The sequence below is a fragment of the Pinus tabuliformis genome, chromosome 2_2 (assembly GCF_031772625.1).
Source record: "Pinus tabuliformis cultivar Carrire ecotype Pingquan chromosome 2_2, CPIR1, whole genome shotgun sequence".
Classification (NCBI taxonomy): domain Eukaryota; kingdom Viridiplantae; phylum Streptophyta; class Pinopsida; order Pinales; family Pinaceae; genus Pinus; species Pinus tabuliformis.
Window position 1 is genome coordinate 785,975,447 of NC_142300.1, and position 72,089 is coordinate 786,047,535.

General features: G+C 37.8%; 2 protein-coding genes across 2 annotated transcripts; both read right to left on the bottom strand.

Annotated features, from left to right (window-relative positions):
- Positions 1-35,536: 35,536 nt before the first annotated feature.
- LOC149195044 (inorganic pyrophosphatase TTM2-like) lies at positions 35,537-53,809 on the bottom strand. The gene is made up of 12 exons (XM_089405234.1): positions 53,767-53,809; positions 43,304-43,418; positions 42,900-43,095; positions 40,024-40,137; positions 39,731-39,904; positions 39,290-39,484; positions 39,048-39,170; positions 38,844-38,962; positions 36,709-36,744; positions 36,451-36,583; positions 36,066-36,329; positions 35,537-35,936 (listed from the first exon to the last, which is right to left on the bottom strand). The coding sequence occupies exons 1-12, from the start codon at positions 53,792-53,794 to the stop codon at positions 35,694-35,696; spliced, it is 1,740 nt and encodes a 579-aa protein (XP_089261360.1). The 5' UTR covers positions 53,795-53,809; the 3' UTR covers positions 35,537-35,693.
- Positions 53,810-57,016: 3,207 nt separating this feature from the next.
- Positions 57,017-59,506, bottom strand: LOC149195045 (uncharacterized). Its single transcript, XM_089407874.1, has 2 exons — positions 58,201-59,506; positions 57,017-57,786 (listed from the first exon to the last, which is right to left on the bottom strand). The coding sequence occupies exons 1-2, from the start codon at positions 59,504-59,506 to the stop codon at positions 57,017-57,019; spliced, it is 2,076 nt and encodes a 691-aa protein (XP_089264000.1).
- Between the last annotated feature and the right edge of the window lie 12,583 nt (positions 59,507-72,089).

Genomic DNA, 72,089 nt, shown 5'->3' on the forward strand with positions numbered 1-72,089 from the left:
ATTTGTGAGAACGGTCGGTTGAGATGGCGCAGGATTTTGAGGTGATTGTTGCATGGGCGGTTGACCTCTAAAAGCTGCTTGGGCTTCCCACATTTGGTGCATCTGGGGTAAGAGGGGACACTCATGAGTATAATGGCCATGTACACCACAACATGCACAAGGCTTGTTCATACGAATATCCTTGTTCTGCTTGGGTTGGTCGCCATGTTGTTGGTTGTTTGATCCGAATTGGATCCTCAAACAATTCCATGATTGGTAAGAATGAATGACAGACTTCAAGAAATCTTATAGCTATCAGAAATAACCTCTGAATAATGGCAATTTGCAGCCAGCACGGAGCAACGAGGACCTTCGGTCAAAGCGCGTTGACCGTTGGCCCATGGAGACCGCGCATGGCGCAAAAATGGAAATTGGGAAGCTCAAATCCAGAAATGTAGGTTGTTTCGTTGGGAAAAACCCCTAAAGAAGGAAAGACCCCGAGTGCTCGGTCACAAGGGAAACCAGAAAACCGTGGAAAAGCGCTAAAACCGACAAGGCAGGTCCCGCGCTCAAAACCGACGGAATATCGGAGGCATTTTGGGCGGTAAGAAGATTTGGCCGAGGACCCAGCGATTCCATACACCGAGTGATGCATGTTCGGCGGGGAGAGAGAAAAACCGCTTACATCACGGAGTAACGGTCGAGCAACTCAACCGTGCAATAGGAGCGAAGACTGTAGGATCTGGGGGCTCCAAATCAACGGCGGAGGTTCAAACCGATGGATGAACGAACTCGAGGGAGAAATAAATCGTGGCGCATAAGATTTGAAGTTCAATTTCACCAATGAATCGACAGAAGGAGCCGTTTCACAGGCATTTGGGAAATAAGAGAAAAAATGACCGTTCAGGAAGAACTGACACTCAGTTCGCAAAGAGACAGGAGGCCACCTCTCTGCAAAGCGTTACATAGCGATGATGATGCAGGGCAGAGGAGTCCCAGTGGACAGAGGCGGGCAATCTAGAGAGCCGGAAGCAGAAACGAACAGTCGAAGGAATGAACTGGCTTTAAAGCCACGAGCTGACAGGAAGCAGGGGGACAGTGAGGTAGAGAAGCAGTGAAGAAGCCGAAGGCCGAGAGACATAGAAAGAGAGGAAAAGTTGCAAAGGGCAGAGAAGCCGAACTGACCATCAGAGTAAGGGTAGCATCGAGCAGATAGAGACCAATTGAGGTCGAAATTCGGTAAGGGGAGTCTGTGAACTCTAAGGACTTGGGAATTCCAAGTGTCATCCTACTGATCATCCTCTGTCAAGTGAGACTCAGATTGAGCTCCTTATTGTAAGACTCTACTTTAAAAACATAATAAAAAGGCCACCACTGAAGGCTGGACCAGGAGGCGTAGCCCAGGAGGATTAGGTGAACTCATTATTAAATTTTGTTGTGTTTATGTTTGCTTACTGTGATCTCTTACTGTTTCAAGTGTCTGTGTATTTCGCAATCTTATCAATCCGTTGCACAAGATAACATAGACACGCACACCAGCACATGAGTCTGTAATACCTTCATTAATTTCCTGAGGTCACCTAGGGGTGATTTCAGATCAGGTGGTATCAGAGCTATAGGTTGTTAAGGTTAGACAAGCTTGCGTTGGATTTAGTTGTTGAATTCTAACTAGATCGAAGCTCAAATTAGGAGAAGGAGAGTTGGTCGAAACTAATCCTAAAATTGGAAGAGTCTACCCTCAGAAGACAATGTTGGAGGAAGGTTCCGTGAGCCCAGACCCTCAATTTATAGATAGTTTCCTGGGCATGAGATCCATGGTAGAGGAAATGTATAAGGAATTTAGAAAACGTAAAGATAAGGAATCATTAAGCTCCAAACAAGATAAAGGAGAAGAAGAGTCTCTCCTCCATGACCACTCAAAAGGCAAAGGGAAAGAAGAAAATTTTCTCACACCTCCTAATAGCCCTAAACATAAAAAGAAGACATCTTTGATTAAACTAGATGTTAAATTTGATTTACTAAGATATGATGGAGAGTTGAATGCAGAAAAGCTAGACAATTGGATCAGACAAATTGATGTTTATTGCAGAGTGCAGAGTATCGACTCAGACAAGAGCAAGATTCAGCTGGCCAGCCTACGCCTTAGGGGCACTGCCTTGGTTTGGTGGGAAGGCAGGACCTAATCTGACATTAAGAGACATGGTAAGACTCTTTCTGTCTGGAGTGAATTTGTTTCTGCAATCAAAAAGTAGACCTATCCATTGGCCTACATGCAACAAGCCATGATGAGTTGGCAAACTCTTCGCCAATTGAAAGGGCAAAGTGTACAAGGTTACACCCAAGAATTTAGGAAGATAGCTTTGATTCTAGGAATCTCATTAGACTCACCTGAGACTCTGTTGAAGTACATCGGTGGTCTACACAGCTACATGAAGCACACTATCCTCATGTTTAATCCCACTAGTATAGATGAGGTATCTATTCAAGCTACGCATCTAGAAGCTAGAGGAAAGAATGGGAACCCAGAGGTTGGAGGATGATCCAAGCCCATTGCAAGCAAGAATAAGGAGAAAAGAAAATAGAAATGGAAAGAGAGGAAGGCCAACACTGCACAGAAAAGCAAGTCTTCATGCACTCACTGTAAGAAGGATGGGCATGATGATGAGCACTGTTGGATTCTGCATCCGAAGCTAAGACCTAAGAAGTTCGAGGGCAAGAAGAAGAAGACTGTTGTAGCTATTCAGAAAGATTTGGGATCAAACTCAGGAGATGAAACAACCATTGCAGCCACAGGTATAAAAGGTAAGAATTCTAAATCATCTACTAGTAATTCTGCACAATCTACTATTGATGAAGAAAATGAGAGAAAAAGACATGAGCTTTTCCATATTCGAGTTATTTCCAAACATCAAAAGATTGATACTTTGTTTGATGGTGGCTCACAAGTAAATTTAATTTCTGAAGCAATTGTAAAGAAGTTGGGATTACTGACTACACCTCACAAGGAACCATACCCATTAGGTTGCTTAAGTGATAAATCACAACTACAAGTGACTAGAAAATGCAAACTCAAGTTTTCTTTTGGGTCAGCATTTGTAGATGAGATTGAGTTAGATATAATTCCTTTGGATATATGTGGAATTGTTTTAGGAAGTCCTTACTTGTATGACTGAAAATCTATTTTGCATAGAGCTGAGAACAAGTATCTACTCGTTAAAGATGGAATCGAATACTTTGTAAGAGCTCATAAGCTCAAGAATAATTATACTCTCATAAACTGAGGGCAGATGAAACGAATTGTAAATTCATGCAAACAATTTTTATTGATGGTTGTAAAGGAAAAGAAACCTGATAAAACCAATGTATTTGAGGGTTGTGATGCTAAACAGCAAGCTAATTCAGAAAAAGTTGTTTCAGAGTATGATATCTTGTTTCAAGAACCTAAAGGTCTTCCACCCAAAAAGGAAATAGTGCATGATATTAATTTCCAGCAAGATGCTCCATTGCCTAACATTGGGATGTATAGGTTGTCTGCTTTAGAGAATGCAGAAATCAAGAAGCAGGTGTAGGAGTTTCTCAAGAAGGGGTTCATCAGACCTAGCACATCACCATGTGGGTCACCAATCATTTTAATGAGAAAGAATGATGGCTCGTGGAGAATGTGCATTGATTACCGAGCACTAAATAAAATAACAATAAAAAATTGTTATCCCCTTCCTCGCATAGATGATCTATTAGATCAGTTAAAGGAAGTTGTTTATTTTTCCAAGTTAGACTTGCATAGTGGATATCATCAGGTTAGAGTTGCAGAACAAGATGCATGGAAGACTGCTTTCAAAACAAAGCAGGGATTGTATGAGTGGCTGGTTATGCCTTTTGGCTTAACTAATGCTCCTGCTACTTTCATGAGAATAATAAATGATGTTCTCAGACCTTTTCTTGATGATTTTTTTATTGTATATCTGGATGACATTCTTATATTTAGCAAAACATGGGAAGAACATTTAAAGCATGTTAAGCAGACACTAGATGTTTTGAAAAGAGAAAAACTTTATGTTAAACTCTCAAAATGTGAATTTGGCAAAATATATTTGAATTATTTGGGACATATAGTAGGGGGTGGTGAATTGAAGATAGATCCCTCTAAGGTGGCAGTCATTGTAAACTGGCCTAAACCCAAATCTGCTACAGAAGTTAGAAGCTTCTTAGGAGTAGCACAATATTGGAGAAATTTCATTTCTAACTTTTCCTTAATTGCAGCTCCCTTACATGCTTTAATAGGATTGAACAAGGTGTTTCAGTGGGGAGGCAAACAGCAAAAAGCCTTCGACACCTTGAAAGAAAAGATTAGTACAGCACCAGTACTAGCACTGCCAGATCTTCAAAGACCGTTTGAGATCCAAACAGATGCCAGTGACTATGCCATGGGAGCAGTGTTGATACAGCACGGTAAACCCATATGTTATCATTCTGAGACGTTTAACTCTGCAGTAGTTAACTATCCCACATATGATAAGGAATTGTATGCATTAGTACAGAGTGTGAAAAAGTGGAAACATTACTTAATGGGCAAAGAAACAGTTATCCATACTGATCATCAACCACTTCAATATCTACACTCCCAAACTAAGTTGCAGCAATCAAGACACTACAGGTGGATGGGGTTCCTACAACAGTTTCATTTAGTCATCAGATATAAAAAGGGCATACATAATAAAGTTGCAGATATGTTATCTAGACCCATTATAAATGCATCTACTATACTTAAGCATAATTCTGTATTACATGAAAGTTACATTGAACAATATGCTCAAGATATAGACTTTAAATATGTATATGCAACTTTAAGTCAAGGCAAATGAGTAGAAGAATTGGATTATCATATTAAGGACCAACTCTTGTATCATTGTGGGAAGCTATGCATTCCACAAACTGAAAGAGTAAAGATAATTCGAGAAGCACACACTTCTCTAATATCATGTCACTTTGGGGTAAGCAAAACAGTTGCACAGCTGCAAAGATTTTGTTATTGGCCAAAAATGAACGAGACAGTTTCTAGATATGTAAGAGGGTGTACTATGTGTGCTAAAAGCAAGCCCAACAATAGGAAATTAGGCTTGTACACTCCATTGCGAGTTCCTTCTCATCCTTGGGAAAGTGTTTCCATGGGCTTTGTTGGAGGACTGCCTAAATCTAGGAAGGGTCATGTTTATCTGTATGTTTTTGTGGATAGGTTCAGTAAAATGTGTATTTTGATACCTTGTAATAAACAGATTACAGCTTAACAAACTGCAAAATTATTCTTTCAACATGTATGGGTTCATTTTGGATTACCCACTTCCATTATATCTTATCGAGACACCAGATTTGTGGGGAATTTTTGGTCAAGTCTGTGGGAACTGATGGACACCAAACTGAAGAAAAGCACAACTTTCCATCCACAAACCGATGGCCAGACAGAAGTAGTCAACAGGACAGTGATCCAGTTGCTCAGGGGATATTGCAGCAAACATCCCAAGCTTTGGGATGAACATTTGTGTTATGTGCAGCATGCTTACAACCGAGCCAAACATTCTTCCACACAGAGATCTCCTTTTGAGACCTATTTTGGTTTCACACCAAGGTCTCCCTTGGATTTTGTCTTTGGTAAGGACACAACAGTTGAGGGACACAATGATGTGGACAAGGCAACTAGGTTCATTGAAAAAATTCAAGGTATCCATCAGGCAGTACAGGAACATCTGGAAAAGATCCAGGCCAAATACAAGGCAAGGCATGACAAGCATCGGATGGAGCATAGTTTTCAAGTTGGTGATCAAGTCTGGCTGTATATCAGCAAGGACATGATGCAAGGTGAAGGTAAAAAGCTAAAACCAATAAGGTATGGACCTTTTAGGATCCTTGAGAAAATTGGTGAGAATGCTTTTCACCTTGATTTGCCAGCTTATATGCACATCTACTCAGTCGTCAATGCAGACAGCTTGAGACTATTTGAATCTTTGTTGATTGAAGATCCTGAAGAGCAAAGTTAGTTGCCTTTTATTGATGACCTGTTACCTGAATATCTTAATCAATTGTAGGAAGACACAGTTCTGCACAGGAAGGTGAGAACGACGCGCAGGGGAGATGTTGAATACCTCCGAATTGGGCTCAGGGGTTCAAAGCCAAGCTGTGCAAAATGGATAGAGATTGGGAAAGTGAGAAAGTTGTATCCTCACTTAATCGATGCTTGAAAACCAACTTTTGGTGGTCCAAAATCTTTTTCAGTGAGAAGGCCGTGATCCAAATTGAATCCTCAAACAATTCCATGATTGGTAAGAATGAATGACAGACTTCAAGAAATCTTATAGCTATCAGAAATAACCTCTGCATAATGGCAATTTGTAGCCAGCATGGAGCAACAAGGACCTTCGATCAAAGCACGCTAACTGTTGGCCCATGGAGACCGCGCATGGCGCAAAAATGGTAATTGGGAAGCTCAGATCCGGAAATGGAGGTTGTTTCGCTGGGTAAAACCCCTCGAGAAGGAAAGACCCCGAGCGCTTGGTCACAAGGGAAACCAGAAAACCGTGGAAAAGCGCTAAAACCAACAAGGCAGGTCCCGCGCTCAAAACCGGCGGAATATTGGAGGCATTTCGGGTGGTAAGCGGATTTGGCCGAGGACCCAGCGATTCCATACACCGAGTGATGTGTGTCTAGCGGGGAGAGAGAAAAACCACTTACATCGCGAAGTAACGGTCGAGCAACTCAACCGTGCGATAGGAGCGAAGACCGTAGGATCTGGGGGCTCTAGATCAACGGCAGAGGTTCAACCCGATGGATGACTGGACTTGAGGGAGAAATAAATTGTGGCGCATAAGATTTGAAGTCTGATTTGACTAATGAATCGATAGAAGGATCTGTTTCACAGGCATCTGGGAAATAACGGAAAAAAAAATCGTTTAGGAAGAACTGACACTCAGTTCGCAAAGAGACAAGCGGCCACCTCTCTGCGAAGCGTTACACAAAGATGATGACGCAAGGCAAAGGAGTCCTAGCAGATAGAGGTAGGCGATCCAGAGAGCCAGAAGTAGAAACGAATAGTCGGAGGAACGAACTGGATTTAAAGCCACGAGCTGACAGGAAGCAGGGGGACAGTGAGGCAGAGAAGTAGTGAAGGAGCCGAAGGCCAAGAGACACAGAAAGAGAGGCAAAGTTGCAAAGGGTAGAGAAGCCAAGCTGACCATCAGAGTAAGGGCAGCATCAAGCAGACAGAGACCAATTGAGGTCGAAATTCGGTAAGGGGAGTCTGTGAACTCTAAGGACTTTGGAATTCCAAGTGCCATCCTATTGATCATCCTCTGTCAAGTGAGACTCAGATTGAGCTCCTTTTGTAAGACTTTGCTTTAAAAACATAATAAAAATGCCACCACTGAAGGTTGGACCAAGAGACGTAGCCTAGGAGGATTGGGTGAACTCCTTATTAAATTTTGTTATGTTTCTGTTTGCTTACTGTGATCTCTTATTGTTTCAAGTGTCTGTGTATTTCGCAATCTTATCGATCCATTGCACAAGATAACATAGACACACACACCAGCACATGAGTTTGTAATACCTTCATTAGTTTCCTGAGGTCACCTAGGGGTGATTTCAGACCATTGTTGGTGTTAGGTTGGTTCCCATGGGGTTCATTACCTTGGTTACCCTTGTTACCCTTCCCCTTATTCTTTTTCTTCTAATTTTGGGGATTTGTCGCACTCTGTTGTGCATACACTTGACCCTGAGGGGGCGGTGGTTGTTGGGGCTGAGGATGCATGGGAGGCTACGGAGCTAATGCCTGAGGGGCTAGAGTGCTCGGCAGTGCATAGGTGTAATATGGTGACGGGGCAACGATTTGGTAAACAATTTGAGTGCTAGTCGGCCCTGACATCTGAGGATTTGGTTGGGTGAATGCATAAGATGTGCTTTGTCCGAATACACGTTGTTGGCGGGGGGGATAAGTGTTGGAGGAACTAGTGCCCCCTGCGGATAGCCATAACTCTATTAAGTATATGGTGAAGGATGTGAAATAGCTCCAATTATATCGTCGGCAGCGTGAGATGCCCCCGGTGCATTGGAACTACGAGGACGAGGGAGGTATAGTATAACGGTATAGACATAAGCGGATTGATCATAAATCAAGTCATATCTCAGAGCAGTCTGGAAAGCCTCTTCCTCTATCTGAGGAAAGTGAGACGTGACATCTTTGGAAATAGGCACTAAAAGAGTCCTAAGAAACCAATCGAGGTAGACATGGTCTTTGAAGGGCGCAGCATGGCACATGCTCCTCCTTCTCCACCATTCCTGAACATGATCGGAAATATGGGTGGCAGAGAGCCGACAAAATTCGGTCAAGAGCTCCGTACCAGTGTCGTATCGGAGAGTAACTGAAAATATGAAAGGAATGCTTTAGTAAGCGTCGCGAAAGTGGAATGAGAAGTGGCGAGTTAGTCAACATACCACTTCACAGCATCTCCAGTGAGCATGTGTTGGAACAACCGAAGATGAATGGAATCATCAGTGATGGAATTGGATGAACACCACATATGGAAGGAGCGGATGTGATTGGTGGGGTCCTCTCCAGAATTACCCTAAAACTTGGGAATGTCAGAGGGAAGCTTAGTCGACATAGCTTGCCAACTATCATTGTGGTGTATAGGGCCATTAATCAACTGGCTAAAATTTGGGAGGATTAACCCAGCCATGAAAGGTAGGATTGGAGTTGCCGAAATGATTCCTGTAACGGTTCTGCTAGATGTGACTACTGGGGTAGAACCGGAGCCAACACCAGGTTGGTTTCCTGCACCTGCAGTGGGTCCTGACATGATGACGGTATGCAGTGAAGGAGGCTCAAAATCAGATGAGGAATCAGATGAACCAGAAGAAGAGTCAGTATGGGGACTTGAGGGACGATTAACTGGAACCCTACGGGGAGGAGTAATACGTCCAAGCGGAAACTGGGGATGAAGGCCTAATAGTCTTCGCGACAAACGCCTTGGTGGCGCAATGGTTGTAAGACAAGTGACACGGAAATGTTGAAGGGAGATAAACAAAATGTATTTGTCTCTGTGTGGGGAGACAAATTAATTAAGTCTTGGCTTGGCAATGTAAAACAAGCGCCCTTCGCTTAAGGTGTGCTTGTGTGTGCAAGTGTGTTTATTAATTAAGCCCATATCGTGTTTGAAAAAAGAAAAATATTGTTGAAATAAACTGAAATTAAAAATAGAAAATGAACAACAAATCAACTATCTAAAACCCCACCCAAACTGGGTTTGCAAACACTGTGTTGGTTGGTGGAGAAATCAAATCAAAACACACACAAAAAAGGCCAAGAGATCTAAATGTCGATGTGATTAGGATCAAATGACACTATGCGACTGGAAAGTGGTGCAGCAACAACAAACAACCAGTGAGGAAAATTGTTGCAAAAGATAGGGAGATGGGTGTGAAGCCTAGGGAAAATAGTGGCAGCCTAAGGCAAATGACCAAACAAGGTTCAAGAGGGAACTTTGGATGGAAACAACCTATCTGTGAAGATCTGAAAAAGGAAGGTATAGATCTGGAAAATATGGTTGAAAGCTCTGCAGAAACTCAGACTTCTTACTCAGCTAAACTCCTTCTATAAAGATGGAAGCGTACAAGAAGTCCTAAGGGGCTAAAATCCACTTCGACGAGTGAAACAGAGTAGATCAAGGCCTAAGCGGGCTAAGACAGTGGTCAACCAACCCAACAGATTTCTCTCAGCAAAACCCAGAAAATATCAGGAAAAAAATAAATAAATAAATTTAAAAATAATAATAATAATAATAAATAAATAATTAAAAAAAATCCTAAAAACCCTAAAATCACACGTATTGACCTGTTTAAGGGGATGTCACACTTTTTGGGCCAGAAAGTGTGCTCTGGACCTCGAGAATGCAAGTTTGGGGCAGAAAAGTGTGATTTCTTCTCCTTAGTTCTCGGGCAGCAAGTCTCGGAAAAATTTGTCGTCTCTGTCGCGGCTGGTTCCCGTGACCTACGGAAATAACCAGAAAACTTGCGGAAGTTAGAAATTTGACTGATCTAGGGTTAGAATGATAGTAAACAAAAAAACAAAAAACAAAAACAAAAACAAAAAACAAAAACAAAAACAAAAACAAAACAAACAAAAAACAACAAAAACAAAAAAACAAAAAACAAAAGCCAAAAACCAAAACAAAAACAAAATCAAAAAACAAAAAAGCAAAAGCAAAAACAAAAACAAAAAACAAAACAAAACCCTAAGTTGAAAACTGAAGGTCACCCAGGTTTTTGGATCAAAATTAAAAACATAGTGGAGTCGCCAGTTTGTTAATAAGTATTCTTCTCGGATGTGTACGAAAAGAAACCACTGTAAGTTGTGGATGACAAACAGCCCAAACAATAAAAATGGCTATTAAACAGTGTGGATCTGCAGCATATGATAGAAAAAAAACCTTACAAAGCCCTTAACTATGCAACATAACTAGTTAAACAATAAAATAGAATAAGCGCAAGTAACTCCAATGATCCAATGGAAACCAGATATATAAATAATATATTTTATTAAATGACACCTATGAAGAGAACAAATAATGTTACTAGTCCCCTTCTATGGGATGGGTTCTTGGTTATCCTCAATGCTTTTAGAATTTGTAGAGTCTCTCTCCTCTATAATGTGTAAAACCCAGCAAAACAAAATGTTTGAGCTCAATGAGAACTCAAATGGAAAAGAAAAATGGTGTGCGACAGTGATAATAAACATAGCTGCAACAGTGAGTACAACAATAAAAATAATCGAAAGTGAAGAATGAATGCAAAACCCTTCCATTTATAACAAAATATTAGGTTATTCTTGAATAATGGAAAATATTAAAATATTATTAACCAAATTCTAGAATTAACCATTTGGAATATTTTATTATATTTGGTTGGAGGGAAAAAGTATTTAAACTTTTATTTAGAAATAAATAAATGATTTATTTATCATCTCAAGAAATATGGTTAAGGAATAATAAGCAAATAACAATTTATTTAAGTATTCCTAGGGGATTTAGTCAAACTTGACAAGGAATAATAACTAATTAGTGATTAATTAATCATTCCTATAGAAAAGTAAGATAATTAATGATTTATCTATTTATTTCTCATAAGTGCGTCAAATATGACAAAGAATATTAGTTAAACAATGATTTAATTAATTATTCCTAGAAGATAATTAAATAAATAGTGATTTATTTAATTATTCTCCATAAGTTTAATTATAAATGAAATAACAAATGTGGTTTATTAAATAATTTCTCATAGTGAAAGCAATTTTACTATGGTAAAATTGGCCCTACATGGTGTACTTCAATTCATCTAGTAAATTATGGCTAGATGATCAATTTTTGGTAATAACAAATACCACTTTTCGACTGTGCACAACCTTCCTTGTTTCTGGATTCCAAAGCTTGTAACATTTTAAATCGTCCCTTATACCCAATAAAGATGAACCTTTCAGATTTACTATCCAACAAGGTTCTTTTCTCCTTTGGAACATGTACATATGCATCACATCCAGTACCCTGAGATGTGAAAGAGAGGTTTTCTTCCCAGTCCATACCTCATGTAAAGTCTTATCCTTCAACATCGATGAAGGTGATCTGTTAAATAGGTAACATGCAGTATCCACCACCTTTGTCTAGAATTATTTCCCTAATCTAGCACCATTGAGCATGCTCCTTGCATTTTCCATCAACGGCATGTTCATTCTTTCTGCAACTCCATTTTGTTGAGGTGGGTATGGAGTAGTATTTTGTCTTTCCATACCATACTTCTTACAGAACTCTTTGAATTCCTCCTTGCAGAACTTCCTACCATTATCTGTCCTCAACACCTGAATCTTCTTCTTTGTCTAATTTTCCACCAAAGCCTTAAATTCTTTAAACCTGTCAAGACTTCAAATTTCTTCCTGATGAAATATATACATGTGTTCCTCAAGAATTCATCTATAACTGAAACATAGTACACAGACTTACACATTGATGGAACCAACGTAGGTCCAAACACATCATTGTGCACAAGCTCTAATATCTCTTCCCCCTCTTAACACTAGAGGGGAAACTCACCTGATTATGTTTTCCACATACACAATGCTCACAGAAATCAAAATCTAGAGAGCAATTAGAATTACCTTCTACAATACCATTACCATGTAATATTTGAATGTCCTTCTCTCCAATATGTCCAAGTCTTTGATGCCACAAAATAGTTTTTTCTCCAAAGACCACTATATTTTCTTATTCGCTTTCAGGAGCCACATAAATGTTTCACCATCAATAATAGTGCTATCCAAAAGCTTGTACAGATTTCCAATCCGAACTCCCAACATCAATATCAGTGTTCCCTGGACCATCTTGCAGGTATCTTTCTCAAACACTGTTTTTACATTTGCATCATCCATCTTGCTTGCAGAAATTCATTTGAAGAAATTTCAGCCTAAAAGTGGCCTCCTATGGAAAAATCAAGAAATTAATAAAATATGTAATGTAAACAATTTTTTAATATTATTTTACTTTTATCTATGTTCCACAATATTTACGAGCATGATATTTAACAATTTTTTTAATATATTTTTTTACTTTTATCAAAATCCCTCAATATATGGCGCGCATATATATATATATATATATATATATATATTTAACTGTGTATCTATATTTTATATTTAACTATTCTTTTTTGTGTTTTTTTAACGACATTGTCTACTGAAGCCACAATTTCACCCGAAATATAATTTCCAGTGATTTGTCATTTCCAAAATACGTTTTTATATATTTTATATTTAACTATTTTTTTGTGTTTTCTTAATGACATTGTCTACTAAAGCCACAATTTCACCCGAAATATATTTTTTTCCAAAATACGTTTTTTTAACTATTTAACTATTTTATATTTAACTTTTTCTAACTATTTAATTATTTTATATTTAATTATATATTCTATTTATTTTGCCGGAATCCAGCAATTTGTTCTTTTTGGAATACATTTTCTAACTATTTTATAGTTAACTATATTTAACTATATATTGTATATTTTTTGCCGGAATTTGGTAAACTGTCCTTTCTAGAATACGTTTTTTAACTATTTAAATATGACTATATTTTATTTTTAACTATTTGACATTTTTATATTTTATATTTAACAACTTTATAATTGTTTAACTATTTTATATTTAACTATAATTATATTTTATTTTTAACTATTTTATATTTAATTATAATTATCTATATATATTTTATATTTAACTATTTTTTGTGTTTTTTTGCCATGGTTATTAATGTCAAACTGGCCTACATTTTTAATTTATATGTTTTCACTAATATCAATATTTAAATTGCATTAATAAATTTTTTGATATTCTAATTCATATGGGTAAGGTAAGTAAATAACATTAATAAAATATTTCACGAATTCCCAAATTAATAATAAAATATTTCACCGATACCCAAATTTATACTAAAATATTCGAATTTAAGTTTTTGTGATCCGTATTCTGAATAATAGAAACATTTTCAGAAGAAATCACATCAGAAGAATTAGGTCAATGCGTTTCGAACCAACCTATGTGGTTCATCATCCAGACAAGATGAAGAATCAGATCATAGATTCAAGTTAAATAGGGATATGGGCCTTCTAACAGCTAAAATGAAACGGCTATAAAAATGGCTATAATTGACTGGTGAGGAAAACAGAGAAAAAATATATTATTAAATTGAGAAACCATTTTTAATTAATTTAAAATATTTAAATTAGTTTGATTTAATTTTTTATTATTTATATTTATATTTTTAAATTATATGTTTAATTAAGAATATAAGTAAACTAAGAGTCAAATACATAGTAGATATTATTTTAAGGGAATTCAAACTAATGGTCAAAGGGTAAAAAAATAAATACTAATAGGTATATTATCAATTAAATAGATTATAACTAACTAAAAACTAACATAGTCGTGGAAGAGAATTGATGCTTGTTCTGTGTTGAAATCTATGCGCATGGAGGAATTTTGGACATAAACAGCGCGCTAAATTGAACAAAATTTATTCCCAAGGAGGTTCTTCATGCTCATTTGACTTCTCATCAAACAACAGGATTTCTAGCAACCAGGTCTTTTCTCTCAGCTCTTGGGTTAACAGCATTTCATCTCGGGAACAAGGGTTAGCAGCTTCAGAAATCAGCAGCGTTATAGCTCAGGCTTTCTCCGTTTTTCTTCTCCTTCTGACACTTGTCCCATTGACAATTGTGCTCCTCATAATCTGGTCCAGTCGAATTCTGCTCTTAATTTACCGATTAAGCTTGATCGCTCCTCCCTATCGCATTCTGACCCTCATTCCCCCCCATTCTTCAGTCGCATCCTGATTCGGTTCCCCAGACCTGCGCAATGATTATTCCCCTCACCTCGTGCATTGCCTCTGATACTTATTCACACCCCCTCGATCTCTCTTCTCGTAATGAAGGCCCCTCACCCAATTTTGTCCTCAGCCATCCCTTTACCACGATAGTGTCTTCGCTGAATCCTTGTTCTGAATTCTTAAACACCTCTGCTTTCTCCATCCAGCGTTCATGCCAATATGTTCCACATGATATGTAGAAATTCCCACTGTAGATCAACAGATTATTCAATGTACTAAAGCAAAATACAAGATCTACTTCTGCAACAAACTTTGCGGAAGCTTAATCGAATATGAGCAAGATCAATGAGAGCACATATAACTAAGAATGAGAAATAAATCACACATAACACAGAAGAAATAACATGGGGAAAGCCTCAGCCTAAAACCCCACTCTCTGTATTATCATACAAGTAGAAATATGTTCAAGTTACAAAAAGAATCAGCTCTCAAGTTATCCTGCTCTCTCTGCAATCAAACAATACAGCTCACAGATTGAGTAGACACAAGATATGTCTTCCCTCAACCCTCCAAGCCTCCTATTTCCTTGCGCAGTTTTTCTTGGGGTCCAATGATGCCACCTGTGTGAATTGGCCTCATCACACTCGCTAAACTGAAGAAGTAATTGTGCAATCTCCAAGGAATGAATTCCTTCTGCATGCAAGAGATATTCACAATGGGATATTCCTGCAACTGATAGTACATTGTTCCTCCATCTGATCTCAACTGGGTCTCTGTCTGAACTGACATGCATGAGTTATTTATGAGAAAATATTCAGTTATCTGAAGTGCAACAGTTACATGCATGCATGCATTAACTAACTGAACTCACAATTAATTCAACAAACTGTTTGAATTAATCTAACTGGACTTGACTCAGTTAACTGAGCCAACTAATTACAACTCATCCTTATCTCTTTAACTGATGGATAAATTCCTCAATTAATGGAGAAATTGTTGCATGTCCCCACATAGACTTCATGTTTGATTTTCTACAACTAATTAACTCAAGATGAATTAATTAATTATTTTACAAACAACTGCTAAGATCAAATTCGAATTTTTACTTCTCTATTTTAGTTCAGGGACTAACTAAAATAGGAAGGTATCCCGAAATGCTATTTATAGTAGTGCTAAATTTAACACTTCTATATTTAGCATTTCTTTTTGCTATTTTCAACACTCCCTCTCAACAAGATAGGGATTATCAGTAACCCCAATCCTGTCTTTGTGGAACTCGAACTTGCATTTTGACAATACCTTAGTCAAAATATCTACATCCTGTTCCTCGGTCGAAACATACAACAACAACATGATCCTCTTGACCACACACTCTCGAAGATGGTGATACCGGATATCAATGTGCTTGGACTTGTCACGAAAAACTGGATTCTCAGAGAGTTTGATACAACTTTGATTATCGCAGTAGATCACAGTTCGATCCATCCTCTGACCAAACAATCCCAATAGAATCTTCCACATCCAAATGGCCTCACATGCAGCCTGACTAGCAGCCATGTATTCAGCCTCTGCTGAGCTAAGTGCAACTAACCTCTATTTCCTGTTGTACCAGGAAACTGTAGTTGAACCAAGGTTGAAGATTCCTCCAGAAGTGCTCTTCCGGTCTGATGGACTCCCTGCCCAATCCGCATCTGTGAAGCCTTGAAGCTTCACTCCCTCTGTTTGTCTATACCACAATCCAAACTAAGATGTGCCTCTGAGGTATCTCAGCACATGCTTCGTTTCCTTCCAAAACAACTTGGTAGGTTGAATCATAGCTTGACTCAGTTGGTTCACCGCAAAGCATAAGTCGGGTCGTGTGTTCACCATATACATAAGTGAACCCACCAGCTGCCAATAAACAGTAGCAGCTACTACCTCACCTGAAGTAACATCTTCCTTCCTCCAGTTCCCAGCTAGAGGAGTCTGCATGGGCTTGTACTTCTCCATGTGAAAGCGCCTGAGTATCTCATTGGCATACTTTCCTTGAGACACAAATACTTCACCATCTTTCTGCCACACCTCCATGCCTAGAAAGTAGTGCATAAGACCCATGTCTTTCATTTCGAACTCTCTTGCAAGGTCCTCCTTGCAAGAATTTATCAGTTGATCATCACCTGTCAAAATCAGATCATTGACATAAAGAACAATGATCGATGGTTTACCTTCTACCATGATGTGGTAAAGGTTCGCATCTGCTTCACTCTTGGTGAAGCCCAACCCGGTGAAATAGTTGTCAATCCTGGTGTACCAAGCACGAGGTGCTTGCTTCAGTGCATACAAAGCCCTCTTGAGTCGGCACACATGCGACTCACGATCGAAGGTCTCGAAACCCTCTGGCTGCTCAATGTACACCTCCTCCTCAATATTCCCATTGAGGAATGTTGTCTTCACGTCCATCTGATGGATCTTCCAACCCATCTAAGCTTATAGTGCCAACATCGATCTAATACATGAGTACCTTGCTACAGGAGAAAAGGTCTCATCGTAGTCGATCCCCTCGACCTGTGAGAAACCTCGGGCAACAAACCTTGCCTTATGTTTCTCAACACTGCCATCAGCTACCTGCTTTACCTTGTAAAGCCATCTGGAACTCACCACTGACTTGCCCTGAGGTCTTGGGACAACATCCCACACACTGTTCCGAATGATAGAGTCGTACTCCTCTACCATTGCATCAACCCAGACTGGTTGTTGCACTGCCTCCTCGAATGAAGAAGGTTCGGTATCTACACACTCCCTAACCAGGGCCATGTACCTAGTGTACCGCTCGAGCAACCTCCTCTGTCTGTGTTGAGAAGATGGTTGTCCCACATTCTCCCGCGCATCCAGCATCAACCTGTCAGCTTCCCTTGAGCGTTTCTGCCCATCTCTAGAAGTCTCAGCATGAGTGGATGTATCCACTCCCAGATCCTCTGCATGCGGCTGCTCAGCATCAATCTGAGGCTCCTTCTTCTTAGGAACTAAAATTTCCTCCTCTGCATGCAACTTGAGCTCCCTCTCAAGTGATAATCACATGGCTTTCTGCTCGTCGAACTTTAGATCCTTGTGTACCCTTGTCCTCTTACTAGTAGGCAGGTACACCTGATAGTTATGGGGTGTATCTGTGTACCCCACAAGTATTCCCAACTCAGCTGTTGGATCTAACTTCTTCTGGGCATCTTTGGTCACATGAAAGTAAACTGATGATCCAAAGATTTGGAAGTGACTCACATCTGGTTGCTTCCCGGAAAAGGCCTCCATAGGTGTCTTCATTCCCTGTATACGGTGTGGGCTTCTATTCTGCAAGTATACTGCTGTATTGCATGCCTCAGCCCACAAATGCAGTGGTAGGCTTTGGTCATGTATCGTCGCTCGAGTTGCTCCCACAATCGATCTGTTATTCCTTTCAACCACCCCATTCTGCTATGGGTTATGGGGTGCCATCAATTCCCGTTTAATTCCTTCTGCAACGCAAAAGTCTTTAAACTGTTGGGAGACATACTCTCCACCATTGTCACTATGCAAGGCTTTTATTTTCTTTCCAGATTCTTTCTCTGCCAAGGCTTTAAACTCACAAAACCTCAAGAAGGTCTGATCCTTCTTTTGCATAAAGTAGATCCAGCATCTACGAGAAAAATAATCAATAAAAATAACATAGTACCTTTGTTTAGCAGTGGAGGCTGTAGAGAAAGGTCCACAAACATCTGAGTGAACTCACTCCAGGATTGCTCCAGCTCTATTGTCTTGATCCGGAAAGGAAGATTTCGCATACTTACCCAAGGTACAACCTTTTCATGTATTCATCTGCTCCAGTTTTCCCTTGAGAAGTCCGGTATAAATCTGTTGCATGATCTTCAAGGCTCCATGGTGCAAGTGGCCCAATATTCTATGCCATAGCTCGCCAACATCTTGGCTCTGCACCATCTCAGCTTTGGAACTCAATGCAGCACAGTCGTTTACCTCCAGCTTGTAGATATTCTTTACTCGAATCCCAATTCTCTTGGTCTGTCCAGTGCCGATATGCCTCAAGAATACCTTTCCTTTACTAAAGAATACATCATAGCCTTTATATTCTAGCATAGCGACAGACACAAGATTTTTCTTCAAACTTAGTACATACTTTACATCAGTCAAGGTGAGGGGAGCTCCATGCTCCCTTTGAAACACAACCGTACCTTCACCTGAAACACGGTACTTTCCATCATCGCCCATCACGATCCGCATCTGGAGATCCTTCTCCTCCAAGGTACTGAAAATATTCTTGTCACCTGACATGTGGAATGAAGCCCCACTGTCCAAGTACCACACACATCCCACCATGGATGAAACCATGCATGCGATAAGAGAGAAATCCAACTCAAACTGTGAGGCTAGTGCCTCACCATCAGAACCCTTCGAGGATCCCTTCTTGGATTTCTTCTATGGACAATTTGTAGCATAATGGCCCACTTCATGACAATGGAAGCATCACACTTTCGATTTGTCAAACTTCTTCCCACCATGGGAAGTACCGGATTTGGGATGGGACGCCTTCCCTTTCCCTTTCCTCACCTTACTCGCTAATGATAGATTTTCCTCATCATATTGCTTTGATGAGGATCCATCTCTGGTGCTTCTTCTTATCTCCTCCTGCATCAAATCCGACCAAAGTCGTTCCCAATCTGGCAGTTTTTATCTTCCATTAACCAAGTCTTGGTAGTTATGCCAACTCTTAGGAAGACCGAGGAGTGCATGACTCACCATGTCATCATCGGCTGTCATGATCCCTGCACTTCCAAGCTCAACCCTGTAGGTGGTGAGCTTGTTCAGATATGTAGAGATCGTGTCGCCCTTTTCACACTTGATTTTCTGAAGCTTGTCTTTTAGCGCCAACTTCCTCTGATCATGGTTTTTCTGATATAGATCTTTCAATGTTTTCCACATCGAAAACGGTGTCTCCTTCCCATGGAGACTCGGGACTATGTGGTCTCGAACACCCTCCAGAAGGATTCTCCTTGCTTTAGCCACACATTTCTTCCATTCCACCAATTTTGTAGCATCAGGCGGCTTGGGGACTTCTTGATCAATGAATTCCTTTAGACCGTTATCCTCTAATACGGCTTCCATGCGATCCTTCTAGGCTATATAACTCGAGCTGCCATCAAGGGCATACTCGAGCCTTAAACCGTTGAACGCCATTGGTGAAATTGAGATGTGATAAGAACTCGATTTCTATATTCAGGAACTTCAAACTTCGAACTTCTCCCTTCTTGTATATTGTTCTTCGCTTTCATCACCTTTGCTCTGATACCATGTAGAAATTCCCACTGTAGATCAACAGATTATGCAATGTACTAAAGCAAAATACAAGATCTACTTCTACAACAAACTTTGTGGAAGCTTAATCGAATATGAGCAAGATCAATGAGAACACATATAACTGAGAATGAGAAATCAATCACACATAACACAGAAGAAATAACCCGAGGAAAGCCTTAGCCTAAAACCCCAATCTCTGTATTATCATACAAGTGGAAATATGTTCAAGTTACAAAAAGAATCAGCTCTCAAGCTATCATACCCTCTCTGCAATCAAACAATACATCTCACAGACTGAGTAGACACAAGATATGCCTTTCCTCAACCCTCCAAGCCTCCTATTTCCTTGTGCAGTTTTTCTTGGGGTCCAATGATGCCACCTGTGTGAATTGGCCTCATCACACTCACTAAACTGAAGAAGTAACTGCGCAATCTCCAAGGAATGAATTCCTTCTGCATGCAAGAGATATTCACAATGGAATATTCCTGCAACTGATAGTACATTGTCCCTCCATCTGATCTCAACTAGGTCTCTATCTGAACTGAAATGCATGAAGTATTTATGAGAGAATATTCAGTTATCTGAAGTGCAGCAGTTACATGCATGCATGCATTAACTAGTTGAACTTACAATTAATTCAACAAACTGTTTGAATTAATCTAACTGGACTTGACTCGGTTAACTGAGCCAACTAATTACAACTCATCCTTATCTCTTTAACTGATGGACAAATTCCTCAATTAATGGAGAAACTGTTGCATGTCCCACATAGACTTCATGTTTGATTTTCTACAACTAATTAACTCAAGATGAATTAATTAATTATTTTACAAACAGCTGCTAAGATCAAATTCGAATTTTTACTTCTCTATTTTAGTTCAGGGACTAACTAAAATAGGAAGGTATCCCGAAATGTTATTTATAGCAGTGCTAAATTTAGCACTTCTATATTTAGCATTTCTTGTTGTTATTTTCAACATGATATTGTCAATCCTTTACCTAATAATGTTTCTTCCTTATCTCCTTGTCCAGATAGTGATTTATCTCTAGCTCTTCTACCTGTTATCGATCCCTCCTTAATTGGCTCTTCTAATTCTCCTTCTATTCCTCTTAAGCAAACCTCGTTTTCTTTTGATGACGGTGTTAATAATAATAATAATAATGATAATAGTAATAAGATTAATAATTTAGAAGTAGATAAAAATAATAAAATAGTTAATAATAATACATAATGCATAATTACTTAATATTAGTAATGATAACAACATAGAAGTTATTAATAATAATAATAATAAGAGTAATAACAATAATAATATAAAAGTAGATAACAACGAAATTATGAATAATAATAATAATAGGATTATTCTTATGGATAGTAAAAGGAATAATATTACTAATAATAATTTTGAAGAAGATTATAATAATAATAATATCAAAGGTAATTATAGTAATAGTAATAATATTAATATCAATAATAATAATATTGGTGGTAATATTGTGGATGATCTAGTAAATATTAATGCTAATGATTTTCATCCTCATTTTAATAATAAAGTTGTTAACTTGTCTAGTTTCTCCTTTCCCCCTCCAGTCTTTAAGCTTTTGGAGAAGGGATTAAATTTTGCCCTTGCTCCTAGGAAAATTTTGGTAAACGATATTATGTGCGATATTGAATTCGGGATAAGAGACTTATCAGATAATGCTAAAGAAATTATTAGGCAAGACTGCGCTGTTATTCTTAGGAAAGCTAAACCCCCTAAGAATAACATTAGCAAGGAAGAGTTTGATGCCCTCAAGTCTTTGAACAGGAACCAAGACATTGTTGTCTTGAAGGCTGATAAACGTGGGGTCGTTATTATCCTTGACAAGGTTGATTATCGTAAGATGTTGGATCACCTAGAGAATAGTGGTTGCTACAGAAAACTTGGCAAGAATCCTTTGAAAATGATCTGTAGAGTAGTTGCTCTTGCCATAAAATCCAGTAGCTTGGTTGGTTCTTTTGGCCACAAGCTTATTAAGAGAAGCCCCATCTCTCCTAGGATCTATGGACTTCCAAAAATCCATAAGGAGGGAATCCCCCTTAGACCCATTAGAAACACCATAGGTGGGCCAACATATCTTCTAGCTAAATATTTAGCCTCGAAGCTTAAACCCCTTGTTCGCCTCACAGAGTCTTTTGTCAAAGACTCCTCGTCATTTTTCAAGGAGTTGAGGGATATGAAATTTGAACCCGGAGATAGTCTGGTTAGCTTTAATGTAGTCTCCCTATACACCAACATCCATATCAAGGAAGCCATGGATGTCATCTTCCGCCTCACTGATCCCGACACTGCAAGATTAGTTGAGATTTTCCTCACTTCGACTCTTTTTTGTTTCGAACGTGAGTTCTATGAACAAGCTTGTGGTGTGGCCATGGGGTCCCCCCTATCCCCCATTGTTGCTAACCTGTTTATGGAAGACTTTGAATCTAGATCTTTAGCCTCAGCTATTTTTAAACCTAAGATTTGGAAAAGATTTGTAAATGACACCTGCGTCATTTGGCAGCACGGTCAAGATAATTTAGATATCTTCTTTGAGCATCTTAATAATCAATATAACTCCATAAAGTTCACCATGGAGAAGGAAGTTAATGGATGCCTTCCTTTGATGTCCTCATTTCTAAGAAAGATGATGGCTCGTTCTCCCATCAGGTATTTCGGAGGAAAACTCACACTGAGCAGTATCTTCATGCCAGTTCCCATCATTTCCCTGCTCAGAAGTTAGGTGTTCTCTGCACTTTAGCTACTCGTACTCAGAGGGTTTCTGATGGAGACCATTTTCCCAAGGAGAAATCCCATCTCCTGAAGGTTTTCGCCAATAATGGTTATAGTAGGCAGCAGGGTCTTAAAGCTTTTCTTAAAGCTAGCATGAGTCCCAAAGTTAAAAAAGACCCTAGTGATCGTATTTCTGGAGTTCACTTCCCCTTCATCCAAGGGACGACTGACATGATTGCGAGAATCCTTAAGAAGCATAATATTCCCTCAACCTTTAGACCCCTTAACACCATCAGGAGTTCCTTAAAATCGGTAAAAGACATGGTGGACCTAAAGGATATGAAAGGTGTTTATATCATCCTATGTTCTTGTGGAACATCTTACATTGGTGAAACAGGGAGGTCCATTAATCAAAGGATTAAGGAGCACGTAGCTGATATTAAGCATAGTAGGACTCGCTCTTTAGCCTTAGCAAAGCACGCAGAGAAGACAAAACATCATATTTGCATTAAGGAGGATAAGGTCATTGCAAAGGTTTCTCATTTCCATCACCGTAAATTTAGGGAAGCCATAGAAATTGAGAAGAGGCCTAGTAATCTTAATAGGGATGATGGCTGGAAGATTAGTAGTTGTTGGGTTCCTGCCCTTTCCTCCTAGTTTCTTTTCCTTTTCTTGTCTGATTCCCCATGGATCCTCTGTTATCCCTCTTGTTTCTATTTCTCTCTTTTCATTCCCCTTTCTGCTTTTATGGTCTCTTAGTTTCCTTCCCCTTAGGTTAATGTTTTTCTCGTATTCCGTGTGTGTGTGTGTGTATATATATATATATATATATATATATATATATATATATATATATATATATATATATATATATAATTTTTATATTGTTTAGTTAGATATATTTATGTTTATTATTTTTATGGTTTTAGTTAGATATACATTTTTTTTTTCATGGCTAATCTCCATTCTTCCCAAATTAAATAATAAAAAAATATAAATAATAAAAAATGTTTATTTTACAACTATGTTAGTTTTTAGTTAGTTATAATCTATTTAATTGATAATATACCTATTAGTATTTATTATTTTTACCCTTTGACCATTAGTTTGAATTCCCTTAAAATAATATCTACTATTTATTTGACTCTTAGTTTACTTATATTCTTAATTAAACATATAATTAAAAAATAGAAATAAAAATATAATAAAATTAATAAAATATTAAATCAAACTAATTTAAATTTTTTAAATTAATTAAAAATGGTTTCTCAATTTAATAATATATTTTTTCTCTGTTTTCCTCAGCCAGTCAAATATAGCCATTTTTATAGTTGTTTCCTTTTAGCTGTTAGAAGGCCCATCTCCCTATTTAACTTACAGCTATGATCTGATTCTTCATCTTGTCCTGATGATGAACCACATAGGTTGGTTCGAAACGCATTGACCTAATTCTTCTGATGTGATTTCTTCCGAAAATGTTTCTATTATTAATAATAAAATAATTTACGGATACCCAAATTAAGCAATTTGAAATTAGTTAGGACATGTACCTCTTTTTAAATTTAAAGGAATTTGATTGGCTTACATAATAAGACATGGAAATTACGTGAAAACTTCATGGGCACTTTTAGGCTGAAATTTCCTCTAATGAGATTTCTAGTCAATGCAGGAATATGCAAAATACCACGAAGTGTTCTAATCCCTCCAAATTGTAACTTCAGCTTGACTTTACTACGTCCTATGATTATATTCTTCATAGGAAGATATCATCGGCATCATATTTCTCATACTCACAAAATCACTCCCTATAGGGAGTCATATGAAAGGATGCACCTGAATCAATCAACCATGCCTCATGATGAACATGTGTACTTGAAGAAGAAGCCAAGTACGCATCCCCACCTTCATCTAAGGTGGTTTTTGCCTCTGCATAAGGAGCATCATCAGATCCCTTTCCTTTATCAGGAGTTTTAGATCTACAGTACTTTTTGTAGTGTCCTTATTTTCCACATTTCCAACATACATTTACAGATTATTTTGGATATTTAGATCTCCCACTTGAGGACTTATTTATGTTTCTGTTTTGGGATTGCCCTCTTACAGAGAAGTCGTCTCCATTATGGTTGTCTATATTTTTCTGTCTCATCTCCTCTGAAAACAAGGATGAGATTATTTCATCAAACTTCAAGGTAGTTGTATTGCTACCTAGAGCAACAACCCCACGAGTTTGGTAGAGAACACCATATATTGATGCACTTAACTTCATCTGAAATTCTAATATCAACAAATAACAACTGACTTACCACAGTATTGAAGGCATTTAGATGTTTTGTCAGTGAGTCTCTGTTGGACAATGGATAAACCAACGCTCCCCGTGTGTTTCATGACATGGACTAACCGCCTCTCGTTGATCCTTATCTTTGACGATGCGATCGTTGACTAACACCTGCGAGTTTTGGTCTAACAGCAATCATTATTCCCAATAAGTGGTATCAGAGCATAGGTCACGAGTTCGATACACACCCGGCTCGCGTTGGGGGGGAGATTGTTAGACATTGGATAAACCAACGATCCATGTGTGTTTCGTGACATGGACTAATTGTCTCTCGTGGATCCTTATATTTGGCGATGTGATCGTTGACTAACACCTACGGTTTTTGGTCTAACAGCAATTGTGATTCCCAACAGTCTACATCCTTCATTCTCAGGGTATACAAACAATTTGTTCACCAAGCTCGACCTATATTGATACGAAGTCCCTACCTTGCCCCACAAAACCCTTGTTGTAGCTTCTCCTGATACATTCCATAATATTGAATCTGAGAGACACAATTGTATTGTTCTCTTTGCCTTCTGATCTAACTTTGCCCAATCTTTTCCCAACATTCCTATTGGTGTCATACTTGGATCTACAACAATCCACTGATATTTTTCCAGCAACAGATCCTCCATCTCAATGAGCTTCCACAGCTCAAAACTTTGTCCATTGGATTTAACGATCTCTATCTTTCCATTGCTTGCCATCTTCTTTTACTACAAGAAACGATCTCACAGAACTCCCACTATAACAGGGTCTACCACAGGCCTGAGAAAAACCCCTCCGCAGCAAAGGCGTCCCCTTGAAGCCAAAACAACTATGATACCAAATGTGGGTTTTAACCCTATACAGAAATTAACAAATTCTTAAAAGACAGAAAAAAATATACAATGGTGAAAACATATAATAATAAAAAAATTATAATATATATATATACACACACACACACACACAGATATTTTCTCCTAGAACCCAAAACCAGGAAAACCAGATTGATTTTTCAATATATTCCTTTCAATGTTACAATACATTATATACATGTTGAAGCATTCATAAAACTCAATCCATTAACCCTGGATTAGAACATAGTCATAGTTCCCTTGACTGGATCTACAAAATACCATGGAAAAAACCATCATGCCCAAAAAACAATGTGTTAAAATCATCTTCTCACCTTGTCACTACTTTGAATTCACCCTGCTTCACCCATTATATCAAACATTTCAAAGACGTCATCTACCAAGAGGCAAATAATCCATGATATCTCATTGAAGCATTATGTCAGCAACAAGCACCCATGGTTACTCTCTTTATGGACCTACACACCATGGTCTCCAACTCAAACATGTACCTAATCATTTTATCTTTTTGTTTCTCTCTAACCGTTCCAAACACAAAGTTCCTGCTTGTGGAAGTGATATCAAAAAAATCAATGGAAGAAGATCTTGTTGGTATTCTTGAAAATGGTTTTACTAACCATTTTTATTTAAATTTTATGAAGTCTTATATAGAATAATATTTTTCATTGCTTTTACTCTTATCAACCCATTTGGCTATTTAGCTCTTAGATACATAAAAAATTCTTCACTTGCTAATAATATGTGAGTTAACCACACACACACACAATATATATATATATATATATATATATATAATTCACTTTGAATTCGATGTTTTTACCATAACATTCAACACATCTCAACCTTCACCACACATATTACTAAACCTCATTTTCCATTGATTATTTAAATAAATAAAAATCCCTTGCAGTCTTCATACAATTCTACTTTTAAAAAAATATAAGTTCTCAGCCTTTGATCAATGTACAGCGCCTCTCTCATTCACTGGACATTGCGCATAAGACATTAGTTTTACAGATCAGATGGTTTGTATGTGCTCTATTGGGTTGCATTGGCTTGCATATGTATTCTTTGACCATCCAAGTGGTTTCAAGGGTTTACTTTGTGCATTTTCCTTGATATTATCTCTAGCTTTGCTTATTTATTCACGGCAGTCTCACAACACTGATGTTGATTCTCCTCCATTTTTTTCTTCCAAAAAATCTGCAGCATTTTGTGCTTATTCCTTTGCAAGCTCGCTGCATTTTCTTCTCAAACCCCTCATCTATAAATGTTTTTTTATTTTCCGCAAATTAAAAACCCTAACGAATTTGAATGCCTAAAACAAGCACAAAACGTTTACTAAATCTTGATCTATAAAGCTTTGAATGCTTGTCTTCTTGAGGATTTCAAATATTGCATTGAACCTCATAATCCTCTGTGCTCCACAACAATCTATAGGCTTCTTCTCGACCATCAACTTCGACCTAATCCAAAAAACCATATCCATGCAATATTCCACCACTGGGTCAAGTTTATCTAACAATGACATAAGTAAATGAAGTAAACACTAAAAAGAAATGTAGATAATAGTCACAAGTAATTATCATGTTCAGAAATTTGATCATCCATTCGAATTTCAACAAGTCACACCTGCATGAGAGAGAAAGGAGAACGTTCCTTTAGGAGAGCTAAGGATCTATTGTTTCCCAAGTTCCCTTTAGTGTCTCTAGGAGAGATTGTATCCCTTCTACATTAATAAAGAGATTTCTTCTTTCCCAAACTCTTATTTTCCTTCTATGTTTTTGTTTTTGCATTGTAGTATTAATGTCTCATGTTGGATTTCATTGCTTTGCTTGTTACTTATTTTCTTGTGTAATAATCAACAATCGCTTTCTCTATGTAGGAAACAACTGCTTGCAAAACAATATCCGAAAATATTACAAAACAATATCCACATCATCCGTATCTACGACATGAAAATTTTAATGCAACACATTTATCCATGGTAAACTTCAAATCTTTAAAAGCTTGAACATTCTCACCCTCAAGTTTTGTGCTTTGAATATGCTTCACAGAAACTTGCAATATTTTGTTGAAGTTAACATTAATGAAATTATACTTGTAACTATAATAAAAGCAATGACTTTCTTTCGTGGAACACATCCATGAACCTATAATATGAAATTGTCACATGAAAATAAACCCTTACAAATCTTATTATCCTTCTTTTTGGATTGAAACCATCTAAGTATAGTTTTTCATATTTCTTATATGGAAGTGCATTTATTTATTCATAGTTAAGTTCATCCTACCATATGTAAGCATCAAATTGCTCTGTAAATAACTTTTTTCTTGCTATATCCCAAAAATACAACTAGGGTTTATAGAACTTACTTTTCAATGGAACTCATTTATGTGGCTAAGGTCTAAGGCAACTAATGTAAAATTATTGTAACTTGGGAAATACTTCTTTGATTGGTTAGTATGACCATAATCATAAAATGTCATGACTACTTGACATCGACTAGAAATAGTTTGACTAAAATCTAGGCACTCTATCAAAAGATATTTGATCTATGATCAACATCATAATAACTAGAAATACTCTAAAACACTAATTTAAATCAACAACTACTTCATTTTCCAATGTCCAATTTGGACAAAAAAAAAGAATTGAGGAACTCAAATCTATAGTAGGTCTCCCCAACTCACAGAAAGTTTCAAATATTGATCTAAACGTTGTCATCCTTTTTTTCCCTTGAAAAATCTACCCAAGATAAATAAATAAAAACGAGCTCTAATACAAATTTTTGTGTACTTAATAGCCCTAAAAACATCATACATTGATTAATTTGAGAATAACATGATAAATCTACACAATAGATAACAAAAGAATGAAGACACGAGAATTGTAGAGAAAACCCCAAAGGTAGGGTAACACCATTAATTATTCATTATGGATGGAATCATTCCACAAGCCATGTTTACTACAATTACAATAGTCTTCACAATACATATCATTATATTGCTTCTACTTCATTATATAATTTTCTCTAACCTCCTAGGAACTTTCTAGTGAAGGAACCTTCTAGCAACCCTTACAATTATCATTTTCACTATATGTGGCTACCTACCTTCATTGTCCCCCTTAGGTGCCCCCATATTATCCTCTCTAGGTACACTATAGTTCTAACACTATAAATCACAAGAGTTAGTTCAGCGAGTGGTAGGCAATGCTTTTGGGAAATTCCCTAACTACATGTTAACATGTGCCTTGTTCAACTCTCCATTAAATTTTCTTGTAAGGCTTTCCTTGGAACAAAAATCTTATCAATTATACTAATGTTAATATTTTCTTCAATATTTCCTTGAAATCCAACTTCCAGTAAAGCTTTTCATTGGAATCACCCTTTTTTAAAATGTGATGGGCTATTATTTTTCTTCTCATAAAGGATGAAAGAATATGATTTAGAGCATGATAGAGTGATTAAGACGTTTAATTACATGCCTAAGTCAAAAAAAAAATATTGTTACACAATATTGATCTTTTCAAGCCATGTATAGTAGAAGTAACTAATAAGTATGGCATTAGATTTAATACCTAGTCTAATTTAAAGAATATCATATGAAAATACACCAGCAAAATCTATATTGGAACCATTAAATCTAAAATTTTATCAATAATAATAGTTGTATTAATCCTCAACTTTTATTATCAACAGTTGACCCATATATATAATCATGTTTGTGTATGGCAATGTTTGCTTTTTCTATTGGTTGATACTAGATATGTTAGAATATAAGGTTTACCTTGTTATAAACTTGCTCCAAGATTTTAGAATGTGTCATTGTTCACTTTTTGTGTAGAGTGGTTTATCCCACATTCATAAGTGGAAATAGTTTGATTGAACAGTGATATATGAGGAGGTAAACTCATGTGTAATAAATGCTCCACTTATTCGTTGATAATATAATATTGTGTCGTTGTATCTTCCTTCAAGCTTATAGATATGACCCAACCCTTTTAGGCTTTCATTATTTAATGATGTAGCACATTTTGCGATATGGTATTAGCATAAGGAAGAGTCCAAGGTTTTATCGTGAATCTTGGGCCTTTGAAAGACAAGATTTCCATTTTTGCAATTTCAGCGGTTTGAGAGCCACGTAGTTTTATGAGTATGAAGACACAAAGAATATTGCAAAAGGAGATACATTGAGGGATTACCAAAATTCTTCTCAAACTCAAGACATGATTTTAGCTCTCTTAACTAAAGAGAAGAGAACCATTGTAAATGATACAATGTGATACTAAACCTAAAACTATATTATACACAAGATACATGTGTAGTGTGTCAACTAAAGAAAAATGGTAGATGAAACATCATTATTATAAGAAAAAGGTTACTCAATGTGGACCTATCGATTTCAAGCCAATTATGTTCTCAACTAAAAGCTTAAAGAAAAACATGTATTGAATGTAGCCATTATTGAAGATCCGCCAAATGCTAGCACTGGTAATGAACTTACTTAAGAAAGAGTATTTTATGCATTTCAAGAAGTCTACACTAGAACATGAAAGGATCTATTGTAGATACAACTCGGCATGGATGGTTGCACACATAGTTTGATAGTTTGTGGACCTCAGGAATTATCCCTCACTAGGGTTTAAAACATGCATTCGGAGTATTCTCCAGTGATGAAGTTAAGACATGCATGTGGATTGCAGTGTAATAATTTAATTCAAGGGATCATAATTCAGGAGTTTGGGAAGCTAGAATCTAATAACTCGAGAATTCAATTTAGGAGCTACACCTTTAGGACAGTGACAAGCCCTGCTTGATCGAGCTCTACCTAGTCCAAAAAATATTTTCCAAAGAAAGAAAGCTATAAGGAATATTTACTTATATTGTTTTTTATTTCAATAAATACATTTTCCACCAATCAAATAGTTTTTTAGTCTTGTAAGACTTAAGGCGAGGTGTTAGAATATAAGGCTTGTTATTTAGTAAAATCTATCCCAAACTCACAAGTGGAATGATTTGCTTAGTGAATAATGATATATAAGAAAAATTAAACTCTTTTGTATAAATGCACCAGCAATTCATTGATAATATCATATTGCGTTAAGTTTTCCTCACTCGTTTGTTCATGATAGGAGACAATTCAGAGGCTTTTAGTTCTTTGACAAAGTCTTTGAACCCTCACTAAAAATTTCCGTCCCCTCAAAGGAGGTCTATAAAATAGTTGGAAGTCGTTCCTTAGTTTGATCTCTCATCTATAGAACCAAGAATGGAAAACCTCATTTTGTCTAATCAAAGATTTGATAGGAAAGTTGAGCATTGGTCTCCCAAGGTTTAAAAGAAAAAGTATCATTTTTTTTCTTATGGTTGTGGCTATTTTATTTTTCATTTTCTCAATAATAATAAAAACTCACAAGATAAATTACACCAACGCCAATGTTGGCTAGATTGCTTCATTTCCCTCTAATATTTTAGAGGGATTCATCTCTTAAAGGCGTTGAAATTAAACTTGGGTATATTCATTGATCAAGAAAAAACAAAAGGTGATTTCTTTTCCTTTACAAAATATGTGAGGAGGTGGTTTGGAGAGAGGACTCCTACAGACTCTACAGATTAATATTTATGTACAGAAACATCTTCAAAAACTAGATTGCGGACAAATTCCATTCAAATACAATAATTAGCATATTTATGGATATTCGCCAAAAGCAATCAAAAAACTCAAGAGTAGCCACCATCAAAACAAAAGTCAACAAAATAATCCAAAATCAAAATGGTTTCAAGTCGACATAGAAATTCTCAACACAAGGGGATGCTTCGGAAAATAGTACCCCAAAAAGGTTTGCTCACTTCTAAAAATAATCAATTTGAAGTTCTTGGAACATGGGGATTAAGAAAATCCAAAATATATTGAGAAGAAATCTAAATAGAAAGCCCACTAAAACCAATCCAGGATCAATGTGCCATAGCATTGATAGAAATCAATCCCCTAAGGATCTAGATCTAACAAGAATAAACAAAAATCATGAGGAAGAAGAAATTGCAAAGGAAATAGAGAAGGAAGAGGACACACATAAGATCAAGGAGGAAGTAGGGGGTGAAGACCCAAAGCCAATGGCAAGGGTTCACTCAATCTTCTAAATCCTTCACCAAAACCCTGAGAAAAGATTCAATTGCCTCTATTCCTCTCATGAGGGGAAGGAACTCTGATCAGAAACAAAGGACTTATGACGAAAAAATAAAGATATCCTTTCGAGACATCATCAAAGGCTTCCAAAGCATACTCTCCCCAAGGGAGAGATTACAACTAGCAAGTTTTTTTTTGTACGTAAGACCCACAAGAGATTTGAACGAGTGACCTATCGCAAAGAGTGCCTTAACAATGCACCCATTCATCGTCAATCCAAAGCCCCGTGGGCTTATCGCAAAGAGTGCCTTAACAGTGCACCCATTCATCGTCAATTCAAAGCCCCATGGGCTTTGTTACAACTAGCAATTGTTTCCTATGATCTATTTTTGTATTTTCCTATGTAATCAAATTGTCGGAGTATTCTTGTGCTCAAGTGATAAGTAAAAGAGCCACAAAGGAAAACTCATCATATCCTCTCAATGCTTCGAGAAGGATAAATCAACGAAAAAATGAGATTGGCTAGATTCTTAATCAACACCTTTTGTAAGCCCATTATAACTCTATTGCAATGCTTTCTAATGTAAAAAATCTCCCAATTATTTTGTGCGTGTTGTGTTATTGTGAAAAAATTCCTTTAAACTTAGATATGGGACTCAATTCTATTTAGAGTTCCCTCATTTATTGATATGGCTCATTTTGTAATAAAATCATCATCTATCAATCTTAATCTTGCCTAGATAAATTTTCATATTAAACATATTAAGCACCAAAAGAATAACTCCATTATTTTCAACTTTTATCATCAAAAATTGCTGTATCATTTCTAGACTTTTATCAGCAACAATTGGCCCCCCTCTGTGTTCATGTTTGTACGTAGAATCATTTGCAATATTTGCAATTTCAATTGATCCATATTAACTCCCTTTAAATCGATCTTAAGATCAATTTTCACCTCTATTTTATTCAATGTTGAAAAATCAAAATAAAAAAACCAAATCAACAAACACAAAACAAAATCAACAAAAGAACCCTGTATACAAAATTCTTATTGTTTTAAAAGATCAATATTAAAATGGATTTATTTTCTTATCAATTTGTCATTTTCTTTTTAATTTATTAGTAACACAATATTATTATACATCTCATCAATAAAAAGGTGTCAAGTACATTTTATTTTTTCAATATTGATACAAATTCATTTTAATTTCAGATCCATTAAGCACAGAAAAAAACCCACTATAATTAATTTCTCTGTGCTTGTTTTCAAGCATTAAAAATTTACACATTAATAATTTGTATTATAAATTAATTTATTAAAAACCAAAAAAAAAAGTGGGAAACACAATTGTCCTATTTATTTATTTTGTATGGTTGACATGATTTAGTTTTACATTGTTGTTTCATGTATATAAAATTAATCTATGTTATATTTATTATCATTATATTTTTAATTTTTATATTGGATAGGTATATATTGACATCAACATTATCAATGTGGGATGGACTTTAATTCTATGTAACAATTATTACCTTTTCTTACAACTTTTTCATAAAAATCATTTAACAAATTTCAGTTAATAATCCTATTCACTTCTCTTGAACAATAATTATTTGAGTGCTAAAATTAATATTAGGTAAAGATCATTACAATGGTATGCCTAGGACAAGGCTAGCCCATATGTTGAATAGAACAATTTGCCCAACAGCTCGATGTCACTAGGATTGTGTAAGACTCAATTAAGCCTAGATGCATTATAATCCCAACAATTGGCACTTGCCATCGATCCCTTCCCATAAAATTTGAACCCAAAATCTTATAGAGACTAAACCCCACACAAACCAACTAGTCTCCCGCTCATACTAATATTTTCTAGCCATTCTATTATCTCAACAAAAAACAATAACATTGTTAAATAATATTGACATAGGAAGATATCACTAATATTTTCTAGCCATACTATTATCTCAACAAAAAACAATTAACATTGTTAAATAAGATATGCCAAGAGGATGGGACATGGTAGTGCAGGTGCCATACTATTATCTCAACAAAAAACAATAACATTGTTAAATAATATTGACATAGTGCAGGTGCCATACTATTATCTCAACAAAAAACAATAACATTGTTAAATAATATTGACATAGGAAGATATGCCAAGAGGATGGGACATGGTAGTGCAGGTGAGAGGCCGGGATTGTGCCAAAGCAGCACATGCAACCGATCATATCAAATTGGTGGCTGAAGGTTACAAATTGGCATTAAAAAGGAAATGGAGCAATGAGGATTACATGTAACAAAAAACAATAACATTGTTACATAATATTGACATGGAAGATATGCCAAGAGGATGGGACATGGTAGTGCACGTGAGAGGCAGGGATTGTGCCAAAGCAGCACATGCAACCGATCATATCAAATTGGTGGCTGAAGGTTACAAATTGGCATTAAAAAGGAAATGGGTCAATAAGGATTACATGTATATTTATGTAAGCTGCAACTATTAACTATTATATGTGAAAGTTGCAATTTGGATGATTGTAACTCCCACATTGACACCCATCTTCAATTTCATGAAATTTGACAAGGAGTTAATAAACCCCAATCAAACCAAATAGTCTCCGCCTCATACTAAAACTAATAATTTCTAGCCATATTATATTAATTTTCCAAAAAAATTATAATATTAATATTGCTGAATAATATTGACATGGAAGACATGCCACGAGGATGGGTACATAGTAGTGCACGTCAAAAGCGAGGACCGTGCCAGAACTTACATGCAACGATAGCAATTGCATCAAATTGGTGGTTGAAGATTACAAATTGGCAACTACTAATCTACTAATGAGATAACTAAAAACAAAATGAATGAATCAATACACGGTAGCACCTCAAAAGCGAGGATCGTGCCAGGCAGCACATTCAACGGTAGCAATTGCAACAAATTGGTGGGTCAAGGTTACAAATTGGCAACTACTGATGAGATGACTAAAAACAAAATGAATGAAGCAATACATGGTATAGTGCACCTCAAAGCGAGGATCGTGCCAGACAGCACATGCAACGATAGCAACAGCATCAAATTGGTAAGTAAAAGTTACGAATTACTAATGAGATAACTAAAAACAAAATGAATGAAGCAATGAAGATTATATTTATGTAACCTGCAATTATTAATGATTACATGTGAAAGTTATAATCTGCATTAATCCCTATAACTAGACAGGTGGGTCAAAGCTATATCATGCTTTTAGCTTACAACTAATGAGATAACTAAAAACAAAATGAAGCGATGGGGGGATTACATATATGTACTTATGTAAGCTGCAATTATTAACGATTACATGTGAAAGTTATAATCTGGATTAATCCCTATAACTAGACAGGTGGGTTAAAGCTATATCATGCTTTTACCTTCTCCACGACCAATATTATCTTCATTAAATTATATCACAATAATGATGATGTGTTGCGAAGATGCCAAACCATTAGATAGGATGCAACCATGAATGCATGATATGAATATACGTGAATCATCAACGATGCAGCAAATCAAAGGACAAATGAACAACCATACCTACAGAATTCGGCTAAATGGTCCACCAGAGCCCTACGGAACAAGCACTGATTGGAATTTTACTAGTATAGTTTGGGGTAGGCTCTACAAGTCATTTTGGGTGGTGTCTAAAGCTTACGATTGCAATTGCACGTTTAGGATCAGCTAAAATGTTCATAGTGTTTTCCGCAAGAGTCCACCCAAGAAGCAATGTAAATCTGTATGGATTTTATTGATTTTCTTGCTTTCCTCGAAAAGAGAAGAGATACAATATAAATTTAAAGGTGGAGACCAGCATGCATCAATTTGAATGGGGAGTATGCTTTGAATTGATTGATCCTTGTTAGACACGGTGTCTCGGTTATGATGTCCTCCATGTCCGTAGTACAAGCATGCCAGCCACACTTCCTACTCCTAAAACTACGAGAGAAGCTGCAATGGCAAGCCCAGAATCACTTGTTCTGGTGCTTCCTATAAATCCTTCCCATGTCCATCTTCTGTTGATGTTATGGTGGCTTGTTTGAGAAATGTTTTCCCGTAGAAGATTACTCAGTACATCTAACTGTTTTGTTAGATGTCTCTGCCCTCGACCAAGAACCTTTACCTGCAAACAATAAAACAAATATAGCCCAATTTCAAATGGCTTGAGAATTTTTACATCTGGTTGTATTATAATTGACAGGAAAATAATAGTCAAATACGGAACATAACTTGACATTAGCACGCTATATACCTCCTCAATTATGCTAGGATCTAACCCTGTTCCTAAAGTATTTGAAGCACCCGTTGGAGGAGATGGTCCAAATCCATTAGCAACTCCATTTGAGTATACACCATTTAGATTATTCCCAAAAGAACCAACACCTGAACCCTGTCGAGGAATATGTCCCTGACTACCAGACTCAGAGAGCTTATTTTCTAGTTCTAATATACGAGACATGAGTTCCTCTAACCTCTCACTCAGGCCTGTCATTTGGTCTGAAAGGCGAGAAAAACCCTGCAAAAACAGATATTTATTTAGTATTCTAGAATACTACATTTTTTAATCGGCTAAATAAATATGACTTCTGGGTAAAATTAATAAAAATTTGCCGGCTTCAATATTGGCAATCCAATACCTGATCTTGAGATCCACGTGGAGAGTCCAGTGTCCTGTCATCATATCTTTTGCTATTTCCATTGCACCATACCAGTGGGGCAGTTATAGAATTCCTTTGTGTCTTTAAAAAATCTTGTTGATCAAATGTTCCACTGTTCAAGTGATTAATACAAGCTCTGTCAGCTTGAAAGAAACCTTCAATTTCATCAATTCATAGATAGCCTACAAATGAACGAAAAAATACCGAGTATTCAAGTAGAGAAAGAAGCTTATGTACCTTTCGCTAATATCATTGCTGGTATGTCTGCTCCAACTGTAAAATAATGGGCATCAAACATTAGATACATTACATAAACCATCAATCAAGTCTCAAAGATGTTAACAAAGTATAAAGTAACAATCCTTGATTCAAAAGATTCTTTAGGAAATAGCCTCTGGATTGCAATTTCCATTATCCCCCTTCAAAATGAACATAATCTTGCCAGCTCAGAAATCAGAAAAACCAATTGTACAGAGAATTTTTCGTATATTAAGATTAGACAAGCTTCCAGCCTAATCTCCAAATTGTCCCCATAAAAAGTTAAAACAAAAACACCTCTAATTGTTTGAATACATTTGAATCAAGTTCTTCAACAATGAAACCCGACAGAAGGTGTCAGCAACTAGTTTAGCTTGAAGTTTGAATTTGGTTGAAGTTCAGTAAATTTTGAATTTCAAGCTTGAAATTCGCCGAACATGGTGACTAAGCAGTCTGTTGTGTACTGAAGGGAAACATCCTTATTGGATATTACCACATTAGACATGAGCTATCTTGAATATATATCACTCATGATTTGTTAAAATGTTCAAATACTAGTCAAATACAATATCGTATTCCAATATCTGTAAAAACCCCACTTTTATATAACAAGGGCCTGATCATTCTTAGCATTAACTTACGCTTCAAGTACAGAATTTCGACTCCTTATTTGTGCAAATAACAGTTTTGCCCTCCTCGTGATTCAATTAATCCCTTACTAGTTTATCACTACAATCAACCAGATTATTGGTGTTTATTGGAGACTGGAGTTGTCTTCCTTCATTTACTCAGATTTGCAGGGGCAATCCACCTCTGGGTTTGCAGGTGCCCCCACTCTTTTCCTTGATTTTTGGCTCTATTTTTGTTTTATTATTTTGGTTATTTCCATGGTTACAGTAGTAGTTCCCTTTCAAGTACAGGAATGCTGCAAAATCACACTTCCCATCGTTTTCCTAGTGACACCTCCATATTCAACTTTCTATTTGTTAGTCATTCCATCTTTCCATAAGCTATCCGAGGACTTTTACAGAGACAATACTCTCTACTCCATGTAAATAAGTTCAAAAATGGAAGTATAACAGCCTCGATTTTATTAGCAAACAGCATATTGTTTAGAAGTTAGAAAAATTCATAGGATGACACCAGGTCTCACAAACATTGTAACATATTTGGAAGTAGATTCTAGCACAAATCAAACAGAAGGGGGAAAATCCGCTATCTGCAGAAAAATCTGTTTTCCAATAAATTTCATAACAATACATCGAAATCCCATGTGGATGTCCGATAAAACTTCTCTATTTGATGCAATCATGTTTAACGTTCATGTCCACGTTAAATTATGGATCCTCAACGTGTCATGAATATCTCAACACTTACCTCAAATTTGGATCAATAAAAGGTGCAATGTGGATAACAAACAATGTATTCTAATATAGTAAACACCCACACACACAATTACTTTTCATCTTTAGGAAAATGCCTAGATTTATACATGACAAGAAACAGTTTTTTTGTGGACTCTTAGCATTAGTGAAAGAAAACAGAATACAAAATCAAATCCTTGAAACCATGGAAATCTTTCTTTAATTCTGCTACTTGATAATATAAGGAACAAAACTTGAACAAGCTATGAATCAATAAAATACAGTGAGATGTTGCCTTTTAAACAAGTTACAGACCAATTTATTTATAAAGGCTTGTTCCTAAACAAAATGAGATGGAAAGTAAAAAATCACAGGATAAACTCAAATCTTAAGCAAAGAAAGAGTTTCTCGCTCCCTCTCTAGGAAGGTAGACATGTGATGCAGCTTTGGTTCCTATTTCTACACAAATAACATGTGCAGTGAGATTGTCCCTTATAGGCATTCTTATCCTGAGAGGAGAATGCTGGCATTAGAGCTTTTGTAGGCCTATGATCCTCCGCATTCAGTAAATACCCACAGAATAATACTTCCATCATGAATTCTTTAAAAGGTTTACTCAGATAAATTTAATTGTACAACTCTTTAACTAGACTACTGGTTTGGGGAGTCAAGACGTTTAAAGTTTAAAACCTACTACATTACAAGAAGGTTAAGATGAAAGTCACAAAAAATTATGCATATTGCTAGTACCTTCTGCTGTATTGATTCTTTATTGCAGGCTTTGCCTGAGATATCCAGGAAAATGATGGCATGGGACTCGCAGCAAGAGGATCACTTATCAACTTGGACTTCAAGTCATCTGGCAGTGCCTGTCAAAACACACAAGGAGCAGTATAAATAAAGGTTTGAGCAAGTGTCAAACTTTAGTAACAGCCAACCTGATTGAATTCATACCATAACTTCAGCTGTTAGCTTTTCTAATTGTATCTGTTCAATATAGGAGTGAGGTGTGTAAGAACCATCAAGGCCCAATTTACTGGCAACCTCTGCAACTCGAGTCCTGTCATTACCTTGCACCTAATGATTTACAAATACAGGGCAAAAAATCAATGTTTGCATAATAAACTTATCACACAGAATAAATGGGTTGCAAGTTGGTGCATTCAACTGGAAGAGTTTTACCGCATGTTGAGTACCTGCATATATTTTCTATGCAATTGTTCAAGTTTATCAAGTTTCACAGTCACCCCATCATCTGAAAATACATGACTTATACGCTTCAATATGGTTGTTATTGTGTAACCTAGAGCCATCAAACCTCCAAGCAGACGAACACTAACTTCAAATGTAATTCTTGGAGATATGATAAATGGATTGTCTGTAACCCATTCCTGCAATCACGGTCAAATCAGGTCATTTTATGGATTTAGATTACTTCAAGTAGCTCCCCTTAAATAACTACTGTACACCTAAAAAAATCGTTACATAATTAGCTGGATTTCCATTTTTCTTTGTCACTCTTCTTGACTTCAAACAGTAATGTTTATTGCCAAAGACAAATTGCACCTGGTTAATGTGTAATGAAATAGAAGGGAGATGCTTGTGTATCAACTAATGCAGGATACAATCATAATCACCTCAAACATAAGACTGTACTTGCCATCCCTATTCCGCATCCTCAGGTAAGATTGACATGTCTCAGGATCTTCCCCGGGAGGCAAAAGATAGATGTCATAAGTTTCTTCAGTTTTCTCTGTATGATCTATCGATAATACTTCCTTTATTTGGTCCACTGTCACAATGCGAGTAGACTGCAAACAATAGCAGAATAGATGATGGAAAAAAATAAATTTAAAGCTGATAGTAAACTCACCTCACAAACTCAATTACAATGAAATTTCATGTTAAAATGGTTTGATTCTTACAGTACCTTTAAGATATAATTTGGTGTTTGAAATCCGGAAAAAGGATTGAATTTATTCACAATTTTAATATGTGCAGTCTCCAGGTCAGGTTCAATGAACGCCTTATACATAGGATAAACCTGCACAGTCCATTTTCACATTTCTTTCAATAACATAATATTATGATTTTCACTTGCCACTAAATGAAAAGGGAGACAATAATATACATGACAGGCTAGACTACAAATTGCTTCAATATAACATCGTGTCCAAGAATTAGATCAATTGGTTGAACTATCCACCCAAGGCATGTTGGCAACAGGAAGGTCATAGGTCACAGGTTTAAATGCAGAGAGTCCCTCAGCGTTACTGGCCACTACTGTGGCTAGCAGTTGAGCCAACTTCTATCCAGATATTCTAGGGAAAAAACATAACCTATCAGTGTCATTCTTACAACGTCCAAGCGCCATTGCCATGTAATATGTCTTCTCAAGTAGAACTTGATGCTAAATGACAATGATCGTGTTGATTGAAAATTAACACCTTTCAGTGGGCACTTTAATGAAGAATTGCACCTGATTTTGTATAAAGTACAAGAAAATTCTTCCTTTTGCCAAAAACTTACTACATATAAGGATAAAGATGTGACAAGATCAAATTATTCTGCAATAGTTTCCGACTTCTAAAATAAGACATTACAAGTGGAGAGGCTATATAATGGCAGGAGTGGTGAGGAAAAAGGATACTACTATGAAGACTCCTACGACTTAAGATGATATCCACAGGCTTTGACCTTACGTACCACTATAAGTTGTGTAGTCATACCCGCTTGCCAGCAACTCTAAAAAGGCTCTTATTCATAATTAAGAACTTATCTGCATACTGGTTAAATATACTTTCACCAACAATTAAATGCAACAAATGTTTGCAACTTCTCTTTACATTCAAAGAGAGTCGAGACCACACAAACATTAGATAGAAACAGCACAACATGGTTAGAAATATTGCAATTCTGCTGGAGAAGTATCAATTTAAGGATGCAAGGTAACCTTCCATACTAAATATTAGAACAGAACCTGAGCTTTATAGTAACTGAAATCCACCAACAGACTGTTTGTATGCCATTAATTTCATTTCCTTGGATATTAGACTTTATATTTTAATAAACATATAGAAAACTGAAGTAACAATCTAAGTTGTTGGCAGTCAGTTTCTGCAAAATTTTCAGTTATTTTATGGATATATTTGTGAGTGCTTCGTGCATTCGGTGATTTTTTCGATTTAAGATCGAACCTGAAGGCATTTCGAACAAATTCGGCCCCAGTTCAGCGAATTTCAAATTGAACGAAACTCGATTGGGAACCTGAACTTAAAGGTAAATAAATTTGGCGGTAACTGCCCAGATTTGTTGAAATTTGTTCCCGACAGACTACAAAGTGCAAAAATAAAATAAAAAATAAAGAACCCTGCCCACCCGTTTTCTTTTCCCCAAAGGCTGGACCGTTCCATTTTTCTCTGTGGTGCCCGTAGACTCCAGAGCCCAACTCTGGATTTCTTCCACCGCCCGACGTCTTGCTCAAGTCCAGATTCATTTCCAGGCACGCCACTTTGTCAATGCCCCCACAATTAATAAGTTGAGTCTCTTTCGTGCAAAGGCACACCCAAAAACACAAAAATGAGAACAAAAAAAAACTTCTTTCATAAAATGAGGAGACGCAAATGCTTGCTAAAAATGATTAAATTTACTATCCAATATAAGGATCGAAACACTGAAAACATGAACTGGGTATGCATGACAATATTCCCCAACCACAAAGAATCAGACGGGTAAGTAAATAATTTCATAAAATTACTTTTAAATTTTTAACAGGATTATGTTTTTAGGTGTTTCTGAAATATATGTTTAAATTTTCATTTCTATTATGTGTTTAACTACAATATACATATATTTTCATTTTATTACATATCCTTTAAAATTTTGTAGTATTTCCGAATTTTATTACCAAAATTTTACTGTTGATTTTTTATTGAACTTCAAGGTCGTCGAAATCAAATTGGAGTTCGAACCAAGTGACTTAAATCCCCACCAAATATTGGATACGTTGGAGGCAACAAATCAGCTTGCATCTATGGACAAAGAATGGCATCTAAACTGACTGAGAGATCCACGGTTCAGCCCTCAAAAGAAATTCATTATCACTATTTCAGAATTTCTATACTTACAAAAGTTAAAAAGTTTTGTCACTTTACTCCCAAACTTCTCATAGCAATGTCTCAGCTTTCAAACTTCTTGTAACTGAACAGTGAACTATATTGCAAAAAGTAACAAGGACACTGGGAATAAAGCTTATTTGTTATATAATCACGATTGCGTATTAAGCAAAACTTCTATTGCCCAAGGTGCAATCACCCCATGTACACAAAAACAATAAAAAGATTACTACAAAACAGGAAATGACTAAGTTATCAATAAGTTTCAATCTCCAGCAACCAGAAAGCCACATAAAGTGGTATAGTGAATCTTAAAATAAGAAACAATAGGTTATATGTCCCCATGTGTGTAAGAGAAAGCTGTTAAGCCAACCATATGTAATTAACCAGGTCCTGCAAATAAAAGATGCAGACTTGCAATCAGATACATTATATGAAGCTCAGAATCTGAATGAAAGACATGCAAGTGTAGCCTTTTACACTATACACCCATACTGAATGATATATCTACAAACAAAATGGGAATGCATTACAGCAAGTTTTCATCGGTCACCTCCGTCCAATAGAGATGAATTTTGAGAAGAAAAGTTTTGAGCTTAATTTTCAGGCCTTTTGGCTGAAGAATAATGAATAAATATATTGAATGGAATTACTTTTCATTTCAATCAAAAATCAGAATAAAGCCACCTACTGTTTCTGATATTTGATGAATAATGTCCTCAGGTGCCTGGCCAGAACGATTGATATCCCTCAGAACCCTCTTGACAAGATCAAAGTGAACGCCTCCAGTCACAGAGACCCGGAGATCCAATAGCGGGCGTAACCTTTCACTCAAAGCATAGATACCCTCAATGACAACAATCCTAGATGATGGAACATCGACATCTCTGGAAAAGTATTAAGAATATAAGTTAGACACACATGCTCTTACAAATTCTCTCGTGAGAGGTATATACTACACAGTTCTAGAAATTCCTACAAGGAAACTGAAAAATTACACCTTAGGTACTCGTTTTGACGACAGCTACATCTATGGTGAATATAATTACACAAAATAGGCAATCTCCAATGTTTTGTGCAGACCAAAGGACAGACCTGTATCCAGTACGACGACTGAGCTTAAAATCATAAATGGGAACCTTCACAGCTTTTCCAGCTTTTAAATCATGAATGTTTTGGAGAAGAGTATCATAGTCTGTCAACCTGGGATCTGCCATAGCAATATTTGTGAAAAAACATGACAGTGTGAACATAATAAGTGAAACTACATACTCTAAAGATAAATCTAGAGAAGACATACTCTGATCATTTCATGTTCACCCACAAATATATCTAAAAACTCATGAAGAGAAAAGATTAAATAACAATATAGAGAGAAGGGGTATATAAGTGGTGGCAAGCTAGTTGCTCAACTTCTTTTCATTTTATTTACAAGAATAAAATATTGATACATAAATGATGGAAGGCAATTATTTGACTATTTGTCATTTTACTCAAAAGGAAGAAATATTTCGTGGCCACATTTTCAGTGAATTTCAAAGAAGATATGGGAAGGTTAAACAATGGGAAAAAAGAAAGTATAACATTGGAACACCAGAAAAAATATTTGTTAAAAGCTATATAATGCCCAATCAAACTTCCTTTTTTAGCCAATCAGTCGTGGAGCAGCAACAACTCATACTATCAAACTCATCAAGCGACTGAAATTCTTATAAGAGACTCAGGAAGCAATCTACCAGAACTCATACTATAAGGCACTCAAGCAGCACTCAGCTAGAACATCCTTGCACAAGAGAGAAAGGTGTTCTCAAGCCCAGGTGGTGGATATCATGGGGACTTTGTATTTATGTCATTGTATAATATGTGTTGGTCTGATAATAACCCCAAAAGTTAGCTCAATTGATTGAACTATTTAGCAAAAGTGCACCTCTGACAGAGAGGTCACAGATTCAAATCTGGTCCAATTCCTTGGAGTTACCAGCTGCTATCTAGATATTCCAGAGAAGAAGGGGGATCCCGCAATGTTTTCCTGGGAAAAATTTATATGTTGGCATGACAAAATTAAAAATATATATATTATATAGTATTATTAAAAACCGCTGACAGAGAGGTTCCAGGTTCAAATCTAGTCCAATCCCTTGGATTTACCAGCCACCTATCTACATATTCTACCGAAGAGGGGGAATCCCACGAAGTTTTCTTGAAAAAAAAAATTATATATATATATATATAGTATATTGGCATGACGAAATTAAAAATATATATATAATATACACTATATACTATTACTGAAAATGCCACCTCCCAGGTGCTGGAAATGCATTTCCGCGTTTTAAAAGTGATGCTCATTGAAACACACCTTTAAAATGAGACTGAAATCTTTCAGCAACAGTTCAATTTTTTTTAAACAATCAGCCATTCCAACCCAACATATCAGCTGTTGAGCCAACATTTTTGGTCATTGAAACAAAACAAAAAAAATTAAAAATACCAACACTAACTTCTTACAAATCAAGTTACAAATTGCTCAATTTCCAAATTTGAATGGTATCCTAAAAATTTTATGCATCATAGTTCTTTTAGCGTGCGTATGCATGCATGCATGTATTCATTGTATCCTAATCATATCATATCCTCATTTTCTAAAAACTTGTCATATTCATTGTGAACACTGTATCCATGTAATACATACACATACAAACACGTATAGATTTGCAACTTGAGGTTTAAATATTTTTAGCACTAAATATATTCAAAATTAAGATGGATCTATGCTAACACTATAGCCGCAGCCATGCAGAAAAGAAATTGTGAATAGCGTGAACCATCTTCAAAATACAAACTTTGCAACGCCAACATTTGAACAAAGATCCATGGTCTACCCTCTGAAACAAATAAATTTGAAATACCCAATTGCAACTTATGAAGCATTCTTATACATTTTCACATGAAATATTTATCATCTATGCCACTTTCCTCTCTTTACATGCTTTGGAAAATAAATACCCTATCATTACATTTTCTCTTCAGGGTCCGCAAAAATCTCTCAAAAGGAACAATTGAATAACAAAGCAAGTTCTATCAAAGAATTTTGTACCAAAATATTGGTTTTGGTTGGACTTTTGAGCTGAGCTGTTGCGCGCGATCGCTCGGCCCTGCAACCTGCAAGGTCCGCATCCCATGGATCCTAAAAGCTGCGAGCGCGCCCGCTCCTGCTCCTTTCGGTCCCTGCGGGAAGGTCCGTCGAGGGCTCTTCCTTCTGGCTGCGGTCGGCTAGGGTTTGGCCGCTGAAGGCACTAGCTTCTGGCTGCTGTCGGCTAGGGTTTGTGCCGGATCTCCATGGAGGAACCAGATCCCCCCCAGGGGCCTTCCTCCCTTTCTCCACCTTCCGCTGCTGAGGCCTTCAGATCCTTGCTGGCCTCTCTGCCCAAGAAGAACGCTGTGGAAGCCGCCAAATTCGTGAAAAGACTAGAAGACATCCCAGAGATCGCTCTTCCTCCTGAAGGTCTGATTCAAGTAGCTTTATCTCTGGCGGATCACGCTCTGGTTGGCCAGTTTACAGGTCTCTGGCCTTCCCCAAAATCAACAGAGAACTGGGTTGCTAGGAACTGGGCTCCACTGATAAAGAACAAGGTAACCTCTTACTTCCTCGGAAGAGGATATTTCTTATTTGAATTTACTGATAAAGAGGATAAGGATCTCATCTTCAGAAACGGCCCCTATTTCATGGGCCCCCAAGGGTTGTATCTAAACAAATGGACGCCAGACTTCGATCCGACAGTGGATGTGCCTTCTGCGGTCCCGGTGTGGGTAAGGCTCCCAAATCTTCCCGTCCACTGCTGGAATTGGGACTCTTTGAAGCATATCGGAAACACCCTCGAGAAATTCATAGACAAGGCTAACAGCAAAGATCAATACGACTACGCCAGAATTTGTGAGGAGGTAGATCTGGAGGTCGGATTACTAGAGGCCATCAAAATAAGGGTAGGTCCGTGGACGCATGTCCAAAAATTAGATTATGAGCAACTGCCATTCAAATGCCGAAAGTGTCAAGTCTACGGCCACTTCGCCAAAGACTGCCCAACCAAAGGGGTTGAAGAAAAAGGGAAAGACGAGGGATGGAACCAAGCAAAAAGATCCAAAACTTCATTCAGGAAGAACGCAAACATTAATGTCAAAGTCCCTCAAGCAGGATCTCAGAATCCACCCTTGGAAAGCCAAGGGAACAAATTTGAGATCCTCGGATCAGATATCATGACTACGCAAGACACAGAAATCCCGAAAGTAGTCTCTCTGACCAAATCCATAAGCATACCAGAGAGATCCAAAGAGAAATTGTCAGAAGATGAAAAGGAAACTCAAGAGTCCGAGGAATCGGAGGAAGAAGGGGAGATAGGGGGATCACAATCTACCCCCAGAAGATCTACGAGAGGCAGGATGTCAACAAAGGAAAAAAGAGACCAAGAGACATATAAAGACAAGCTTCAGGGCAGCCAGCCAACGCTAGAGAAACTCCTAGCTGAAACCCCGAAGATGAAGAATATCCAAACTCAGAGCTCCAAAGGGGCTCATCACAGCAAAAGTAAATGATGAAGATCGTCTCCTGGAATTGTAGGGGAATGGGCTCCAAAGCCAAGGAAGAAGCTATGAATAGTTTAATAAGACTGGAAGCCCCGGACATTCTTCTCATCCAGGAGACTAAATTGGAGGACTCAGCTTTCCTCCAAGCAAGCAAAAAATTTTGGAAAAAAGACAGAGCAAAAGCAATCTCTGCCCGTGGAGCATCGAGAGGTCTTGAGTCGCTATGTAATCCAAATAAGTTCTCTCTTATCTCTGAGTCCCTAAATACTCATTGGATTTTGTTAAAATTACAGCACTTAGAATCTAAGGAAACTATTTGCCTGGTAAATGTATATGCTCCTAACAATGCAGGTGAAAAAAATCATGTTGGGATTCCATCAAAAGTTTGGCAGATCTAGAAAACTTGGAAAATATAATCATTGTTGGAGACCTGAACCTCACCCTCCTCTCGTCAGAAAAAAGAGGAGGCAGTATAGTTAGAGATCCAGCAAGAAAATCAGTAGATGACCTCATGCAGGATTGGGATCTGATAGATATCAAGCCGGCTATTGGCAAGTACACGTGGTCAAACAAAAGGGTTGGCCCAGAGCACGTAGTGGCAAGACTGGACAGATTCTTGGTGCAAAGTTCCTTTCTGCTCCTTGGTTTAGAAGCCAAATCGCACATCCTATATAGCAGCATATCAGATCATAAACCCATAAGTCTTGAACTGTTGACCCCTAAGGATCTGGGGCTTATTCCTTTCAGATTCAGCTCCCTGTGGATCAAAGAAAAGGATTTTATGGATAAGATCAGAGAGTGCTGGAAAAAGCCAGTCAATGGATCAGCGTTTTTTGTGTGGGAGGAAAAACATAGAAGAGTTAAAAGCATGCTAAAAAATTGGGCCAAGACCCTGTCAAATCCTGCAGCGGAAAGGAAAAAAATCCAAAGTGAGTTAGAAAGACAGCATCTGCATATTGAAACAGCGGAAATCACTAAGGACGAGTTAGAAAAGGAGGCCAAACTCCAACAAAGCTTCCACAAGGCCTGCCTGGCAGAGGAAGAATTCTGGAGGCTCAAGTCCAGAAGCCTATGGCTCAAATCTGGAGATAGAAACACCTCATACTTCCACAAACAAACCCAAGCCACGAAAGGCCACAACACCATCAACGAAATAAAGGAAGATAACCACGTTTTGAAGGACTTTAACAGCATAAAAAAAGCAGCTACTAATCATTTTGAACAGTTGTATAGAGAGGAATCAAGAGCTGAATTCAACGCTGACCTATTGGACGCTGTCCCTAATATGATCTCCTCTAAAATGAATCAATCTCTTGAATCAAAAATCACGTTGAAGGAAGTTAAGGAAGCCCTCTTCTCAATGGACCCGGACAAAGCCCTGGGGCCAGATGGTTTCACGCCCAAGTTTCTCCAGGTCTACTTGCAGATTGTAGAGAAGGAATTTTACAAAATGATACAGAAATCCCAAGATTGCCAAAAGATAGGTGGCTGTACAAACTCAGCCTTCCTCGCCCTCATTCCTAAGGAGAAAGGAGCAAACTCCTTCAACAGATTTCGTCCAATTTCCCTATGCAATATTGGGTACAAAGTCATAACTAAAGTGATAGCCAACAGGTTGAAAAAGATCCTCCCCAAAACCATCCCGAACAATCAAGGTGGATTTATCCATGGAAGGCAACTGGTGGACAATTTCGTGCTGGTCCAAGAGGCGATCCATTCCAGTCTTCACCGAAAGGAAAAAGGTATGGTCGTCAAACTAGATATTGCAAATGCTTTCGATCGGGTTAGGCATAGTTTTTTGTTTGATGTTTTGCAAAAAATGGGGTTCAGTCCAAGCTTTATTAAGTGGATTAGAGCCTGCATATCAGAGCCATGGATTGCCCCATTGGTGAATGGAAGGGCAACTAACTTCTTCAAAGCCACTAGAGGGCTGAGGCAGGGGCGCCCCATGTCTCCACTCCTTTTTGTACTTCAGGTCGTTGTTCTCAGCTTCCATCTACAACGAAAGCAACAAGATCAAGACATATCAGGCCTGTGCATAGCTAGAGGTGCCAAAAGAATCAATCACGCCCTCTTCGCGAATGACACTATTTTGCTGGGGGCTGCAACACCTCATTCAGCATCCAAATTTAAAGAAGTTCTGGAAGAATATTGCAAGGTTTCGGGCAGTGTCCTAAACAACGCCAAATGTCACATCTACAGCTGGAATGTTCCTGCCTCAACTACAAGCTCCATTGCTTGCTGCCTGGGTTTTGCAATCTCAGTTTCATGGTCGTCATTCAAGTATCTGGGATTGCCCATCTTTCATTCAAGGGCGTTGAACAAAGACTAGCTGCCTCAGTTAGACAAATTTAAATTAAAATTGTAGTCCTGGGGGTCCTCCTGGTTAAATATAACAGGGAAATCAATTCTCATAAAATCAGTGCTCAGCACCCTTCCCCTATTTAAATTCTCAGTTCTATTGGCACCTATAGGAATCATAAAAAAAATGGAAGATCTAATCAGAACTTTTTTCTGGAAGGGAGGTAAACAAAACGAGAAAAGAATTTCGTTGGTAAATTGGGATACAGTCATGAGACCTCTTCAGGAGGGAGGCTTGAATTTTAAGGATCTCAATGCCCAAAACTTAGCCATGGGAGCCAAAATAATTTGGAAAATCATAGCTCCAAATCCTGGCTGGGTGCAAATTGCGTTATGGAGAAAATACTTCAGAGGACCGAGAACTAGATGTCTGGAGCAGCCCAAGAACAAATTCAATTCGCCTTTCAGCAAGTTTATCAGCAAAACCAGTTCGTTGATAAGGAACCATGCATACTGGATCCCAGGCAATGGAAAGCGCATACATATTTGGAATGATAGCATCCTTAATAGACCTCCGCTGGCAGAAGCAAGGAGCATGCCAGATCTGCAACGCTGGATGGCAGAAGCCAACATAAACACGTTGTGGGATCTATCAACTTGGGAGGAAAATGCGTGGTTGGGGTGGAAGCAACTCGCAGTCCCTTCCTATCTTCGCTCTGACCTGAGCACTCTTATCACGAATTTGCATGGGATCGCTCCATCCCGAAAAACCAATCAAGACGTGAGAGGCTGGGGAACGAGTCGATCAGGCTACTCTGTAGCTCAGGGCTACGCCAAACACCTCGAGAGGCCTCACGTGCCTCCCAACCCTGCTCCCTGGATCGGCATTTGGAGAATTCCTTCAATCCCCAAGGTGGACCACTTCTGCTGGCTCCTCTGCCATCAGAAAATTTTGACTGAAGACAGGCTCTTGAAAAGGGGCTTCTATGGGCCATCTAGATGCTCTCTATGCAAGGAAAACTTTGAATCTGCTCTCCACATCATGATAGAATGCAAATTCACAACCTCTATATGGCAGGAGCTCCTAAACACTTGGAATCATAAATTCGCCTTCCCAACAGCAATCCAGGATCTATTTGCGAGTTGGATGACCAATTACCCAGGCTATTCCCCAAAAAATAAAACAATCAGGTCAGCTTGGAGTGCTTTACCAAAGTTCATCAGCTAGCAAGTATGGCTGGAAAGGAACCGAAGAATTTTTCGAAATAAGGAACAGGATTTCAGACTAGTGGACAATGCACCAAAATGCCAACTAGCTGAGTGGCTGGAAGATAAAGGGGACAACACAAACTTAAGCTAGCATGACATAGAGCTAGGATCTGCTCTAAACTTTAAATTCCCAAAAGCCAACAGCTCCCCTTCTCCTTGCAAAGATTGGCAAATCAGAAAAAATGAACACACATTCCAAAGTTGGATGTCCATCCAAGCTCTTCCATCTCTCTTCTTCAATGGGGCTGCTAAAGGGAACCGAGGCACTACGGGAGCCGGAGGTATTACCATAAGTTCAGATGGAACAAGGGTGCATAGATTCACTTGGGGATTAGGCCACTCCACAAGCATTCAAGCGGAAGCAATGGCCCTCTACCAAGGAATTAAATTCCTCAAGGATCTAGGCTATAAGGAGGCAAATGTCTTTGGAGATTCCCAGGTGATTATCCAAGCCTTGGCGACCAATTCCAACTTAGCAAACTTGCAGCTTGCAAGGATAATTTCAAGGATCAAAGGTAAGACAAAGTCCATGAAGTTGAAGTACTTCCATGTCTTAAGAACAAATAACAAAGAAGCAAACAGCGAGGCAAACAAGGCAGCTCAGCTAGACGTTGGTTCCCTTCTCATAGACAATGAAATTCTTTGAGACCCAATTCCCTAAAGTGAAATGTTTTTCTGTCTCCTTCTACATCAGTTTGTTTGTATCTTCCACCTTGGGAAACTAGCAGCAGAAACTCACTTTGTTAAATGTAATAAGAAGATCTTGTTAAGAGTAGGTGGCATAGCTCGCTGGCTGAAAAGTCATGCAGAAAATCTACCCCGTCTATGTAACCGAATTTATGGTTTTTGGCCGCCCAGTTAATGAAAACTCATACCCGTCTCTGTGAAAAAAAGAAAACAAAGCAGGTTCTATCAAAGACAACTCGCCTGGTCCTTTAGAAAAATAAAACCAAGGATTAAATGTAGGCACCAGAACCGTTAAAGTCTAAAGGTCATTTCCCTACATGAGAGTAATGCAGGATAACATTAGAAGCTTATTTTCAGGAAGAGTAAATCTTATGCGAAAAGTCATTATTAAATCTTATTTGACTAGTTATTTTAACTCAATATTCACTATTTTTATCTCTAGATGTAACAAAGGTAAAATTGTCATTTTGAAGAATGATTTCATCACAGAACATCGTGGGCCCAAAAATCATTCTGATAAACTTGACAAGTTCCAGCAGCATTTTGGTCCGAGTTATTGGACTGATATTGATGTTTTATCTGGCTAGTTTTAAGCTATGTACTGCTCATCTTGCTAGTTTTAAGCTACGTAATGCTATTCAATTGTATGGTGAATCTTCTTTTGTAATAAATTGGATAAAAGGGAGTTGCCAGTTGCACAACTTTGAAGGATCAGCTGAATGCAATTGCCTCCACCTATGATTTCTCTCTTGCATGCAAATATTTATGGAGTTAAATGAAGATGCTGATAAGCTTTCAAAGGAGGGGCTTCAAGTTGAGGCGGGCTGCTGTGTGGTTGAGGAAATTAACTAGGGTATACACGGCAGGTTCTGGTGGTGTTCCATCTTATGTCCATCTACAGGTTCTTCGGTTCAGGGATACTACTCTGTTTAATTATTTTATAATTTTAATTTATGTGGCTGGGTTTACCTGGTACCTGTTATCATTATGAAGCAGCATATAGGCTCTGTTTTCCCTCCTGTTTTTTGTTTGTACTTGGGACTGTATTTAGATGTCTATTTCGAGCAGTTTTAAACAGTCTTGTTTTTCACTAGATGGTTTTTGAATCTCGATACTTAGCCTATGTGTGGTCAGAGAATTTTTTGGTCTACTCTATTGTCATAGTGCTCTAGCCCCTGAAGAATGTAATTTCAATTCTATCTTTGAATAGAAATTATGGCATTTTATTCAAAAATAAAAATGTTCTAGCAGCATTTTTTTGAAGGTATACGTTTCCAGATGGTGAATCAGACTTCAAAAATATCAAGACGAGTGAAAAGAAACATTCAAATTAGGCGATTGGATTTAGAGGTTGATTTATCATTCGAAAGTAGGATTTTATAACGAAAGATACTAAAGACTCCTTTACTTTTTTCAGTCTACTGCATCACCAGGGTTCAACCTCGAATCTAGACTCCTGCAATGAACAGAATTAGCCAAGTTCAATTGAAAGCATTGAAGCCCTAAAACCCTATGAAAGAATCAAGGAAAGCAATGAATCTCCTGAATTCATCACCTAGAAACAACTTAAGAAAGCTCCATGAACCTATAAAGTTAGGATCAGAGTTCCTAAAATAAGACAAGTAAATTTCAGTGGCCATTATTCACCCTTTGGCTATTCAACCTCGGAAATTTCTCAAACATTTACCATGCCAGAATGAAAATTAGCTCCATGTTCTGCAGAATCAGATCGATCTATTTTAGAAAGAAACAATTTTTTATTCAACAATATATTTGCACCAAGAGAAGTGATGTGCACTCTATAGCAACGTATGTATGAGATACGTAACATAACATAATGTTAATAAACTAAATGACAGAAAAGTTTGAGTTCCTTAAATGTATGGTAATAAACAAAAAAAAAAATATAAAATGAAATAATATACCATAATAATAAAATAAACCAGTATAAATCCATCTTATTCCTTTTCTTTAAGATGGATCGCATAAATCCATCTTATTCCTCTTCTTGAAGATGGAACTATGCCGATGAAATAAGAAAATTAAAAAAACAAATTTCTGTAGAGTATACTTTGGGGCTAATAAAAACTATCACTTCCCAATAAGAATTACCCCTGGCCAAATACAAAGAAAACCAATTAAGACCAATATACAACCCATAACTTAGATCCCATACTACAAAGACTTGATTAAAAAACCTCAGCTAAACCAACCGTCCTAGACCAAAAGTTATAGACCTGTAGTTGATAACAAAGATCTACCTCATCAGACCTCAATATAGAAAAATACGTTTATAACTCAATTGACAAAAACTCAGTGCAGCGGAGAAATAACTACCAGCAAAGTAAATTAGAACACCTCAGTACAATAGACCAGAACTTATGAAGTATCAAAATTTTCTTTTGGGACATGAACAAATTATAAACTTAAATTAGAGAAAGTGCAATCATGTCTTCAGGCCTGCATTGCAAGCAACAGCAGCCCAAAGATACGTCAGTATACCTATACGGTACAGAGACAGCAATGACTTTTGAATAACTGATTTATCCAGGATTAATGCATCTAACGACTTGAATATCATATAACCGTTATATTTGAGCCGTGTGCACTGACACAATGATTTAAATAAATGAAATTGGACAAAAAATTATATTAGAAAAGAAATTAAGCTTCCTATTTTTCATAAGAGCACCCATCTGCTTAGCAAATGTATTCTTTACCTTGGTACTTTGGAAACCTCTGAATCATATGCCAAGATGTCTTGCTACAGACCAGAAGAAATCAGTATATTGACCACTAACGACATGATTAATCCAATTTTTCAAACCCTTTATTTCATGGGTTTGAAGACTACTGTTGATCATTACTTATCCTATTAATTAAATTGTCTCCAATATTCTCAAGAACCTGTTCTTCAACAACCCGTACACCGCCATGTGTATTAGCACCTAGATAATCTATAAAAGTGAATATCAGAGACCATCAACACCATCACAATCATAAACCAAAACAAAATTATCAACTAGCCTACTATTCCGATTCTCCCGAGTGAACATTTTATTACACAATACCAACAAGTAAATATAAGCGACAAGCCCACATTCCAAAGTTCTATTGACAAATACTCAACGGGCCATCTTTCAGAGAAATTTAAAGAAACATAAAACCGGTGAAAAGAACTTTCCATCAGAATACAAGAGAAAATATACAATGAAAGCCCTCGAAATCCCGCATCCCATTACCAAGGGCCGTCAAATCTATCCTGCATGCTTTATAAAACATAAAACTATCATCATAAAAACAAATTGGATCTTGGCCGACTCACCATCATAGTTTCCATCGATGACTCGGCTGCATCGTTATAATTATCCATGGAAAATAGCAATGATGCTTGGCATGAAATTCAAGATCTTCTCACAGAAAACAGTTTTCCCCGCACCAGGAGCTGGCATGCCCTGATGAAAAGATAAAAACCCTTCTCGAACGACAGAGTCTCAGGAATCGGTGCAATTTCATATCTATCACAGTCCTTCCTCTTCACGAGCTCGAGCTGGTTCTGCAAGAGCCCCCCGCCCTTCCTGTGACTCGAATGAGCCGAAACCTTCAATGAGGAATCCATCGCCATTATGCACGATCTCAGATAAAATATATACAGAGTATATAGATATATATATTGCTATATATTTATACTCTAAATGTTATATGACACAGGGCTAGAGAATTGAAGAACAAGGAAAACAATCGATTGTAATGTGCGAGGGGGCCTGAAACGAAAAACCCATCTATAACGTGGGAAAACAAAATTCAGAACCGCATGCGAATAACCGATCCAACGATGGTCCGGACTGCCGATCTCGGCACCGGTTTTTTTTTCTCTTTTTTCTCCTCGGTCTCGGGCTTATATTGTTTGTGACTATAAGACCGAATTCTGAGTTGTTACTGGGATTCGATCTCTGGACGAGGTCGAGTATTGGCTTCGTTCACAGTAAAATCAGGAGCGGTGTGCAAGTTCTCCATCCGTTCTTCGAAGGCCGGAACGGTGAATAAAAGGAAGGCGGGAAATAAAAATTAATTGCCCTAATTAACCCTAATTATATAACTAATATCGTGTTTTGTAATAAGGCGATCTTTTCTTTTTTTTCTGGAAGTAGCGGTTGTTCGGCTCAGGGTTCGCCCGAGATTTTTTGGGCTTACGTGGCAACTAAATTTAGTTCCAGAAAAGTGGAGATTTAACTGGAGATTTCACTGGATATTTTTAATTCTGAGGTGGCAAACGGGTCAGTGAGCTGGCGTGGTCTACACTTTTCAATGGTCAATTTGGAAGTTGGTTTTTCTACAAAATTCTCATTGATGTGTTAACATCTTCTTTTGAGTTAAAAGTGGTTTGGAGTGCAGGTTGGTTTTGATTTGTGGTTGTTAGGTGTGATGTTATATTTATTTTATTATAATAATTTGTTTTTATATTTCTTTTATTTTATATTAGGTTTTTTTCCTTAAATTTTGTATGTCTGAAATTATTATTTAAAATAGATGTTATGAAATTTTCAATATTTGAAATTTGCATAGGTTTAAATTTTGTATGAAATTATTATTTAAAATAGATGTTATGAGATTTTTTATATTTGAAAATTTCTATAGGTTTATTTTTTTCCAGAAAAGAAAAATCCACAAGTTTGAAGTAGCTTTATATGGTACGATTTAATCTAGATGTTGATTTGAAGTTGCAAGTCTTTGAGTTGGTGTAAGAATATCTTCGACTTAATCTAGATGTTGATTTTAAGTTGCAAGTCCTTGAGTTGGTGTAAGAATATCTTCGACTTAATCTAGATGTTGATTTTAAGTTGCAAGTCCTTGAGTTGGTGTAAGAATATCTTCTCTAGTTGTAGTATTAATCTTGTTTATTGACATGTTGATTTTAAGTTGCAAGTCTTTGAGTTGGTGTGAGAATATTTGTAGCATTAATTTTGTTTATTGACATTTTGACAGTGTAATTATGTTTATTGTAATTATGTTTATTGACATTTTGACATTGTAGATGTTGTGAATAATCTTGTATACATAATAATTATAAAATAGATATAATTTTTAATATATTATTCTTATAAATAAAATCACTAATCCAAAAGTTGACTTTAGATTATAAGTCTTCTAGTTGATGTGATAACACCTTCCTTTCCTAGGTATTAATATCATGATGTCACATGTTATCTTGGTATAGTGGTGTATTCTTATGTTGGTATTTTATTCCACATTAATGTTTGTCTTTTCTTTACTTTGATTTTAGTACTGATGAAAATTTCAATGTTATGGTGAATGACCCTCTTTGAATTTTCTTTTTAAAATAGTGGTTGGTAGATTTATATTAAATAAATAAAGAAGTAAATTGTAGCAAAGCTACAAATACATTACAACCAAAAATGATTTAGAGATTACCAACTATAGCAAATGTTTATGTTATATATGTGATAATGCCTTAGCTTAATAATGTCCCAAGGCAAAATAATTCAATGTTTCTAAGAGGTGTACATTCTACAAAATAAACTACAAAACATGAAAACTAACAAAATGCATGTTTACCTGCCACTTCTTCTAGTGTTGTGTTTTCATGTTTATGAAGCTAGCTACTCAATTCTATTACATCATCAAGTTGGTGTAATGTTGTTTCCTCATTCAACTTGCCACAATTGGAATTCACTAATTGGATTTGGTTTGATGCCCTGGATGGTCCTTTTTTTTTTTTTTTACAGGAACGGTTATGGAGCTTTATATTAATCTTGGGCAGAATGCCAAAATCTGATTACATTGTGTGCTACTTTGACTTGATGCCATTTTTCGCTAAGAATATAGCTGAGACTTACAAGATTCTTCCTTGGATTGACCTCTGCTAAGTTATTTTCAGATATTTTCCCCCACTTGAAAATACATACGAATTGATTTAGTAATAGGCAGTAGAACATGGCAGCAGTCTAGTTATGGAATGGGTTCCCATGATTCTTCTTCCTCTTTCAGCTTAGTCCCTGCAGAGAGATGGGCAGCTTTATTAGCTTCAATGTCCGCCTTTTTATTGTGAATTCTCAACACATGGTAGTACTTCAAATCCTGGAAGTTGCTTTCCAAGCCTTTGATCCTTGTGATCAACCTTGCTAAATTGAGGGCCGGAATTGGATTGCTGGAAACCATTGCATTTATAATGACTTGAGAGTCGCCTATGTCAGTTGCTTCATTAATTCCCAGATCTTTAAGGGTCTTGAGCCCTTGGAAGAGGGCTAAGGCCTCAGCTTGGATGTTGGTAGTGTACCCAAGGACCCAAGCGTAGGAGTGAATTGTTTCCCCGGTTTGATTTAGAACAACACCTCCTGCACCAGCTTTGCCCAGATTTCCCTTTGCTGCTCCGTCAAAGAAAAGAGAGTGTCTTGCTTGCGATTTAAGCCACTCTTGGAAGTCGTTCTCAGACTTTCTTATCTGCCATTCTTTGATAGTGGGGGATTTTTTTATTGTTGGATGAAATTGTAGTTCAAGCGTTGATCCCCATGCTATATCCTGTTGTCTGAGATTGGAGTCGTCTTTTAGATCGATCAAGCACTCCTTTAAGTGACTTTTAATTTTGGTTTCTAGGACTTTGTGGCTCTGTTTTGTGTTTCTGAAAATTCTTTTATTGCGCTCTATCCATAACTGCCAACAAATAATTTTTGGGAGGACAGCCCATGATGCTTTGATAATCAGATTTTTAGGTGGAGGTCCTGGAAATATGTTTGCCCATTCAGAGAAGAGATCAGATGTGGAGCACGAAACAGAGAAGTTAGGATCCAGATCGTGGGTAAAAAAGGCCCAAATCTGCCTGGAGAAGCTACATTCTAACATAAGATGGACTAATGTCTCGACGTTGTCATTGCAAAGAGGACAGATGGAAGGGACGTGGAAGCCTTTTTTTTGCAGGTTATCATAAGTTAGAATTTTCCCATGACAGTAAACCCAGCCGAAGAAGTTGACCTTGGGCCAAGAGGGCTATTGCCAGACGCCTTTCCAAGGAGCTGGATTTGTGGGAACATGAGGGCGCTCAATAAGTTTGGCATACCCCTGGGCGACTATGTATCCACTGCCTTTTGGCCCCTAGCCGATCTTATCTTTCTTCCACAAATGCGATGGAGCCAGACCATGGAGGGCGTCGAGGAGCGTGGTCCTTTCTGAGATCAGGTTATCCGGCACATGAAGATGCTTCCAGCCTGCCCAATTCACGTCCTTCCAGCATGAAATATCCCACAAGGTTTGCATGCCTTCGCTGTCCATCCAACAGCGCAGCAAATTTGTGGGCACTCTCGTTTCAATAGGCTCCTTATTCATTAATCTGTCCGACCATATATTAATGTTCTTCCCTTTGCCTGGTATCCAGTAGGAGTGGGTGGAGATTAGAGTTGTTGCTCTGTCATATATTTTGAGAAATGTAGAATTTGGCCTGCGTATCACGTTGTCTAGGCATCTGGCTCTTGGGCCTCTGAAATATTTTTTCCAGAGCGTCTTTTGGGCCCAGCCAGGGTTGGGGGCGATGATCCTCCAAACAATTTTTGCAGCCATTGCCACGCTCTGCTGACGAAGATTCTTGAAATTGAGGCCACCTTCCAACAGCGGCTTGGAGATGATATCCCAGCTGACAAGAGGGATCTTTTTTTCATTTTGTTTCCCTCCCTTCCAGAAGAACCTCCTTATGTAATCCTCCATTTTGCTTAGGATGGTTGAGGGAGCGAGGAGCCCTGAGAATTGGAATAGAGGCAAGCTGTTGAGAACAGATTTTATTAAGACTGATTTGCCTGCAGTATTCAGCCAGGAATATCCCCAGGCCTGAATCTTTGCCTTGAACTTTTCTAACAGAGGTTGCCAATCTTTGCTAGAAGGTCTCTTATGAGATAATGGGAGGCCCAGATATTTAAAGGAAGACCAGGTGGAGGAGGCTTCAAAGCCCAGACATCTGGAGATGGCAGACAGCAGCCTAGGCGAAGTGTTCCAACTATAAATATGGCATTTGCTCTTGTTAACAACACTGCCTGAGGCTTCACTAAACTCATTCAGAATTTCTTTAAACTTTGTGGCAGAGGTAATAGAGGCGGGACCTAGCAACAGAGTGTCATCCGCGAACAGAGCATGGTTGATATTTTTGGTCCCTCTTGCAATGCGCAGACCATTAACTTCTTGTTCATGCATCTTTTTATCTAGCAGGAAGCTGAGGGCTGAGGCCTGAATGACAAAGAGCAGGGGGGATAGAGGGCACCCCTGCCTGAGTCCTCTCGAGGCTTTAAAGAAGTCTGTGGCTCTTCCATTGACAAGAGGAGCTATCCATGGCTCAGAGATGCATGCCCGGATCCAATTGATGAAGCTTGCTCCAAAACCAAATTTGCACATAACATTTACAAGAAAACTATGATTGACACGATCAAAAGCATTTGCTAAATCAAGTTTGATCACCATACCTCACTCTTTGCGTTGTAGACTCGAATGTATTGCCTCCTGAACCAGTAGAAAGTTATCCACAATCTGCCTTCCATGGATGAAGCCTCCTTGATTCTCTGGAATTATCTTGGGGAGGATAAACTTTAATCTGTTTGCAATTACTTTGGTGATCAGCTTGTACCCTGTATTACATAGAGAGATCGGCCGAAATCTGGTGAAGTTGTTGGCGCCTTTTTCCTTGGGTATGAGCGCTAAAAACGCAGAATTAGTGCTGCCTCCGATTTTCTAAGTATTTTGGGATTTTTGAACCATTTTAAAGAGGTATTTTTCAATAATCGGCCAGCAAGCTTGGAGGAATCTAGCAGAGAAACCATCCGGTCCAGGGGTCTTATCTGGGTCCATATCAAAGAGAGCCTTTTTCACCTCATCTTTAGTGACTTTGGCCTCCAGAAAATCATTTCTTCGCTGAGATATTACAGAGGGTATATTTTCTAACAGCTCCAGGTAGTGGATAGGGTCCTTGTCTTCACTATATAATTTTTGGAAGCGATTAAACGCTGCCCTCTTTATGTGATCAAAATCCTTATGGATATCTCCCTCTTCTTTAATCTCTGAAATAGTGTTGAAGCACTTCCTTGCCTGGGCTTGTTTATGAAAATAAGCAGTGTTCCTATCCCCTGCTTTAAGCCAGAGGTTTCGAGATTTCACTCTCCAATACTCTTCTTCCGCTAAACAGGCTTTGTGGTATTGCTGTTGAAGCAGAGTTTCTTGTTCTAGAGAAACCTTTGTGGGCACTGCGTTTTCCATATCGTTCTGATGGGCGACAAGAGCTGCTTTAGCGGTTTTCCTAATTGTGGCCGGATTGGACAGCGTTTTGGCCCATCTTTTTAGAGCTCCTTTCACCCTTATGAGTTTTTCCTCCCAAATATAGAATGGCGATCCCTTAACAGGTTGGTTCCAGCATTCCTTGATAGTTTGCATGAAGTCAGGCTCCTTTACCCAAAGGGGGTTGAATCTAAATGGAATGGGACCCAAATCATGGTGAGCTAAAAACTCAAGCTTTATGGGCTTATGATCAGAGATGATGTTGGGAAGGATATGCATTTTGGGCTCTAAACCTAGCAACAGATAGGAACTTTGAATGATAAATCTATCTAATCTAGCAGCAATGTGCCCAGGGCCCACTCTTTTGTTAGACCAAGAATACTTACCTGAAGATGGCTTAATTTCCAACAGATCCCAGTCTTGCACTATGTCTTCCACCCATTCTCTAGTTGGATCTCGCACTATGCTACCTCCCTTTTTTTCTGATGGATGAAGGGTAAGGTTGAGATCGCCAGCAATTATTATGTTTTCCAGATCTGTCAAATCAACTTGAAGTCTTAAAGAGTCCCAACAGTCTTTTTTTCCCCTAATGTTGACTGGAGAGTAGACATTGAAAAGGCAGAACTTTTCCTTAGTATCTAGGTTCTGCATTTTCAGCATCAGCCAATGGGTGTTCCTGGCCTCAAATAAACCTATGAATTTGTTTGCATTCCAAAGAGTACCTATCCCCCCTGAGGCACCCCGGGCGGAGATTGCTCTTGCTTCGCTTTTGCTCCAGAGATTCTTGCTTGTTTGGAAAAAGACATTGTTCTCCAGCTTTGTCTCCTGGACTAGAAGTAGATCTGGGGTTTCTGTCCTGATTAGACTTCTGATGGCTTCTTCTTTCGTTTTGCTCCCCATCCCTCTGCAGTTCCAGGAGATTACCTTCATTATTTATGCTTCTGGTGGGCTCCCTTGGAGCCTTAGGGTGGGTTTTTCAATATCTTCGACTTTGATGCTAGCATTTTCTCCAAGGTTGGTTGACTGCCCTGGAGTTTTTCTTTGTAAGTCTCCTACTCCCTTTTTTCCCTATCGGTTTTCTGGTCTCTTGCTGATCTTCTTACCAGGGTGTGGGACTCTCCTATTTCTCCTTCCTCTTCTGATTCTTCCGTTTCCTGCTCTTCTTCTTCGTCTTCTATAGTCATGACTTTCGGATCTTCAGCACCTGTCCCTTTGAGAGAAATTGAAATTGAGGGAGTACCTTTGCTTGTGGGTTGAGCTTCGGTCTCTTGTGTTGCTTCCGTCTTCTTATGAGTCTCACCCTCTTGTGTGCTCTCTGGTTGCGTGCTCAGGGGATCAAACTTGTTTTCAGAGATGGGTTTGGAGATGGTCTGCTGAGTGGTGGTTTGCTGGGTTCCTTTGCCATTGGGGCCTCCTTGCTTCTAGTTCTTGGGAAAATTTTTGTTTGGCTTGACTTGGTTCCATCCATCCTATTTTCCCTGCTCAGTCTCTTTGTTAGATGGGCATCCTCTGGCGAAGTGGCCGTAAACATGACATTTCCGACATTTGAAAGGCAGCTGCTCATAGTCCAATTTCTGCATGTGTGTCCAGTTTCCGACCTTTATTGTGATGGCCTCTGGTAGTCCCACCTCCAGGTCTACTTCTACACATATCCTGGCACAGTCATATTGATCCTTGTTATTTGCATGGTCTATGAATTTTCCCAGGGCATTTCAATGTGTTTCAGCGAATCCCAGTTCCAGTAGTGCACTGGGAGATTTGGGAGTCTGACCCACACCGGGACTACTTTGGGCACGTCTACTGCCGATAGAAGTCTGGTGTCCATTTGTTCAGATAGAGACCCTGGGGACCCATGAAGTAGGGGCCATTTCGGAAGATCATGTCCTTATCTTCTTTTGAGGTGAACTCAAAGAGGAAGTAACCTCTCCCCAGAAAGTAAGAGGCGACACTTTCTTTGATTAGAGGAGCCCAGTTTCTCATAACCCAGCTTTCTGTGGTTTTTGGAGATGGCCATAGCCCAGTGAACTGGTCGATAAGAGCCCTTTCAGCTAGTGATAAAGCAACCTGGATCGGGGTTTCTGGAGGGAGGGAGATCACCGGTATATCATCCAGCCTCTTAACGAACTTCGCTGCTTCTGTGTTTTTCTTCTTTGGCAGTCCTGCCAAAAGCCTATTAAACGCCTCAGAAGGAGTGGACGACGGGGGAGGCGGGAGAGGCACATGGGTTCCCATCCCCTCCATGATCAAAGATCTAAGAGAACCTCTGAATCACTGATGGACGGTCCATACAAACAGGCCGCAGCAGGCAGGAGGCTTGCCAGCGGGTCACAGGACGGGCCAACAGAGGGCGGGCTCGTTGATCAAGCGTGGTAAGCGGATCGGATGGAGGCCGAGGGGAGCAGGGTGCCGCGCAGCTCAGTAAAAGGGCATGTAAATGTGGTCCCCCTTTCTCATGTTAATCACTATAGTCTATAGCATTTTACACTCCACATCCAAGAAATCCATTTAACACTTATGTTGTACTAGTGTGCCCATAAGTGTTGCAGCCTAAGTTACTACTTTTTGTTCAACCTCATGAATCTTTGCATTTGCCATGAAGACTGATGCACTAGTGGCCTAGATGGCTTCTTCATGGTTCCTCAAAGTCCTCCTAATCTCCCTCAACTCTCAAAAATCCATTATGAGGTGACAAAGAGAACACCAATTCCCCTAAACGCCACAAAACACTCCACACCTAGATCCAACAAAGAATGAGTTACTATAGAAAGGAAACATTAATTAAAAAAATGTCACACTAAAAAGAATAGGAGGCATTCGCTAGAATTCAAAAGAATAGACCTCCACTTGGAAAATTGGGAACAAAACCAACCAGGAGTCATAAAGAACGTACCACACAAAACCATAAAACAAAAAATCAGCTTGTGCCTTCCTATAACCAAGAAAAAAAATTAAATACACCACTATGACATATTGGAGAAGGAAATATGGAATTTGAAATGAAATTGGACCAACATAACTTCCCATAGAAAAACCAAACTCAACAACTAAGAGCTCTCCAAACCCAAATTCCAAAGGAGGCTCACCATAAATGTAAAGTCATAAACCTAAGGCCAACACATATCTTGCCAAGGCTCTTGTAAACTAGTGGTGTATCCTCCATAGTGTCATCTAATTAATCACATTGTAACTAAGAATACACTACTCCCAAATACATAATTATGTGACTACATCACTGAGGGTATGTGATAAAGAGCCTCCTTCTCATTTCATAACCACTCTTATGATACAATCCCTCATGCTGAGCCATGTGACTTTAACTCTTCGACACATGGCTTAAACCTCGTGTTGATACTATGGGATGGGTAAAGTAACTTGATGTTTTTTATAAGAAATAAAGCTATCGTCTAAATTTCATAAGCAATCTCCATATATCATTAGATTTAAAAGTTTGTACAACTATGTTATCAATTTTGAACTAGTTTTATGGCCTAAGCAAACATACATGTTCTACTAATTTACCCACTGGCATGCTAGTAGCTACAAGTTAGATATTATATTTTATTCCACAAAGTAATACAAATATCTCGCTAAAAAAATAAAATAAAAATAAAAAAAATGTGCGAGCATAATATTTGTCGAGTGGCCATCTTGCACAATGGAAGTGATGCGTGTACTTCGATCAAAATCCAACAAACTTTGTAAAGGTTATCAACGATGTTGTTTATGTTCTTATAGATGTGATACAAATAGAAACGTGAGAAGCATGTCAATTGCATTTATATATCATTATAAGGGGTCTGTGAGGTGAAGTTTTTTATTTGAACTTTCTTTCTAAGCCACCTGGTGGCGAAGAGAGATTCACCAAAAAATTATATTTATTGGATCACATGTTCTGGGAGCTAGCTAAAAAAGTAACTCAAGTGTCTTTTGTTCACAAAATTTGTTATATTTCTTCCCAATACCCACATTGAGGCATGTACAATGTATGGAGGAGAGATGTAAGATTCCTCCTTTGCCTCCTTTGGGAGAATTTGTTGCAAGCCTCCATGAAAGTATGCCTAAGGGATATTCTTATTATTATCTCTTTGAGTTCATGTGTGGAATCTTTTTCCTCAGCATGTGGACAAACATTTAAGATGTTGAGACATTGAACAATATATTTGAGACGGAGAGTTTCCTTTCCTTCGAATAAGATGAGATTCCTAAGAAGCCAAATTCCCTAAGTATTTGATCATGTTAATAACCCCCTCTTTTAAGAGGGTGAATTTATTAGCAAAATGTTCTAGAAAAAACTAATATTAGAAAAGTTAAGCATCTATTTTTTAACATGATTTAGTATTGAATCTAGAGTATGATCATTAACAACAATCATTGAAACCATTTTGCCAATAATGAGCTTTGAGTCCCCTGTGTTGATCAAAGGGTGAATATTAGCTTTATTGTCTAACTTTATCTCTTGTATTGATGTGTAAACTTCCACTAGATTATTAAATGCAATGTCGAGATCCCAAGCATAAGTTAGTGTTGTTGTTCCTCCAAGGTTTATAAGATCCCCTCCTACACCTACCTTTTTGCATTATGGTTATTGTCTAGGTGATATTTCTAATCTTAAGCTATACACAATTACCATAAAAGCATATCACTATGACGAGATTTTGTTCCATTGATTTTTGAGACATTACATGCATTAAGATCTTTGTTAATTTAAAAGTTGCCTTTGAGATGTTAGTCTCCAAATCCTTGACAGTAGCATTGTTAGTGGTTTGGATATCATGCCTTGTAGTCCCTTTCTAACCTGGTCTATGATCTATGTAACAAGTGAATGTTTCGCCCCACATTTTAACATAATTATCTTAACTCTCTCACTTTTACTATGCTATGGTGTTTCAATCCACATTAACATAATTATTTTTACTTTCTTACTTGTACTATTATTAAGAGGTTTACACATTAATAAACAATTTTTTAAAGATAAATGAATTGTTATTAACTAGCATTTATCCATCTTAACCTTGTATTCATATAACTTGTCGAGAGAGATAAACAAAATAAGTGTAAATTTCTTAGTGTTTAAAAGTAAGAAGGGATATAGATAATTGATTAGATTGTGGTTTTATAATTAAGATAAGAAAAACTTTTTGCCTCGCGAGGAGACCTACTCTGCATCCGCAGTGCTCGAGTCCAGCCTCGGCCCTGTGGCCGCCTCGGTGGCTCCCTGCGTGGTGTTCCTTTCTGACGATCCCTCCCCGATTTATCCCCCAACCTGCGCAGTGTCCCTCCTTTCTCTGGGTTGGACCGAGGACTATGAGAGCTGAAGCCTGGGCAAGCTCGCCCCGAGCTAAGTCGCCAGTGATATGGAACCGTCATCGCCTCACCGTTCTGCTGCAGAGGCATTCATTAAACTGCTGGAATCTCTCCCAAAGAAAAAAGCAACTGAAGCCGCGAACTTTGTCAAGCGTCTAGATGATATTCCTGAGATTGAGCTCCCTCCTGAGGGGTCGATTCAGGTTGCCCTCTCACTGGCAGAGAGAGCTTTGGTCGGGCAGTTCACTGGACTCTGGCCCTCCCCCAAAATCACGGAGAGCTAGGTAGCAAGGAATTGGGCACCGCTGATCAACAACAGAGTCACTTCATACTTTATAGGGAAGGGTTTCTTCCTCTTTGAATTCGCTGAAAAGGAGGATAAGGAACTGACATTCCGTAATGGACCCTATTTCATGGGTCCTCAAGGGTTGTATCTCAACAAGTGGACGCCTGACTTCGATCCAGCAGTTGATGTTCCCACAGTCGTTCCAGTGTGGGTTAGACTGCCCAACCTACCAATGCACTGCTGGAACTAGGAGTTCCTCAAACACATTGGGAATACATTGGGCAAGTTTATAGATCGAGCCAAAAGCAAAGATCAATTTGATTGCGCTCGAATCTGCGTCGAAGTGGATCTTGAGGTGGGCTTGCCTGAAGCAATAAAGATAAAGGTTGGAAATTGGGTGCATCTCCAAAAGTTGGATTACGAGCAACTTCCGTTTAAGTGCAGAAAGTGTCATGTCTATGGTGACTTTGCCCATGGCTGCCCAAAGAATAGTGAAGGGGAGAAAAACAAGGAGGAAGGATGGACACAGGTCAAAAGGGCAAAAAATGCTCATAAAAACCCTAGATCCGGAAACAAAAATGATAAGGCCCCCCAGTCAGGCCGTGCGACTCAAGCTTCCCCCATGGAAGATCAAGGTAACAAATTTACGTTGTTAAGCTCAGCATCAGAAGACCCTCAAGAAATAGAGATTCAGAAGGAAGCATCACCCCACAAGGAGGTCCCCTCAGGATCAAAGCAAGCTGAACCTAACCCAGACAAGCGGAAAGACATATCCACAGAAGAGGCCGAGGAAGAGCAAGGATCGGAGGATTCAGAAGAGGAAGGTGAAATAGGGGATTCACACACCTCGGCTAGAAAATCATTGAGAGGCAGCAAATCAGCTCGCGAGAAAAGAGAACAGGAGACTTATAAAGACAAATTACAAGGAATCCAACCAACCCTTGAGAAACTCTTGGAAAAAACTTCGAAGGTGACTAGAAACCAATACCAGAGCTCTAAAGGAGCTCCCCACTCAAAAAGCAAGTGATGAAAATCGTCTCCTGGAACTATAGGGGTATGGGGAGCAGAACAAAAGAAGAAGCCGTCAAAAGCCTGATAAGAACTGAATCTCCTGATATACTCCTCATCCAGGAGACAAAAATGGAGGATAAGTCCTTCCTCCATACAGTCAGAAATCTGTGGAAAAGAAGTGAAGGGCAAGCTGTTTCAGCCCGCGGTGCGTCAGGAGGACTGGGCACCCTTTGGAATGCAAATAAAGTTTCAAAGATCAAAGATGTCGCCAACACCCATTGGCTGCTCACCAAGCTGCAACACATGGATTCAAATGAGACCTTCTGCCTCTTCAATGTGTATGTTCCAACCAGCGCAGGTGAGAAAAAGAGCTGTTGGGATTCCATCAGAAATATGGCAGATTCGGAAGATTTAAAGAATGTCATCATCGCAGGGGACCTTAATCTAACCCTCTCTCTGGCTGAAAAGCGTGGAGGAAGCATTGTAAGGGATCCGGCGCGAGAATGGGTTGAGGATCTGCTTCAGGACTGGGACCTGATTGACATAAAACCCTCGTCGGGCAAATACACCTGGTCCAACAAAAGACTCGGTCCGGGGCACATCGCTGCAAGGTTAGATCGTTTTTTTGTTCAAAGTTCTTTTCTTCTCCTTGGATTAGATTCTAGAATGCATATTCTTCCATGCAGTGTATCTGACCACAGACCCATCAAGCTCGATCTACTGGCACACATGAATCAAGGCCCCATTCCATTTAAATTCAGTCCCCTCTGGGTTAAAGAACAGACCTTCATGCAACTAGTAAAAGATACTTGGAAGCAACTAGTCAATGGTTTTGCCTTCTTTGTATGGGAGGAAAAGCTCAGGAGAGCGAAAGTTGCTTTGAAATCCTGGGCCAAATCCCTTCCTAACCCAGCAGTGGAAAGGAAAAAGATCCAAGAATGCCTTGAGATTCACCATATGAAGTCGGAAAATGAAGAAATCACAAAAGAAACTCTAGATAAGGAAGCCGAGCTACAAGGAAAATTTCTCAAGGCAAGTCTGGCCGAGGAAGAGTACTGGAGGATCAAATCCCATCGGCTTTGGCTCAAGGCTGGAGACAGAAACTCCTCCTTCTTCCACAAGCAAGCCCAAGCCCGAAAAAGTTTCAACTCCATCTCAGAAATCAAGGAAGAGAATATAAGCCACAAAGACATGCAAAGTATAAAAAAGGTTGCATACCTCCATTTCAAAAAGTTGTATAATGAAGAAGAGGGACAGGGGTTTGCATTAAATTCTGTGGACGAGGTACCTTCTCTGATCACTACCAGAAAGAAGCAGTATTTGGAAGCAGAAGTCACCAGCAATGAAATAAAAATCGCTCTCTTTGCAATGGAGCCAGATAAGGCTCCGGGGCCGGATGGCTTCACAGCTAGATTCTTGCAGAGCTGTTGGCAGATAGTGGAAAAAGACTTATGCAGAATGGTGAGGAAATCTCAAGCATGTCAGAAAATTGGGGGAAGCACCAACTCAGCTTTCCTGGCCCTTATTCCTAAGGAAAAAGGTGCCAACTCCTTCTCCAGATTTCGCCCTATTTCCCTCTGCAATATAGGCTATAAGTTGATAACAAAAGTAATTGCAAACAGATTAAAAACCATTCTTCCTGACATCATCCCCGAGAATCAGGGAGGCTTCATCCAGGGAAGGCAGATTGTTGACAATTTTATTCTGGTCCAAGAGGCGATTCATTCAAGTCTGAATCGGAAAGAGAAAGGAATGGTTATTAAACTAGACCTTGAAAGTGCCTTTGACAGGGTAAGACACAGTTTCTTGTTCGAGGTCCTCCACAAATTTGGCTTTGGACTCTGTTGATGCCTTGAAAATTGCTGCAACAACATTGGGGGAAAACCACCCGGTCCGGACCTTAACGCAGCTCCTTTTCCGTTTGGTTTGGTGGCTCCGACTGGTTTAACTAGGTCCAGTTACCTTCTCCCTATTGCTATTGGTTTATAATGTAACTTTAACTACCAATAAACAGGGATATCAGATCACTTCTTCTCGCTGATCAGGTAAGAGAATGACCCTTAAGCTGATTTGGGTTTAGCCAAGCCACAACTAAAATTTTGCCTCTTTAAGGAGAGGACTTAAAAGAATGTAGAACTTACTCTAAATGCAAGCTTATTCTATGATGCAAGCAAAAGAAACTAATCTAAATCATATCTTAATTAGGCAGATATAGATCTAACCCAACTAAGAGCAAGATAATTAAAGTATTGGGATTTAAATATGTCTTGTTTATAATGAATATCAAGTTAATGAAGTAGTTCAATTAACTGACATTATGGATACCAAAACACATCCTATTGAGACCTTTTAACTGAAATAATAAACCAACAACACTCAGGAAGTAGTTCACAAAGATGATATTGATTATCAGATCAGTAAATCCAATAATTAAACAATAATATGTGGAAATAGTTCACAACACATTACCATTCAATAAATTAGTTTTATAAGATAGATTTCTGAGTAAATAGTTACTCAGAAATCAGAAATTAATTCATAAGAGCAGAGATACATAATAACAACATTGAGACAAATTACCCATATTGACAATAGTGCACAAGCATGAATAAAATGAGACATTCATGTTACCATAAAAATGAAACTGATATTTGAAACAGTAGTATTAAAAATACCAATTTATTGCATCCATTTCTCTGATCTTGGTCTCCAACAGTCCTTTACATTGCTTGAAATTCTGTCCTCAAAACTAGAGCCACAATAGTGCAAACTCTGCCCTTCATACATAGTTCAAGATACAAAGGAAAAAATCCTCAATAATCCCCAGATCTGAATTTTCTCTCCTCTCTCCTACAACTCTAAATTCCTATTACAGTAGTGCTTTTAGAAGTCTAGAATTGCAGAGGAGAGCAGTCCTTTATTACATTCTGCAATCTATTACTTATACTATTTGTGAAGGAATTCTTGAGCAGAAAGTTTGGTGAAGAGAAATCTGCCAAATCCAATTTTATTTGCTCAAAAATCCTGATCTTCAATTGCTGGAGCATTCTCATTGATTGAGATCATTTTCTCCATATTTCTTCCACTGTTTTCCTGCAAAAAGAAATCAAAATAAATTAAGATGCAATTAAAATATCATTTCTGGCAATTAAATCAAATCCAATCAAATTCTATTTAAATAACTAATTAAAAATAAAATATAAGCTCTCTATTGATGTTTGGGATGGTTTAATTGGCCAAAGATATTATTAACCAATGGATCTGCAATTAGAAGAGGCTTTGGACAAATGAAAATGAAGAAAATAACTCAGAAAATTGATTTTGTTTCAAAATTCGGAGCTTGATCTTCTGCCTGATTTTTGACCCAATAAATTATTAAATCTGTTAGTGAAACCTTCTCAAAAAATGCTCTCCTTGATTTTCTCTTTCCAATGAGCCGTCCTAGGCCTCATTTGGCCAAGTATAACTCAATCTATGAGTCTACAAAGTTGATGGATGAAATCTGACATGAATCTGGAAATTCTATTGCTGGATTAAAATATTATAATTAAAAACTAATCCTAAATTAGTCTCTAATTAATTCTAATTATAATCTAAACTAATCATTAATTAATATATAACTAACTATTATAATTAACTAATTACAAACTATATAATATTAATCTAAATAATAATTACAATTTTATTTATTTAAATTAATTATATTATATATATTAATTAATTTAAAAATTATTATTTAAATTAATAAATATTATTTACAATATTACATTAGCCCTACACTATCTCACTTCATTTATTCACTCATCGTATGAGTGAGTTTTGAAATTGAAACAAATGTAATCGTTATAATATTTATGCCTTAATGCCCCTTTGGGTAATGGACCATGGTTTGACTTTTCGCAATCGGAGCATCGGGGGTATGGAGGGGTTACGTTAAACATGTCCCATACGAGAGCTCCGATGCGATGAGTTTTAAACTTTGTTTTATTGCATTTTGACTTATGTTTATTGGATCGGGACATGGCCATCGGGCTTTTAAAACAATACAATACAAAATCCTCGATCTGATATCGGCATCGGGGTATGGTGTAATGTCGGGGCCTTTTAAAATAGGTTCCGAACAAAATTTCCTACCCGATCTTCCGATGTGATGAATTTTTTTTTTTATTATATTTTATATATTATTTTTTATATATTAAATTTTAATTTAATTAAATTAATTATATATTAATTAAATTAAATTAAATTAAGATTTAATATCATTTTTTATTTTGATTTTATTTTAATGAAATTTAGTTAAGTTATGAAATTATCTAAACTACAACCACTTGAAAAAATATAAATAAAAAGAATAAAAATAAACTACAGCCACTTGAATGTTATGGGTTTTTCGAGATTAGGATTTGATTTGGAAATTGGAGTGAATTTCTTAAACCCGATACTTAATAATTTGGCTGTATAACTAAAAAATGGAAAAATGTTAGTAAAAACTCACTACGGGTTAATATTTAAAATGAATGCATTATTGAACTAATTTATTTACAAAATGCAATATGGTAGATTTTATGCATTTTTAACCCAGGCTACATAAATAATCAGACTTTCAAAGGAGTGCCATTTTCAAACCGGTTGACCAAATGAGGCGAAACAAGCGTCAATGGGAAGCTTATAAAAAATCGATTTTAACAAAGCAATCAAAACAAGAATCCAAAGAAAATGAAAAATTAACGAAAGCGTAGGGTAATCAACTAAATAAAAATCCAAAAAGGTGTTTAGCCAAAATTTTTATAGAAAGGGTCCCCATTATTTGAGTTGAGCAAATCAATAATGGGGGGGTTGTGTTTTCACCACAACAGACTCAAATTCATCAATTGGATCAAAGCTTGTATCAGTGAGCCCTAGATTGCCCCTTTGGTAAATGGGAGGGCAACTGACTTTTTTAAAGCCACTAGAGGGCTGAGATAAGGGTGCCCCCTTTCCCCCTTCCTCTTTGTCCTCCAAGATTCTGTCCTAAGTTTCCTTCTAATAAAAAAGCAGAATGACCAAGAAATAATGGCACTGAGCATTGCAAGAGGTGTAAAAAACATAAACCATGCCCTATTTGCGGATGACTCTCTTCTGCTGGGTGCTGCCTCCTTGTCCACGGCTAATCATTTCAAAGAAGTGTTGGATGTT

Bases quoted from the DNA above. Each gene is read 5' to 3' on its own strand.
- LOC149195044 (XM_089405234.1), bottom strand. From the start codon at position 53,794: ATGATTCAGAGGTTTCCAAAGTACCAAG. The intron at 43,096-43,303 runs GTCTGTCCTTTG...ATACTTTTCCAG, and splicing joins AGTCGTCGTACTGGATACAG to AGATGTCGATGTTCCATCAT. The intron at 40,138-42,899 runs GTAGGTGGCTTT...TGGACTGTGCAG, and splicing joins TTCATCAAATATCAGAAACA to GTTTATCCTATGTATAAGGC.
- LOC149195045 (XM_089407874.1), bottom strand. From the start codon at position 59,506: ATGGTGATCAAACTTGATTTAGCAAATGCTTTTGATCGTGTCAATCAT. The intron at 57,787-58,200 runs GTCTGGCTCCAT...ACATATTTCCAG, and splicing joins GCTCCTCGACGCCCTCCATG to GACCTCCACCTAAAAATCTG.